The 72,089-nt window shown below is 38.5% G+C and overlaps 1 long non-coding RNA gene across 2 annotated transcripts; it reads left to right on the top strand.

Annotated features, from left to right (window-relative positions):
- The first annotated feature begins 24,018 nt into the window (after positions 1-24,018).
- LOC107787156 (uncharacterized) lies at positions 24,019-48,317 on the top strand. 2 transcript variants are annotated; one of them, XR_012703476.1, is made up of 4 exons: positions 24,019-24,830; positions 28,283-42,753; positions 43,078-43,249; positions 46,555-48,317. It is a non-coding gene; the product is annotated as an uncharacterized LOC107787156 (long non-coding RNA). The 2 variants fall into 2 exon arrangements; XR_001648328.2 differs by having other exon boundaries at positions 24,020-24,830; positions 41,190-42,753.
- Positions 48,318-72,089: the final 23,772 nt, after the last annotated feature.

Here is a 72,089-nt window from a genome sequence, read left to right as displayed (position 1 = left end):
TGACGTATAGGCATGGTGACGAGTATCTATACGTTGGTTTCAAGCATGCCCGTGAGTCTTATACTATGATTAATATGACTCCGTTTTGTATTGTTCATGCTTTATATGATGATTTCAATTGTGAAACAAGGCTTGTTGAAGTATTATTGATAATTGAACATTGTAGAGCATTGGCTCAAGTTGAGAATTGAGTTGTGAAGTAAATGTGGAAAAGAGAAGTGGTTTATGATATTGTCTCCCTTGTCGGGATGTTATTGCTTTTGATATTATCTCCCTTGCCGGAATGTTATTATTCATGATATTGTTTCCCATGTCGGGATATTTTGTTATGCTATTGTTCCCTTGCCAGGATCTTATTGAAATTTTGTTGATTTCCCTTGCCCAAATTGCTTTGTGATTGTTGCTTGGGTGAGGAAGAGTGTAAAGCACGGAGGGTGATGTCGTGTATGTTTTCTTTGAGAGTGTTAATGCACGAAGGGTGATGTCGTGCCGATATTGTGAGGTAAAAGTATGAAGGGTGATGTCGTGCCGCACGATGTACCATTTCGTGCCATGATATGAGTGATAATGCACGAAGGATCATTCTGTGCCATGATTATGTGAGGTAAAAGCACGAAGGGTTATGCCGTGCCGATTTTATTAATTTTATGATGAGGACGAGAGTAAAAGCACGAAGGGTGATGTCGTGCACTTGTCTTTTATTTCTGATTCTTGTTGATAATTGAACTTTGGTGTTCCTTATATTTATCTGTTGCACTTCTGTTATTACTTGATGTTCCCCGCAACATGTTTTCCTTTCTTATCCTTAACTGTACATTTTTGCCTTTATTTTCTACTGTATATGATTTAACTGCACAGGTTAATTTTGTAGTTTGGTCCTAGCCTTGTCACTACTTCGCCGAGGTTAGGCTAGGCACTTACCAGCACATGAAGTCAGTTGTGCTGATACTACACTCTGCACTATGTGCAGTTCCCGGTGCTGCAGGTTTTGGATCGCAGTGAGGGTGTCGTCTTCAGTCCATTCAGGCGACCCGAGGTAGTCCTGCAGGCCCTGACATCTCCTTCTATATTTCTATACTGTTTCTTCTATGTATTTCTGAAACAGCTTGTATCTATCTTTCGGACCCTTATTTGTAGTACTCTTAGACAATCTGTGAAATTGTGACACCAGATCTGGGTAGCTTTTTATTTTATGGAATTTTATCGGTATTAATATTAAACTGTTATATTTCGTTTCTTCCGCTTATTTAATTCCGTTGTTTATATGAGGTTTGTTCACCATTGTTAAAGGCTTAAAATATATGAAAAAGGTTAAGTAATTGGAACAATTGGCTTACCTAGCTTTCATTAGTAGGCACCATCACGACCCCCAAGGGTGGGAAATTCATGTTGTGACAAGTTTTTAGTTACTCCATTATTTAATTCCTGTAAAACTAGCTTACTTCTAGGAATATGGTTCGTTAAATAGTCTTCTTCTAAAAATTTAGCATTTGTCGTAACAATTACCTTCTTTTATTTGGGACAATAAAATAAACCACCTTTAGTTCCTTTTGGATATCTAATAAAAATGCACACTTCTGTCCTTGATTCCAATTTATCCGCTTTTCCTTTCAGCACATGTGTTAGACAACCCCAAACTCGAATGTGGCGTAAGCTTGGCTTGCGTCCAGTCTACAATTCTACTAGAGTTGAAGGTACTTACTTTGAAGGAACCAAATTTAAAATGTAATTTGCTATTTCTAAAGCATTTCCTCTAAAGAAAGAAGGCAAATCAGAATAACTTAACATTGATCTAACCATTTCCATAAGGGTCCTATTTCTTCTTTTTGCCACACCATTTTGTTGTGGTGCTCCTGGGGCAGATAATTGATATGTAATTACACTATCTAATAAGTATGAGTTCCGCATAAAGGTATTCACCACCACGATCAGATCGCAATGATTTGTTATGTTTATCATGTCATTTCTCCGTTTCCATCTTAATTCTTTGAATTTCTCAAAGCATTAAGACTTACGTTGCAACAGATAAATATATCCATATTTTTAGTAATCATCTATGAAAGTCACAAAATACTCAAAACAACCTCTTGTTTCTATATTCATAGGGCCACACAAATCAGAGTGAATTAATTCTATCTTATTGCTGGCGTTATTCCCTTTTGAGGGAAAATGTCTCTTGGTCATTTTACCTTCTAAACAGGATTCACAAATTGGTAGTGACTCCACTTTCAATGAACTAAAAGTTCCATCAGAGACCAATCTCGAAATCCTATTTAGATTTGTATGACTTAGACGTAAGTGCCACAAATAAGTTGACTCAATTCAGAAATACGTTTTTTTATGTGGAAGATTAATGTTATTTAATTCTTTTGGTTGTTGTAGCACATGAGGAGATTTATCAAAAATAAAAAGGACATGCACTCTAGCAGCAGTATAGATAAAACATTTATTAAATTTAATAACAGCAGAGTTATTAGCAAAATAAATATTATAACCAGCATCCACTATTTTTCGAAACTGAAATCAAATTCCTTCTAATAGAAGGTACATAAAGAACATCTTTTAAAAATAAAACTTTATCACTACTAAAAGAAAATCTAATAACTCCTAAAGCTAAAGTTGGTGCTGGCTCACCATTTGCTTGAAAAACACGAACTTCATTCTCACTTAGCCTCCGTATTTCCTAAAACCCCTGCAAAGTAGTACAGATGTGAGTAGTGGCTCCTGAATCTACATACCAAAACATGGTAGAAACAACCGCTAAACAAGTTTCAATGTCATTTAAATTTGAATTACCTTGCTTATTCGACTTTTCCAAATAGACAGGGCATTGCTTCTTGTGATGCCCAGGTTGCTTGCAATGATAGCACTTGCCTTTGGGCTTTTTCACACCAGGTGCCAAAACCTTTTGAGCCTTCTTCTTTTTCTTATTGCCTTTGGACTTAGAAATCGGAGCTTTCTCAATATTGAGTTCCACAAATGGAGCTTGTTGTTTGATAATAGATTCTGCCGCTTGCGGCTCATTCAATAATTTTTCTAGTGACAAATCCATTTTGTTCATATTATAGTTCAAGCGAACTGTTAAAAACTATCAGGCAGAGTCTGCAGGACCATCAATACGTGAGACTCCTTATCAATCACAGTTCCAAGGACCTCCAATTCATTCAGAAGACTCATTATCTTCAGAACATGATCCCTGACTGATGATCCTTCAGCCATCTTGGTATTCAAAAGGGCTTTCATGGCTGTCTGCTTAGCTGCACGATTTTTCACATGGAACATCTCTTTAAGACTTTCGAGCATATCATAAGCAGACCCCATAGACTGATGCTGGTTTTGCAAAACATTCGCCATAGAGGCAAGAATGTAACATCGCGTCATCTCATCGGCCTTAACTCATTTGTCATAGGCCTTAACCTGATCATCAGTAGCATTTTAAGGTTTTTCTGAGCACTCCTCAGTGATTACAAATTTGTAACCTTCGGCAGTTAGGACAATATCAAGGTTCCTTTTCCAGTTAACATAATTCGGTCCTCTAACTTGTCTTGATTAAAATTTGAGGTAAGTTGGTTGAATAAAGACATGGTTAATCTGAGAGATATTCACATTAAATAGATCATTAGTAATGTATTAGAATAATTAAATTTAAAATAGCACATTATATATATAACCATGCTCATTAAACAGTTAGATTCGTTAGGGAAACTTAACTATTCATGCAAAATATATGAGTGATGTAAGATATTGACCCCATAAATTTAAACAGGACCAACTCTGATGGAGAGTAAACTGTTAATTTAAGATAGGTAAATATCACTTTTATAAACTCTAGTTTCATTGAATCAACATGTAACTCAGTTGGAGAGTTAATACAAGTAATCAAATAACTAGAGGCAAAACTACAACAATAATTTATAATGAATCTATCCGATGTGGAAGAAGACCTATGTCAACATATAAATTCATTATATTACTGTAAAACATGATTTGAAACAATGGGAATTGAATCCTACCATCACAGATTTCTTTTAAAAAAAATTCTTTTATTAAAAAAACATTTCCATTATATAGAAAAATGGCCAAAAACCCATCTAAGCAACCCCGAATGCCAAAAATGGCGTACATCATGAGCAAAGCTGATGTGTATTGCTCACTAGGCCATTTTCGATGAACCTACCAAATTTGAGGTCAATCGGAGTTCGACAGAATTTTAGAATTCTAAAATCAAGACCTATTTCTAGAATTCTGTTTTTGGCGTTTTTAAGAGTTTTTATTATTTTGACTTGCTCAAATCACATTATATACTCATGTATGTTAAAACATTATTTCAGAACTCAAAATAATATTTTTTTTATTATTTAATAAAAACATGTTCAGACCGAATTGTAAAACACAGTATGTTTTTCATAGTTCAAAACGCTACTGTTTATAATTCTGTATATTAATCCAAATTACAGAACTAATATCATACAAAACAGTCAAGTTTTTATTAATATAACATTGTAATTATGGACAGAACGCAACTTAAAACAGATTAATGGTATTAATTCACTGTTTATGCATATGTATATTAGCCTATAATTACAGAATTAATAGTATTCAAAACCAGTCATGTTTTTATCAACAAAAAAAAAGCTATTCATCGAAACTGTAATTTAAACAGACTGTCATTAAATATAACACCACTATTTATACATGTGTATATTATTTCATAATTTCATAATTACAGAATTAAGATACTAATAAATACAATCACGTTTTTGACATAGAATAATCATCCCAAACATGTATCAATAAACAACACATTTTAATATTACTCTATGCATGCTGTTACATTATCTAGTTAGATGTAAGACGGCTCTGATACCAATCGTAGAACATGCGCCGCGAAAACAAGCACACAAATCTTCCAAACAGCAAGAATCTAGAGCTGCAGTCTTCTGGTATTTGCCTAGTAAAACTGTCACGACCCCAAATACCCGGTCATAATGGCGCCTATCACATTACTAGGCAAGTCAACCCAAACCATTAACTACAATGAATTCCTTTTATAAAACCATTTTCTAACACATGTTTAAATACCAATTTCCGTAATAAGTGTTTAAAAACAACAAAATATAAGCGGAAGTCAAATAAACATGAACTACACAGCCCCAAATAACGGGTGTCATGAGTTAGAGCCTCTACTATATAACTGGCTGTCTGATACACCATAAGTCTAGAAAAAAGCGAAAAGAACAAGATAAGAAGGAGAAAATAGGGTCGCGGACGCCATGCAGCTACCTTGAAATCTCCGGCAACTTCTGGATTAGCTGAGGACCCTCACTCTGCCACTCGGGCACCTGGATCTGCACACAAGGTGCAGGGAGTAATGTAAGTATGCCAACTCAGTAAGTAACTAAAGTAAATAAGGTCTGAAAGCAGTGACAAGTAGTTAAAAATCATATAACTGAATAAACAACAAGATAATAAGTCCATTTCACAGTTTAAAACCAGTTTCGTTGTAAAATTATCAACTTTAGTTTAAACACTTGAAATCATATACTTAGCAAATTTTTTTCCAACAGAGGCTTGTTTTTAAAAGAAGAGTGAAATCAGTGAAAATATCATAACTGGACCCCTCGGGCAAGGTATCACTTAGAATATGGCCTCTCGGGCAGCCTCTAGTCACTCGTGACTCACTCTCGTCACTCAGTACTCACTCTCAGCACTCATGCTCATTAATATCTCATAGTAATAGAAATCATAGTAACCACTGCGGCATGCAGCCCGATCCGTAATTTATAGTCGACTACGCTCACTGGGGGTGTACAGACTCCGGAGGGGCTCCTACAGCCCAAGCGTCATATCACTACGGCGTGCATCCCGATCCATATAAGTATAGCTGCGGCATGCAGCCCGATCCATAATATATACATATAATATTTATAACCCTCACCATTAGGACCTAAACCTCTCTCAGTCATTAACCTCACAGCCACTCGGCCATAACAGTAGAAATCAGGGAACTCAGTCCTCGGTCACAATAATAGAAATTAGGGAACTCAGCCCAAACAGTCCTCACAATTAGAAGTGGAGTGATAAAACCAGGTTTAAACATTTAAACAGGTAAAACATAACTGAGGATATGCTTTCAACAAATAAAGTGACGGAAAATAGTAAAAATGCCCCTAAGGGTATCAACAGGTCGGCACAAGGCCCCAAATATGGCATACAACCCATAATACAGTATAAATGATTAAAGTACGGAATATCATAAAGTTTCAAACAAAAACCGCGGCTCAATAGTCGCTATGGGACGGACCAAGTCACAATCCCTATAGGTAAACCCCCACATGCTTGTCACCTAGCATGTGTGTTACCGCATTTATCAAAACAACTCAAATACCGGGGTTTGTACCCTCAGTTCCAGATTTACAATGGTTACTTACCTCAAACCAATGAAAATACTACTCCGCGATGCCTTTGCCCCTCGAATTTGGCTCCACTCGTATCGAATCTATTCAAAATAAGAATCACGACGTCAAAATATGCTAAGGGAACGAAGCCCAAGTGAAAACAATTAAATAATACCAAAAATACCAAAATTGGCCAAACCCGACCCCCGGGCCCATGTCTCAAAACTCAATAAAAATCACATCAATGAAATCTTTATCCTCCTACGAGTCCATACATACCAAGAACACTGAAATCGAAGTCCAAATGACCCCTTAAATTCTCATTTTAAAGTCTCTTAATCTCAAGCCCTAATTCCTCAATTTTAGGCGTAGATTCTATGATTTATTGGGTAGATTTCATAATAGAATTGAGTTTTAAGTTCAAAATCCTTACCTCCAAGTAATTCCCCTCGAATTTCTCTTTAATCTCCCTTAAATAGCTCCAAAAATGACGAACAATGGAAGAAATAAAACCCGCATTCGCAGACAATACGACCTTCTAAACCTTCTGCTCAGGCCTGAAATCATTATGCGCGAACGCAGTCAAAGCCTCGCGTTTGCGAAGCACAAAAATAACCTTGACCAAATTCCTCATTTGCGATCGCGACCACCACACGGAGAACGCGATGCATTACTCAGACAGGCCTTCGCAATCACGTTCCACCTATCGCGAATGCGATGAATTAAATCCAGTGAAGCTCAGCAGCTCATTTTCTTCTATGCGAACGCGACACTACCCCTCGAATGCGATGCACAAACACTTAGCCCTTTGCGAACGCGTATCCATCCTCGCGAATGCGAAGGCGTAAATTCCACCTTCCTCAACTGACTCTTCACGAACGCAAGGGTCCACTCGCGAACGCAAAGAGTAAAATATCTGCAATAGCTGAACATAAATTTGCAACTTTTCTTTAACTCAAAATGGTCCGTTCAACCCTCCGAAACTCACCCGATGCCCCCGTGACCTCAACCAAAGGGACCAACATATCCCAAAACCTTATTCAAACTTGTACCAATCTTCAAAACACCTCAAACAACATCATATCGACCAAAACACATCGGATTCAACCCTAATTTTCCAAAAATTTCTAAATTCCGCTTTTGATAAAAAACCCGACCAAACCATGTCTGAATGACTTGAAATTTTGCACTCACTTCCCAAATGACACAATGGAACTATTGCAACTCTCAGAATTCCATTCTGACTCCTATATCAAAATCTCACCTATCAATCAGAAATCGCCAAAAATTTGAATTCGCAAATTCAAGCCTAAATCTACTCCGAATCTCCAAAACTCATTCCGCTCACGCTCCTAAGTCCCAAATCACCTCCCGAAGCTAACTGAACCATCGGAACTAACATCCGAGCCCTCTAACACACAGGTCAACATCCAGTTGACTTTTCCAACTTAAACTCACTCTAAAGAGACTAAGTGTCTCAAACTTTACCAAATTCTTTCCGAACTCAATCTGACCGACCCGATACCACATAACATGGATAAACAAAGCATAAAGAAGTAGAAATGGGGAAAATAGAGTGGTAATTCATGAGACGACTGGCCGGGTTGTCACATCCTCCCCAACTTAAACAAATGTTCATCCTCGAACGAGTCAAGAAACATACTTGAAGCCTCAAACAGGTGAGGATATCTGCTCCGCATCTCCCTCTTGGTCTCCCAGGTAGCCTCCTCCACGGGCCGACCTCTCCACTGCACTTTCACTAAATCTATATCCTTTGACCTCAACTTTCGGACCTAACGACCCAAAATAGCTACTAGCTCCATATCATAAGTCAAATCATCATCCAACTGAACCGTGCTGAAATCCAAAACATGAGACGGATCTCCAATATACTTCTGAAGCATAGAAACATGAAATACCGAATGCACACTCGACAAGCTGGATGGCAAAGCAAGCTCATAAGTCACCTCCCCAATCCTCCAAAGTACCTCAAAAAGCCTAATGAACCAAGGACTCAATTTCCCCTTCTTCCCAAATCTCATAACACCCTTCATGGGTGAAACCTTCAACAGAACCTTCTCGCCAACCATGTAGGACACATCCCGAACCTTCCTATCATCATAGCTCTTCTGCCTTGACTGCAGCGTATGAAGCCTCTCCTGAATTACCTTCACCTTTTCTAAAGCATCCTGCACCAAGTCTGTCACTAATAGCCTAGCCTCACCGGCCTCGAACCAACCAACTGGAGATATACATCGCCTCCCGTAGAAAGCCTCATATGGAGCCATATGAATACTCGACTGGTAGCTGTTGTTATAAGCAAACTCTGCAAGTGGTAGAAACTGATCCCATGACCCTCCGAAATCAATGACACAAGCATGCAACTGTCCCGTCCATCTAAGGGTGAATAACTGCGCTCAACTCAACCTGAGTACCCAACTCTCGCTACACAGACCTCCAAAACTGGGAAGTAAACTTAGTGCCCCTATCTGAAATGATGGAAACTAGGACACAATGCAAATAAACAATCTCCGAGATATAGATCTCTGCCAACCCCTCTGAAGAATAGGTAGTACACACAGGAATGAAGTGTGTGGGCTTGGTCAGCCGATCCACAATCACCCAAATAGAATCAAACTTACTCAAAGTCCATGGAAGTCCAACAACAAAGTCTATAGTAATCTTCTCCCACTTCCACTCGGGAATATCCATCTGCTGAAGCAAGTCACCCGGTCTCTTATGCTCATATTTCACCTGCTGACAATTGAGACACCGAGCTACAAATCCCACAATGTCTTTATTCATTCTCCTCCACCAATAGTGCTATCTCAGATCCTAATACATCTTCGCAGCACCCGGATGAATGGAATACCGCGAGCTATGGGCCTCCTCGAGGAACAACTCACGAAGATCATCAAGTATGACCACAAATCCATCCCAGCATCCTCAACACCCCATCATCACCTATAGTCACATCCTTGGCATCATCATGTTGAACTCTGTCCTTAAGGACAAGCAAATGCGGATCATCATACTGACGCTCTCTAATGCGATCATATAAGGAAGACCCAGAAACCACGCAAGCCAATACTCAACTGGGCTCCGAAACATCTAACCTCACGAACCGATTGGCCAAGGCCCGAACATCAACTGAAAGAGGTCTCTCCCCAACTAGAATATATGTCAAACTCCCCATATTCACTGCCTTTCGGGTCAATGCATCGGCCACCACATTGGCCTTCCCTGGATGGTACAATATAGTGATATCATAATCCTTAAGCAACTCCAACTACCTCCGCTCCCTCAAATTGAGATACTTCTGCTTGAACAAGTGCTGGAGACTACGATGATCAGTAAACACCTCACAAGATACGTCATACAAGTAACGCCTCCAAATTTTCAACGCGTGAACTATGGCAGCCAACTCTAAATCATGAATGGGGTAGTTCTTCTCATGGAGCTTCAATTGGCGAGAAGCATAAGCAATAACTCTACCCTTCTACATTAAAACACAACCAATGCCAACTCTCGAAGCATCACAATACACGGCATATGAACCTGAAGTTGATGGCAAAACTAACACTGGAGTTGTGGTAAAAGCTGTCTTGAACTTCTGAAAGCTCTCCTCACACTCGTCCGACCATACAAATAAAGCACCCTTCTAATTCAACTTGGTCAAAGGCAATGCGATAGACGATAATCCCTGAACAAAACGGCGATAATAACCCGCCAAACCAAGAACGCTACGAATCTTTGTGGCTAAGGACTGTTTGGGCCAACTCTGAACCGCCTCTATCTTCTTCAGATCAACCTGATTACCCTCGCTGGACACCACGTGCCCCAAGAAAGCCATTTAACTAAGCCAAAACTCACACTTGGAGAATTTTGCATAAAGTTTCTCCTCCCTCAATCTTTGCAACACAACTCTCAAATGCTCCGCGTGCTCCTCCTGACTACGTGAATATACCAGAATATCATCAATGAAGACTATGGCAAACGAATCGAGATATGGTCGGAACACGCTGTTCATCAAATGCATGAACGTTGTTGGGGCATTGGTCAGCCCAAAAGGTATCATCAAGAACTCATAATGACCATATCAGGTCCTGAAAGTTATCTTAAGAATATCTGAGTCCCTGATCTTCAACTAGTGATAACCTGAACGGAGATCAATCTTGGAGAACACTCTCGCTCCCTGAAGCTGGCCGAATAAATCATCAATGCAAGGCAAAGTATACTTGTTCTTAATTGTTACTTTGTTCAATTGCTTATAATCAATGCACATCCTCATAGTGTCATCCTTCTTCTTCACAAATAGAACCGGCGCACCCCAAGGTGACACACTAGGCCAAATGAACCCCTTATCGAAGAGTTCCTGAAGCTGCTCTTTTAACTCTTTCAACTCCGCTGGTTCCATATGATACAGCGGGCTAGAAATGGGCTGAGTGCCTAGCACCAGGTCAATACCAAAATGAACGTCCTTGTCCGGTGGCATGCCTGGCAGGTCTGCAAGAAACATATCAGGAAAATTCTTCACAACTGGGACAGAATCAATACTGGGACTCTTAGCTCCGACATCCCCTACAAAGGCTAGATACGAAAGACACCCCTTCCCAACCATATGTTGGGCCTTCAAGAATGAGATCACTCTACTGGGTACATAATCAGTCAAACCTCGCCACTAAATTTGTGGCAGTGACTGTCTTGGCATGACAATCCAGAATAGCACGACACGGAGATAACCAGTCCATGCCCAAAATGATATAGAAATCCACTATACATAATAATAAAAGATCCACTTGGGTCTCCATACCCCCAATAGTCACCACAAATGACCGGTACACCCAGTCTACAATAATAGTATCGTCCACTAGAGTAGATATATGAATAGGTGAAATAAGAGACTCAAGGGGTGTATCCAGATAACAAGCAAAGTATGATGACACATAAGAAAAGGTGGAATTGGGATCAAATTATACAGAGGCATCTCTGTGGCAGACTGAAACAATACCTGAAATCACGGCATCTGAAGCAACAACATCCGGTCTACCCGGAAGAGCATAGAAATGGGCCTGACCACCACCCGATCGACCTTCCCCTCTAGGGCGACCCTTGGCTGACTAACCTCCACCCCTAACTGGCTGGGCGGGTGGTAAAGTAACTAGAGCAGAAGTCGAGGGCTGACCCCTCTACTGAGACTGACCATCATAAAGACGAGGACACTACCTCCTCATATGCCCAAACTCTCCACACTCATAACAACTCCCCGGTGCTGGAGATGGGGACTGAAGGGAACCCCTAGCATCAAAATGACCAGTAGAAGGACCTGGCATGGAAGAACCTTGCATTGATGGAACACGGGACGAACTCTAGGCTGGGAGGGCACTAAATGATGAGTGGCCATGATGAGAACTGTGAGAACCATGACCCAATGATGCCCCACGATAACCTTGGTGAGCTGAATGAGCCTGTCTGAATGAGCGGCCTCTGCCCTACTAGAACTCGCCCCTCGAAGGAGCACCACTAAAGCTACCAAATCCCTGAGGCCTCTTAGCCTCCCTCTACTCTTGCTCCTGGCGGCAAACCGACTCTATCTCACGGGCGATGTCAACAACCTCCTCGAAAGTAGCACCTGTCACCCTCTCCCTAGTCATGAGAATCCGAAGCTGATATGTGAGACCATCAACAAACGTCATAATCTTCTCTCGATATCTGGGAACCAACCAAACCGCATGATGGGCTAAGTCGGAGAACTGCATCTTATATTGCGTCACAGTCATCTCTCCCTGACGTAACTGCTTAGACTGCCTGTGCAGCTTCTCTCGGCGAGACTGTGGTACATACTTCTCCAGAAAGATAACAAAGAACCGCTGCCAGGTAAGGGGCGCTGCACCAACAGACCTATGCCTCTTATACGCCTCCCACCAAGTGAAGGCAGCCCCAGAAAACTAAAAGGTGGCAATAGCTACACCACTGGTCTCTAGAATCCCCGCTGTACGAAGCATCCTCTAGCAGTTATCAAAGAACCCCTAGGCATCCTTGCCCTCTGCACCGCTAAAATTCGGAGGCTTGAGTTTGCCAAACCTCTCTAGTCGACGCTGCTCGTCGCCCGACATAACCGATACCACAAACTCTTGAGCTGATACAACCGGCTGGGCTGGAGGTGCCCCCGGTGTCTAGAGTCCCTACACAACCTTCTCAAGTGTGCGAGCAACGGGAGTCTGGGTGCCTCCCCTGGCCTGAGAAGTAGTTGCGACCCTAGTATCTAAAACCGGCTGAGCCAAACCGATACTGGAATCACAATGGGCACAACTGGTGCCTGAGCTGGTGTTGTTGTAGCGTCCATAACTGGGACCTGATCCTGAACTAGGGCAGCTGGTGGATCTGCAGGTGCTGCCCTAGCTGTTATGCCCCTACCACGGCCTCGACCGCATCCTCGACCTTTGGTGGCCCCAGCTGGTGGTACTGGCAGTCGTCCATACTGCATGCTAGCACATGTCCTCACCATCTGTGAGAGAATGGAATAATAGAAGTATATTATTCGGATCAACAGAATCGCACGACAAGAATTTCAAGAATATGAAGATTTTCCTAAAGGTTCTGCAGCCTCTCAAGGATAAATACAAACGCCTCTGTACCGATCCGCAAGACTCTACTAAACCGGCTCATGTCTCGCGAGACCTATGTAACCTAGGCTTTGATACCAACTTGTCACGATCCCAAATACCTGGTCGTGATGGCGTATATCATATTACTAGGCAAGCTAACCCAAAGCACTAACTACAATGAATTCCTTTTATAAAACCATTTTCTAACATAGGTTTAAATACCAATTTCCATAATAAGTGTTTAAAAATAACAAAATATAAGTGGAAGTCAAATAAACATGAACTACATAGCCCCAAATATCTGGTGTCACGAGTCTAGAGCCTCTACTATATAACTGACTGTCTGATACAACATAACTCTAAAAAATGCGAAAAGAACAAGATAAGAAGGAGAAAACAGGGCTACAGATGCCATGTAGCTACCTTGAAATCTCCGGCAACCTCTGGATCAGCTGAGGACCCTTACTCTGCCACTCGGCACCTGGATCTGCACACAAGGTGCAGGGAGTAACGTGATTAGGCCAACACATTAACTAACTAAAGTAAATAAGGTCTGAAAGCAGTGACGAGCAGTTAAAAATCATATAACTGAATAAACAACAAGATAGCAAGTCCATTTCACAGTTTAAAACCAATTTCGTCGTAAAATTATCAACTTCAGTTTAAACACTTGAAATCATATACTTAGCAAATTTTTTTCCAAAAAGGCTTGTTTTTTAAAAGAAGAGTGAAATCAGTGAAAACATTATAACTGGGCCCCTCGGGCAAGGTATCACTCAGAATATGGCCTCACGGGTAGCCTCTCAGTCACTCGCGACTCACTCTCATCACTCAGTACTCACTCTCAGCACTCAGGCTTATTAATATCTCATACTAATAGAAATCATAGTAACCGCTGCGGCGTGCAGCCCGATCCGTAATTTATAGTCGACTACGCTCACTGGGGGTGTACAGACTCCGAAGAGGCTCCTACAGCCCAAGCGTCATATCGCTGCGGCGCGTTGCCTGATCCAATATATATATATATCGCTGCAGCGTGCAACCCGATCCATATAAGTATAGCTGCAGCGTGCAGCCCGACCCATAATATATGCATATAATATCCTCACTCTTAGGTTCTCAACCTCTCTCAGTCATTAACCTCACAGCCTCTCAGACACAACAATAGAAATTAGGGAACTCAGCCCAAACAGTCCTCACAATTAGAGTGGAGTGATAAAACTAGTTTTTAACATTTAAACAGGTAAAACATGACTGAGGATATGCTTATAACAAATAAAGTGAGGAAAAACAGTAAAAATGCCCCTAAAGGGTATCAATAGGTCGACACAAGGCCTCAAACATGACATACAACCCATAATACAGTATAGATGACTAAAGTACAGAATATCATAAGGTTTCAAATCAAATACGCGGCTCAATAGTCGTTACGGGACGGAATAAGTCACAATCCCTATCAGTGCATGCCCACATGCTCGTCACCTAGCTTGTGCGTCACCGCATTTATCAAAACAACTCAAATACCGGGATTTGTACTCTCAGTTCTAGATTTACAATGGTTACTTACCTCAAACCAGTGAAAATACTACTCTGCAATGCCTTTGCCCCTCGAATTGGCCTCCACTCGCGTCAAATCTATCCAAAATCAGAATCACGGCATCAAAATATGCTAAGGGAACGAAGCCCAAGCGAAAACAATCAAATAATACCAAAAATCTCGAAATTGACCAAACTCGACCCCCGGGCCCACGTCTCGAAACTCGATAAAAATCACATCAATGGAATTCTTATCCTCCCACGAGTCCATACATACTAAGAAGACTGAAATCGAAGTCCAAAATACCCCTCAAATTCTCATTTTAAAGTCTCTTAATCTCAAGCCCTAATTCCTCAATTTTAGGCTTAGATTCTATGATTTATTGGGTAGATTTCACAATAGAATCAAGTTTTAAGTCCAAAATCCTTACCTCCAAGTGATTCCCCTCGAATCCCTTTTCAATCTCCTTCAAATAGCTCCAAAAATGACCAACAATGGAAGAAATAAACCCCATATTCGCGGACAAGATGACCTTTTAAACCTTCTGCCTAGGCCTGAAATCCTTCTTTGCAAACACGGTCAAAGCCTCGCGTTCGCGAAGCACAAAAATAACCTTGACCAAATTCCTCTTTTGCGATCGCAACCAGCACATGGCGAACGCGATGCTTTACTCAGACAATCCTTCGCGATCGCGTTCCACCTATCGCGAACGCGATGAATTTAATCCACTAAAGCTCAGCCGCTCATTTTCTTCTATACGAACGCCACACTACCCCGCGAACACGATGCACAAACAATTAGCCCTTCGCGAACGCGTAGCCATCCTCGTGAATGTGAAGGCTTAAATTCCACCTTCCTCAACTGACTCTTGCAAACACGAGGGTCCACTCGCGAATGCGAAGAGTAAAATACCTGCAACAGCTGAACAGAAATTTGAAACTTTTCTTTAACTCAAAATGATCTATTCAACCCTCTGAAACTCACCTAAGGCCCCCGGGACCTCAACCAAAGGCACCAACATATCCCAAAATATTATTCAAACTTGTATCAATTTTTAAAACACCTCAAATAACATCAAATCGACTAAACCACATCGGATTCAAGCCTAAGTTTCCAAAAACTTCTAAATTCCGCTTTTGATAAAAAACACAACCAAACCACGTCCGTATGATCTGAAATTTTGCACACACGTTCCAAATGACACAATGGAACTACTGCAACTCTCGAAATTCCATTCCGACTCCTATATCAAAATCTCACCTATCAATCGGAAATCGCCAAAAATCCGAATTCGCTAATTCAAGCCTAAATCTACTCTGAACCTCCAAAACTCATTCAGATCACGCTCCTATGTCCCAAATCACCTCCCGAAACTAACCAAACCATCGGAACTCACGTCCGAGCCCTCTAACACACAAGTCAACATCCGACTGACTTTTCCAACTTAAACTCACTCTAAAGAGACTAAGTGTCTCAAACCTTACCCAATCCTTTCTGAACTCGATCCGACCGACTCGATACCACATAACATGGTTAAACAAAGCATAAAAAGCAAAAATGGGGAAAACGGAGCTGTAATTCATGAGACGACTTGTTGGGTCGTCATAAAAACCTTGGACGATTTTGCTTTTGGGCGGGCAAGAACAATACAACTCTAAAATGTGAGTTATTGAGTGAAATTAGTCTTCATTTAATAGAGTTATTTTGGCCGAAAATCCTCCTCCAAAAACGTGTAGGATTCTCCTTCTACAAGTAGAATCCTAGTCCAACTCTATTAGATAACTTTTCTCCCAAGTCACTTTTTACCCAAGTCTTGTCCAGGTTTTTACTAGGTATAGCAGGGACCACAGAAATAATAAGAGGCTACCAATTAAAGCGTTAATTCGAAATTAACATGAATTAATTCTTACTATAATTAATTACAATTTATTCCACTAAAAACTGCAATTGAACTCCTCAATATGAATTTCGAAAATTTAATTACACTTATTTTAACTCCCCGTGTTAAGATCTCAAATACCAGTTAATTAAATTAAATCACTGAAAATTTAATTTAATCAACTAATTAAATCCTTTACAAGTCCGCTTAAACTATTTCATGTGACCGCTACAAAATCCACTGGCTAGGTTTTCACATGAAAACTTATAAGCTTACATAAAGGGTTATCATCAAACTCAAAATCGAGTCATGGATTCTATCAACTAATTATTATTCACAAATGTTATTCGTTATTGTCCAATCTATTAGGCATTCACTAACTCTAAACAGAGTCGCACCGTTTGATAAATCAAAACAATAAACAAATTATATTGATCATAATAATTATATCAAGATTAGGAGTATAAGCTCATTTAATGAATTAGACAAAATATTTTATATATTCAGTACAAAAACATCTTTTCTCTACTTGGTCCGTTCAATATACGCTGAGTATACTAGCACAAGAAGTTGGAGTAAAACTACTCCCATAATCAATACAAATTATACTATAATATTGTGCTACAATAATCAAGATATTTTGTCCAATAATATCTTTGATTGTGAACATAATTTATTAATTATGAGAACCAACAATTTAATCTTCTGTGCATGAGCTAAGACTCCATACACTAAATTGTCTACTACATAACTAAAAGGACACACATGTAATAAATGATCTATTTAAAATAGTACTTTATTGAATTGAATAAATTAAACAAACAATTATTTCACAAAGAATAAAATGTAATACTACATCTAAACCGCATGGTTAATAGTATTTCCCAACAACGACATGATCCCTTCGTATGTTAAAGTTAAAAATAAAAATACATAAAGTTGAGTTGATGGGTTTTGTCAAATCACTGGAGATTTCTTGATTATACTGTGTTGGCTCTTGGTCTTTCGTGGAGGGTTTTTCTCCAATTGGTGTTGGTAAGGAAAAAGTAGTGTTGTAGTGGTTATCATTGTGGCCTACCATGGGATCCATTTCCTTCGATGACTAGATGGAGATATACATTCTGATGGTAAGTTTAAAGGCTACTAATAAGATAGCTTTATTATTCCAAAGTTGTTTAACATAAAATTGGCATCTGTTAGTCCAAATTTATGATCTTCTTACCTTTGTTCTTTCCTTTTTTTTTAAAACCTCTTTTGAAATGAGTTCGTATTACTACATGCCTTACTTCGAAAGAAGATAAGTGATTGTAAAAGGCATTTGTGAAGTGTTTGCTGAGTTGCTAGCTTCTAATTTAGATTTCACTAAATTAGAGGTTGACCAAATGATTTTGAGTATGTTTGGTCTAACGCTGTAAAGGAAAAAGTCGAAGGATATGGGCATTTGCCCTTTTGAAGAATACAGAGTTCGCGATAAAGATTGTGAAAATTTCAATGGATCCTCGATATTGTACTCTTTTTTTTTTCTCCGCAAGGTTTAAAGCTTAGTGGTTCCAGCAAGACTGGACTGTGGGATGTAGCAACGAAGTTATGATTTTTATAGTAGTTTTAGTTTTATTTTTCATCATTTTCCCTATCCAGTATTATTTTTCATCAATTTCTAGCAGCTTATTTTCTTTTTATTTTGATTTATTTCTTTAATTATCAGTTTATTTATCTTATTGTTTGCTCTTTTTTCCTATTTTCCTATTTGCTTAAAATTTATTACCCTTATGTTGAGAATATTATTAGGTGTAATTAATTTGTAATGTTGGCTTGGTTCTATTCATAAACCTAACAATTTTATTGGTATTCTCTATTTAAACCGGATGATTGGTGTGTGTTAAGGTTTATGGCTCTTCATTATCTTGAAATATATTTATATGCAGTATATATAGAGTTGAAGCAAATATTGAGCCTTGCTTTTTGTTGTAGGCTTGGAGAAGCAGGACAAACAAGTGATTGAGGAATCTAACATAAGGCTTGTGTGCTGGTGCTTTCTCCTCCTCAGAATTTAATCACACATTCACACAGGTAAAAGACATTAAGAGGAGAAAGCTACAATATTTTGAAGAAGCTACTGTGTTCCATTTTTCGGAGAAGCAAATTCTCCTTTAGATTACATGGCTAGCTGGAGCTTATAAGTTGAAGCACCTGGCTCGCTATTGTACTTTTGAAGAGCTTCCAAGAGAAGTTAGAGCTAAAATCAAAATGGAGAAGTTAGAAATTCCCGCATTCAGAATTAAGAAGGTTAAAAGTAAAACCAAAAAATGGAACCAAACCCCAATCCCCCAATCTTCCTAATCTCCACCCCTCCACCACCGGACCATCTACCAGCCTCTTGAATGGAACTGGCACTCCATGGATAGGCCCTCAGCTACGATTTTCAACTGGGCAAGCAACAGATCTCCCTAATTATCCAGAACCCAGCCCATCTGGCAAGGGTAACAGCAGAAGCCCTAAACAGGGGCTTGGGGATGCTTGGAGCTCAAATGTGGCAGTCAATCAAGGAACAGAATAATCCAGCCAACTTGAACACCAACAGAGATCTTCCTATTCAAGACAGAATTCACAAGATCTTCAACAGTATCCCATTCTTTCTAGAACTCACAGCCGAGGATCCATATGCAACACCACAGTTCAAAGTATTCCAGCCGGAATCAACCCTAAAAACTTCACCTTCACAGCAGGAGAAGCACCCCCAATCACCCAAGAAACAACCACCTCAATCGCCTCTGGGAACATCTCCAAAGGAATCTCAACAGCCCTAAAACTACTGAGGAACAATGAGACACCGGTGGACCAAGGAGCAATACCAATCGACAATATGGTGAGAGTAGACTCACTGTGGCTGGAAGCAGTAAGGGTGGTCGAATTCAGCGTGGACCACAGCGAAACATTGATCCTATTGTGCCCAAAGAATCTAGCTCGTTGCGGACTAGACTTATCATCTTACTTGAGCCAAGGTACTCTCAAATCCCTTCTAACCCTAATCCCAGTGATAAGATCCCATTAGTCTCAACACAGGGGAAGAGATGCGATGCAACCCCAGGGCAGGAAAAAAGCATCAACGAGCACCAGCCCTCCAACACTGAACCCTCTAATGAATTTCATAATATGGAATGTTAGAGGGGCAAACAATACGGAGTTTAAGAGGCACTACTCTGAAATGGTCAATCTTCACAAGCCTATGATGTTGGTTCTCCTGGAAACCAAAATGGCAGACCACAAAAAGCTTACTGAGGAGCTTCAATTCAACATGCACATTCAGTTCCCTGCTATTAGTCATTCTGGAGGCATAGTGATCATGTGGAGGGAAAATTCCCTCCAAGTTGATGAAGTAGATGTCAACTCTCAGGGGATCCATGCCATGGTCAAGGTATTACCCTCAAACCCACAATGGTTTTTTTCTGCAATTTATGCTAGTAGCCACTTTGAAGATAGAAAAGGCCTCTAGGATAGTCTTGTTGACATCTCCAAAACTCACAAAGGGAGTTGGTTTGTGGGTGGGGACTTCAATGAAGTTCTTAAAGCAGAAGAAAAATTTGGAGGCAATCCTATAAACACCCACAGAAGCTCTGGAATTGCATTAACAACTGTCATCTGATATACCTAGGGTTTAAAGGTAGCAAGTATACTTAGTCCAACAAGAGATACAAAAACAAAACCTATCTAATATTAGAAAGAATTGACAGATATTTGGCTAATAACCACTGGTTAAAAGAATACCTTGAAGAAAACATCACTCATCTTCCAAGGACCCAGTCTGATCACTGTCCTATGCTTGTCAATCTAGGTAGTACCAATCCTAGTCCCACTAATAAACCCTTCAGGTTTGAAGCAATGTGGTATAGCCACCCCATGTTTCAAAACTTAGTTAGGGACTCCTTCAAGCCTGACTCTACTCTAATCCCCTCCACCTCTCTCTTTAAGGCTAATTCTCTCAATTGGAATAGGCATACCTTTGGAAACATCTTCCACAATAAAAAAAGCTACTAGAAAGGATAGCAGGAATCCAGAAATCTTTCCTCTATCCCACAAGCACCACTTTACAAACCCTTGAAAACAATATTATTGAGGAGCTTAATTCAATCTTAAAAAATGAAGAAGATTTTTGGAAGATGAAGTCTAGAATCCAGTGGCTCTCTGATGGAGATGCAAACATCAAATTCTTCCATACCTCCACCTTAAATATAAGAAGGAGGAACAAAATCCTTTCCTTCCAAAATGACATTGGTCAGTGGATGTTTGAGGAAGGGGAGATCAAACAGACAATTTCAAAGTTCTTCATAGAACTCTACACCTTCTTCCTCTCATGCTCTCAGAATGATTTATCCTCCACTGAAATCCAAGGGCCATGCCTCTCTCAGATTTAACAAACAACAATTAGAATGCCTCTAAGGGATAGTGAAATCAAGAATGACATCTTGTCTTTCAAGCCTTTCAAAGCCCCTGGGCCAGATGGCCTTCACCTTTTATTTTACCAAAAATACTGGGACATAGTGGGTAAGGATGTCATCCTTTACTGCAAAAAATATTTCTCCACATCCACTATGGACCCAGTCATGAATGACACTCTTCTAGGCCTCATCCCAAAATGACCTCAAGTCACAATGATCAAAAACATCAGACCAATAGGCTTATGCAACACTGTCTACAAGACAGTAACAAAAATCATTGTCAATAGAATCAAGCCTTTCCTCCCCCTCATCATTGGACCTAGCTAGGCCAGCTTCCTATCCAACAGGAAAGCTTTAGATAATGCCATCATATTCAAAGAGTACATCTCCCACTTTGGGAAAATGAAGGGAAAATACAGTAACATGATCCTAAAGATTGACCTGGAGAAGGCTTTTAACAGACTTGAGTGGTCTTTCATTAAGCAAACCCTCAATGGCTTCAAATTCCCAAACACAATCATCAATCTCATCATGTCATGTGTCAGCTCCTCCACCATCTCTGTAATTGTCAATGGAGAGAAAACCACCTCTTTCATGCCCACTAGGGGCATTAGGCAAGGTGACCCCCTCTCACCATATCTGTTCATCATGTGTATAGAAAGGTTTTCAAGAGCCATTGACAACAATGTCACCCAAGGGAATGACACCCAATCAACATTAGCAGAAATGGCCCTAAAATATCACATCTCTTCTTTGCTGATGATTTAACTCTCTTTGCAAAAGCTAACCTTCCAAGTTGCAACACAATCCTGAATACCCTTAATTTTTTCAAACTAGCATCAGGGCAAAAAATCAATCTCAATAAGTCCAAAGTATGTTTCAGTGCTAACTGCCAACCTTATCAAATGGAACTCATTTCAAACTCTCTCTTCATAAAAGCATCAACAAACTTTGGGAAGTACATGGGATTCCTAATTTTTCACAAAAGACCCACTCATAGTGATTTCCAGTTCATTATTGACAATCTTCACTCAAAAATGGCAGGTTGAAAAACAAGCATGCTTAATTTGACTGGAAGGACCACTCTGGCAAAAGCTTCCCTAAACTCAATTCCGAATCATGTCATGTAATACATCAAACTGCCAGCAAAAATAACCAAAGAAATTGATAAAGTTCAGAGGAACTTCATCTGGGGCACCACTACTACTAAAAAGAAAATGCACCTGATATCTTGGGACATAGTTACAAAGCCTAAGGAGAAAGGGGGACTGGGGATTCAGAAACCCGAATTAAAGAATAAAGCCCAGCACTCAGGCCTTGCTTGGAGACTATACCAAAACACAACATCCCTTTGGGTAAAAACTCTTATTGCAAAACACTGCAATTGGAGGAACCCTCCCAAAAAAGCCAAGCCCCACACATGGCAATGCATTCTTAAAGGATGGAAAACATGCATGCAAGCAAAAAGGTGGGTAGTTCACTCAGGGAACAGAGTTAACCTTTTTAATAGCCCCTGGATAAACAACCTCCCTCCCATAAGGTCACTAATTCAAGGTCCTCTGACAAGAGAAGATATGTCCAAAGCAGTCGTAAATGTCCATCAACATGGAGTGTGGGACCTCTCTACTCTCTCTATTACCATCCCCCAAAATGTCCAAAACTCTATCCAAGATACTTTTATCCCACCCAATCCAGTCAACGAGGATAGAATGATATGGGGAGCAACACCAAATGGTCTATACTCCACAAAATCAGCCTACTCAATTCTAGATCAAGGTCAGGAAACCATGACCCACAATTTCACTTGGGTTTGGAAGCTAAAAGTACCAAAAAAATACAATCTTTTTTCTGGTTACATTTCCATGAAAGGCTCCCCACTGGATCCTACCTCCATTATGTGGGGGTACAATCAAACCCCAGTTGCCACCAATGCAGCCAGACAAATGAAATCTCAGCACACATCTTCTTTGAATGCACCATTGCACACACCTTCTGGCAGGACGTCATCTCCAAAAGCAATAAGGAAATCAATACTTCTATCCATGATTTCACCACCATAGATTGGCCAAACACTTCGGCAACCCAAAAGAAAAAAGCATACAACAACATCATTACTTGGTAAGAGCTCCCCCCTTTCTGTTTCTGGCAAATATGGCTAATAGGGAATAATAACCTCTTCAATAACAAAAGAGATAGGGCAGACTCAAAATGTGCAATAGCAAAGGCTACTGAATATGCTGGATAAAGAACCCAAAAAAATGAAGAATATTTAGGTAAAATGGGAGCCACCAAACAACAACTCTTTCAAGCTAAATACTAATGGAGCTGCAACAGGGAATCCGGGCAAGGGAGGCCTGGGGAGAGTATTCAGAAACGCAAGTGGAAACTAGATATTAGGCTACATGGGCTCAATCCAATACACCACCAATACCCAAGCAGAACTACTAGCTCTTCTTAAAGGACTGCAAATTGCATAAGAAGGACAGTTCACACCTTTGGAAATAACACTGACTCAACAAAGGTAATGTGAGCACGTGATTTTTGCTATACAGGAAATACTCCTACAAAATCTAATAAAATAGATTTTTTTATTAATTATTTGCCATTTTTAGGAATTTTGTAGATTTTTATTAATTGTTTACATTTTTCTTGCTTGTTTAATTTTTAATAAAATCATAAAAATACCAAAAAATATCATGCATTGCATTTAGGATTTATTTTTACACTTTTTAGAGTTAATCCGTAACTACTTGTTTTATAAAATTTGAAAATAAACAAAAATAGCTCATTTTTATATTTTTTGTCTTTAATTTTAGTTTATTGATTTTTCACTTTTAATATAGATCTGAGTAATGTTTATAATTTTTATACTTAGCTTAATTTACATTTTAGATAATTCAGGATTTGTTTTTAATTTTTAGGATTTCTAATTAAAAATAGAAGAGAGATTAAAAGAAAAGGAAATTAAAGGAAGAATTGGAGAAGGGGCTCATTTATGAAATTTGGGCTAGTTTTTTACACACGAATTCGGTCCAACCACTCTCCCTATACAAATTAATTCTCTAAGCCCAAACACCCTCTTATTCGCCCTAGCCCAAACCGGGCTTGACCCACAAAAATGACCCGCCCGTTTTCCCTTAATTTAAAAGCCCCTTTATAATTTTTCCCCCAAACTCCCTAACCCTAGAGACAAACTCAGAGGCGGATACTATTCAACTTCCTCTCTACTGAGCTCGATCTCAACTCGCCTGAGTTCGAGCTCACTCACTCAGAACGGTTCTATCTCCACGTCACCTCTATTTCCAACGGATTTGTCAGAGAGGAGTACGATTATTCTCTCAAAACCGTGGATTCTTATACAAAAGGACGATTTACAAGACGAATGGGGGTCGTGGATAGATGTAAATCGATCAACGCCTTCCATTTGTCCCAAAAATTATTCAAATATGTGAGGATTTTCGGAGTTTTTGGCAGAATTTTTTTTTCAGATTTTTGGAAGGCTATATAAGGTGAGTCTCTTTGTAGAAAAAAAGGAGAGAAAATCAGAGGAGAAAAAAAATCTGAAAAAAGATCTTAAAAGCTTAGTCGAAATTTCCAGTTTTTTTAGTAGACATTTTTCTTCAACTCCTTCTTCTTCAGTTTTTTTTTAGAAAAAACATAAAAAAATGTGTTCTGAGTTCATCATTTTTGAAGAGAAAAAACAAAAAAAATGACCGAAAACAGAGATTCTTTTAGCTTTGGTTTCTTTCTCTTGATTCTTTGGTTCTAAAAAAGAAGTTTTTTTTGGATTAAATTTCAATTTAAAGTCTATAGCTAGGATTCTGAACTGTGGCGTTGTGGATTTCTATCCGAATTTTTGGTTGCGATTTGGATGTGGTTGGCTGATTTGCTGAGTTATCTTCGCTGTCGCTGAATTTCTTCTCCTGTTCCAGCATTTCGTCTTGTTATTTTTCAGTTGTCTTACTCTCATAGGTATGTTCATACGTCTCTGTTGCTTTTGACTTGAAACCATGAATGAAAGTATTATTTGTTTAAGTTAAAATTTTATCCGAGCTCTTAGACTCAGCATATAATCGTCATATTAATTCGAATTTCCCTCTCTACTAAGCTCTAAAAGTATCAGTGTGTTAAGCAAGAGGCTCGAGTTGTTAAACGTTAATGGATAATTGATTGGTTAATGTCGATAATCATTTAGTTTCCAAGATTACATGGTTCATGCTTGAAATGACATTAATGGGGGTCAAAATAATCTGACTGCTACTTGCCTAAAGAAATTTCATTGGTTATTACATTTTCTTTCACGAAAGTTGTGTGAAAGGAAGCGTATGTGTAGATCTGTATTAAGCTGAAATAGTCACAATCTTTTCTGTGTCTACATGTGCAATTCCTGTGAGGTAGATAGAAATACATTCATATGATCTGTTTGGTTAATTGATGCTGGTAAGTGATAGAATCTTGCTTAGTGAACTTGGAAGTGATCAAAAATGCTAAATTCTTAGTAAATCTCATTGCTAAACAGAGTGTAAAATGTTTACATGCTTTTCTCACTAAGAGTTTTTATTATGTCTTAACAAGTTATTCGGTCTCTGTGAAATCATGGAACAAGAATGCTGAACTGTTTGGTTATATGTTTAGGCAAGTTTATACTTGGAAGCAGTAGTAAAAATGGAATGTTTACTATTCAATTTACTCATACTTAACGTGAAATGAGTGGCATGTAAGCTAGAAGTATTCTTAGTTTATTTTCCTAACTTCTCTTGTGTGTGAGTCAATGTTTCTTGCTAGTATTGCTACTGTGTACATGTATTTTGGCTAGTATTATATAAAAAATAGAATATGCTAAAAGAATATATAGATCCCATATCAATTTATTTGAAAACCCATGGCATGTAAAATCTAAATAAATATCCTGAAATTCGACGTGTCTCCATTGAGAGGCAAACTATGAAGTAAATGAACAAGACATTTTTTATGGCTCCTTTTGATAATTTTGACTCATTTTTTGGGCCTGCCTTGGGTTTAATTGTTGATTGCCATCAAGGCTCAAATTTGAGCCCAATGAGTGACGACTTGCACAGAATCAGTGTGCTTCAGCTGATTGATTTTGAAAAATTCTGGTTTCCATTTCTAAGCATGTATGTTTGAGTTTGAGTTATTTTCTTTTATCAATAGTTTAGTTTGTAAAAGTTGGAATTGAAGACTACAAAGGTTCTTACTAATTTAAATGGACCAATATATGGATTTGATCATTTGGTTTGTCTCTGGGCTCAATTCTAAGCCCAACAAATGTGATGCCTTTCTCTTTCGTCTACAAAGAAAAGATGAATGGAAGTTTCATGTTAATTCCATGGGCTTGCGATTAGCCCAGTCACTTGCTACTTGGAGCCTACTTGTTTGGGCTCTATGCGCCACTCTGTTGCTTTGATCATTTTAGTTCGGATGCTCGATTAAGTATTTTTTTTTAAAAAGAATGCGTTGAGGCGTGCCATATTAAATAACAAATAGCTATGGCCCTCAAAATTAAATTTAGCAATCTCTTAATAGGTTAGTCGAGGTGAGCCGTGCCAAATGAAATTACAAATGCACGACCCTCATTTAATTAGTGTTTTAATCCTTAGAAATCAGGGTGTGCCATTTAGTCGAATTTTCCATGGCTCTCGCAAATTTCAAAGCGCGTAGTTGCTTTAGGCGCATTATTTTATTAATTAATTTCCTTAAACTCGAGTGTGCATTTCATGTGACCCAAATCCAAATCCTAACAACGTTAAATAAAATATGTCGTAGATCGCAGGTGCATTTCATGTGGCGTGATCCAAAGACGTGTTTTAAATGACGTTGAATTTTCCTAAAAAAAACTAGTTAAAAACGGCTAATAAGTTAAAAATGTACCATAGTCTAAAACATATAATAAATCAGATAATAGACTAATTATAATAGTTTAAGCGATTGTGCTAGAACCACGGAATCCGGGGGTGCCTAACACCTTCCCTCGGGTTAACAGAATTCCTTATTTAGAATTTCTAGTTCGCAGACTTCAAAAAGGAAGTTGAATTTTCCTCGATTTGGGATTTTAAAATAAACCGGTGATTTGGGACACCAGAAAACAAACCATCCCAAGTGGCGACTCTGAATAACATAAATAAATAATCCCATTTCGAATAATGTCACTTAAATTGGAAAAACTCCCTTGTACTACCTTCGGGTGTGTAAAAAGGAGGTCTGACAGCTCTGGCAACTCTGCTGGGAACCCAAACCCAGAACTTCGATTCAGGGTTTAAGAATTCGAGCTTAGAATAGCTGTTATGATTGTCTTTATCTATTACCTGATTTTCTATATGTTTGAGCCTAATGTGCTAATTGTCGCTTTTACCGCTTTGATATTTTGTGAACTGTATATAAACTGCTGCGAAACCCTTCTTCTCTCTGAGTCTTCTAAATCATCTGGGGAGTATGCACTTCGTGTGACTTCTCTTCTGTTTAGAGTCTTATCTAATTTTAGAACGAGGTTCAGACAAGTTGCAAAGCCGGTGAAACTTCTGTATTCCCGGTACACTGCCCCCCCTCTCCCCCGCGGCTCGAGCTGTCCGCTCGGGTAAGCCAGGTATAGAACAATACACTCAGGCTTTTAAACCTAGTATAACAAAACCTCATGCCGGATCCCTAGTAGGAACGTTTGTTTGCATCATGTGCATTTGACTTTGGAGACTCAACATAGGGGTTGTGTTTGTCTAGGACAGGTGTACCTGAAATGAAAAGATTATCCTAATGCATTCTACTTGCTACTTGTGCATTTATTTGCTTCGAATTTACATGTTGACCGGCTTTTGAATAATAAGAGAAAGTTGGGGAAAAGAAAAAAAAATTTAGGGCTTAGAGAGATAATTACCTGTTTTGAAAAACCAATATCCAAAAGGTATTGAAAATCTGCCAAAATTTTGAAAAAAAAAACAAAACAATAAAAAAAGAGAAAAAAAAAAAGAAAAAAAAAAGGTTTTGTCTTTTAAATTAGTCGGTTTTCATTTTGTCAAATCTTCCCGAACTATGTCAGTTTGATTCTCACCGGATGTGGGATACGTAGGCAACCTTCATCGGGTCCAACTTCCCTTTTTGCAAAAATAGCCCAAAAAGAACAAAAATATTTTTTTTATTGTGAATAAGTATGGTGATGTTATTCTTGTCTAAAATAGTCGAATGTCCCCAAAAGGGCGCCGGAAGGCCGTTTTGCAAGAACAGCCGCATGTGGTCTCTTTTTCAAATTTTTGACCGGTTGTCGAGTACAACCTTAAAATCTTCTTCCCTGAAGTGCTGAAAGGGCGTATTTGCAAAGACGGGTTTTTGTTTTTGGAATGAAAACTTTTGAAAAAAAAGTGTTAATCTTTTCTTGAGTCAAAATGAGTTATTAAATCACCCTAATAAATGTGCAGGATGAGCACAAACGAAAATGAACCCTTCGCAGCTCTTGAGGAAATCCCCTTACAAATTCATATGTGGTGGAATGATTTGGGAAAAGGCAGTAGAGGAACTGTGATTAAAGTATTGGGTGGTCTTGTCGGACTGTTAAACATCAAGCCAAGATTGGACATAATTGAAGCCTTGATACCTTTTTGGGATCCGACTCGAAATGTGTTCCGCTTTTCTGATTTTGAGCTCACACCCATACTAGAAGAAATTTCGGGTTACGCCGGCCTTAATGGAAATCTTAGAAGTCGGTATCCGGTGTTACCAAGGCCGGTATCTCCCCACAAGTTTCTGGATATGTTAAGTATTAGCCGGGATATTCAGGATAAGAATTTATCTGAAGGGTCATGTACTTTCCAGTTCTTGTACCAACGTTATGGTAACCCCCAAGGCTTTGAAGAACCAAATACTGGTTTGACTCATGCTGGAAATAAGTATAAATGGGAGGCAAGGCGAGGCTTGGTCTTTATAGTAGCATTCTTGGGAGTTATAGTCTGTCCGCGAAAAGACCGCAACATAGAACTGGGCCTAGTGGGAATGGTTGACGTTGCAATCAAGAAAGCTAATGGCACTCTGGTTCCCTTGATTTTGTCTGAAATTTACCGAGCTTTGACCATCTGTCGAGAAGGCGGAAAGTTCTTCCAAGGTTGCAACTTATTACTACAGTTGTGGATATAGGAACATCTCTGCCACCGTGCCGGGTATATGAATTATGGCATGACCGGTTTGAATTGCATCGAAGAATTTGAAAGCCGTGTGGTGGGTGTTGAATTTCCCGAGGGTACCGAGTCTTGGTTGGCATGTTTGAGCTCTTTGACTTCTGATAAAATTGAATGGGCGTTCGGATGGCTCCATGTCACCAAGGGTGTGTACATGTCAGTCGAAGTATGTTATTTTCTCCTGATGGGTATCCAAAGCATCCAGCCATATGCTTCTCACTGGGTTTTGTGCCAATTGGGCAGGTTTCAAATTATTCCTCATGACAAGGATTTGAGTCAACAAGTTATTGAATTGGGCCCCAAGGCTGTGTTCCCAGAAGGAAGAGTCTATCAAATGTGGAATGAGTGCAGATTTCTTGAACCTAAGACTATGGTGTGGGATCTAGCTAGAGGTGAGGCAGACCCCAAGTACATTATCTAGTTTGGTAAAAGGTTTCAGATTTCTGAGAGACCCGCTAAGAGAGCTCATGTTCAACAATTCACTAACGACTCGTAAGAGCAGTGGGGCTGGTTGGCAAAGGAAGAAGGATATAGGGCTAAAATAAGTAAATTAGAGGGACAAATCAGGGACCTCAAGTTTGACAACAGTATCCAGGCCGCCGTAGATGAAGGGGAAAAGAAAAATCTAACTCAGGAAAATGAAGCCCTCAAAGCCCAAATCCAGAAAATGAGGATAGCTGCTAAAAACCAGGAAAGAAGTCGAGCGGATGAAAGGGTTATAAACAGTCTGAGAAAGAAAGCACTTGAGTGTCAAGATGACCTAGACAAGTCTGAATCCAGTTTAGCAAAAGTCCGGGCCCAATTGGCAAAGAATGCAGAAGGGAGGGCATAGTTTGTGCGACAAATAAAAAGAAAATATGAGGGGACAATCACCAACCTGATGGGAAAGATAACTACCCTTGAAAATGAGGCGGCCAGACAGGCCAAGAACTTTAAAGCTGATAGGGAACATTGTTGTGCTTTGATGGCTCAGAATGAGGAAGAAATGCGACAGCTGCAAAATCAAAACCATCACGACACTCAGGTGCTAGAAGCCAGGAATTAGCAAGTCGGGCGTCTGCTTCAAGAAAAGTGTAGAATCCGGGAGAGGGTTAGAGCCATTACCGACTACATTTTCACAAAATGCCAAGCATGTGAGGACATGACTCAAACCACTTTCTTCATTGCAGTGATGACATTTGTCCGCCAGATAATGAGTGATTTGGAGAGGCTTCAAGGGGATCTCGCATATAGGCCCGTGGTGAGACCAAATGATGTCCCACGGGCCCCAAGAGTCGAAGCTTTAATGTATTCCTGATTTTTCCATTTATCGAGTCTGTATTTTGGTCCATTTTGAGTCTGTTCATAGTTTTATATTCCAAGAAAATGAGTAGTTTGAAGTCTTTTGTAATAGAAAGTTTAGGAGTTTTTATTAATGAAAATCAAAAATTCCCAAAATTGTCTTTTTATTTTTCGCATTTATTTATCTTGAACTACGTTACGATCTGATTCACGCGGGTGTCGTGATACGTAGGCAATCCTCATCGGATCCGGTCATGGTTTTGTAAATAGCTCAAATAAAAAGGGAAAAATCTAGAAAAAAACCAAAAAGAAAGAAAAGAGAGCCAAAGAAAAATCAAAAGAAAAATGGGAGTAGAGGCATGAAAAGCCGAAGTGGAAAGAAAAGAACTTTGGGGAAAATAAGCAAAGCCGGGAAGAAACATGCAAACGTTGTGAAAACTGTTTAGGTGCATCACACCCCAACGTGCGATTACCTGTGTGTTATTTGCTCCAAACTAACCAGTTTATTGTCTACTATTCATAGCATAGGTTTTACAGTAAGGTGGTTGGTTTTGTGGTAGTCTGGATTCGCATCCATACTTCACGAGTTCGAAAGTTAGCGTTGAAATGTCTTCAGAAATGACTCTTCCAACAGTTCCTATTGTGGATGATAGTTCGATCTCGGGCATCCCAACCTCAGAATCGGCAGCTGCCGAGGAAAATAGGTTTATGCGTCTCCGTATGATGGAAATGTTGGACTCCTGGGCAAATGGAAAAGAACCACCAAGTGAAATCCCTGGATTTCCCGAGCTTTTTCTCAGGGCAAGTGGGACCTCCAACATCCCCATAAATTATCCAAATACCCCATTGGGACACCCTACCATTTCCGCCAACCTTGTGGGAACACCTTCTGAGGCTCGCCCCCAGGTTTTAGTCTCAGGCGCGACTTCAAATATATTCACTGCCCCATCTTGCTCGGCTATAGCAAAACCTACACCACCCAGGCCCATCTTTGACCCATCGTCCTTCACCTTCCAAACACCATCTTTCCCACTGGAACCTCCACTGTTCCCTACCTATACCTATTCCCAGCCGCCCCGGTATGAGTTCACCGCAGGGCAAGAGAAAACCACAAGAACTCATGAACAAGAAGAGATTGCGAGAAAGATGAGAAGTATGGAGCAGAGTCTCAAAAACATACAAGGTCTGAGTAGACAGAAAAGTGTATTCTATGCCGACTTGGGTATGCTCCCTCGTACATATACCGTTTGGATTTAAAACCTCGAAGTTTGAGAAATATGACGGGCACGGAGATCCTATTGCCCACCTCAAAAGATATTGCAACCAATTGCAGGGAGCGGGCAGAAAAGAGGAGCTCCTCATGGCCTACTTTGGAGAAAGTTTGGTCGGCATCGCGTCTGAATGGTATATGGACCAAGATATATCCCGTTGGCACATATGGGATGACCTTGCTCGGGACTTTGTCAGGCAGTTTCAGTACAACATTGATATTGCCCCTGACAGGAACTCATTGACAAATCTAAAGAAGAAGTCCTCGGAAAGCTTCCGAGAATACGTTGTCAAATGGCGTGAGCAAGCCTCTAGGGTAAAACCTCCAATGGACGAAATTGAAATGGTCACGGTCTTCCTCCAAGCCTAAGAGGCTAATTATTTTCAAAACATGATGTCTGCAATGGGCAAGCCGTTCACCGAAGCCATCAAAATCGGCGAAATGGTTGAAAACAGGGCGAATCTTGAGTCAGTTTGCTATAAGGGCTACCTCCCAAGCCATCCAAGGTGGGTCTGGAGGAGTAGCAAACCGAAAGAAAAAGGAAGAAACTTCAATGGCAACTTCGAGTGCAAGAAAACCCCGTCCACCCAGACCTCTTTTCTCCGTAAGAATCCCACAACACTACTATCCCCACCAAGATGTAGCTTATGCTCCTATGCCATACACAGTGATGAATGCCCAACCCTATGTCAGGCCACAACAACAATTTAACTCCACTTCCCAGAAATCCACCTCCTTACCAAACTCACTACAATCCCCGACATCCACAAAACAACTTTCGTGCCTGGGAGCCACTAAGGAGAACAAACTTCACACCCATTGGTGAGTCCTATTCTAGCCTATTTCCCAAGTTGGTCCAAATGGGTTTGTTGCAACCTATTCCCCCGAATAGGCAAAACCCGGATTCACCCTCTTACCAACGTGGCACCCGATGTGCTTATTATTCAGGGGCTGAAGGACATGATTTAGAAAATTGTTGGACTTTGAAAAGGGTTGTGGAAGATTTGATAGAACAAAAGAGAATAGTGCTAAGGGACAAAGATATTCCCAATGTAACCAACAATCCACTACCGGCTCACAACAACGGGCCGGTTATTGGGATGATTTGTGAAGACAAGAAATTTGACCCAACTGTAAAAGTTATCATTGCTATAGCTGACATGGAAAAGAAGCCAAGAGCTGTCACGAAACAAGATAAGGGGGAGAAAAAGAGTAAAGCCACCCCTCAAAAGATGGAAACGAAAGTAGAAGTTGAAACTGGGTCGGTGCCCTCCAAGGATGCCGTTCTCTTGTCCCTCGAGGTCGCAAGAAAGAACAGATATCATTGAGTCCTCCTAGAAGGTTTGAGTTAAACAAGGGAGCTCAAATGTATGTGCCTAAGGGGACCTACGTGATGCGGGGGCCAATAATTCCACCAAGGCTGAGTGAGCCCGTGGTTATTGGCCGCGCGCCACAAAGGCCCATGACGGATCCCACCACTATGCCATGGAACTATAACAAATCGGTAGTGACTTACAAAGGCAAAGAGATATTGGTAGAAGTTCAGGAAAATAGCCCGGCCGAGAAGCACTTCAATTTGGAAGAGGTGAATAACGCCAGGAAAAAGCATTTCCCACCTAAGAAGCTGGTGAGTGCTGAGGAAGCAGAGGCGTTCTTTCAGAAAATGAAAATGGCAGATTACGAGATAATCGACCAACTTCGAAAGTCTCCCGCTCAAGTCTCTCTGTTATCTTTGTTGATGAACTCCACTGAACATCAAAAGGTATTAATCAAGACTCTCAACGAAGAATATGTACCTGTTGAAACCATTGTAGAACAGTTGGAATGGATGGCAGGGATTGCAATCAACCAAATATCCTTCAGCAAGAATGATCTGCCCCCGGAGGGAGCTGCACACAACAAAGCCATTCACTTGACTGTGAAATGCGAATGGTATTACGTGAAAAAGGGTCATGCTAGATGGCGGGTCTGGGGTAGACATTTGCCCACTCTCAACTCTGCAGTGTATGAAAATCGGTATTGAGAGGATCAGACCAAACAACATTTGTGTGCGTGCTTTTGATGGCATAAAGAGGGATATAATAGGAGAGATATATCTAATCCTGACTATCGGGCCAGTAGACTTCAAAGTAACCTTCCAGGTTTTGGACATGGATACTTCATACAATTTTCTCTTGGGAAGGTCGTGGATTCACGCAGCAGGGGTTGTGCCTTATACTCTACACCAATTGGTAAAGTTTGAGCATGAGGATCAGGAGATCGTAGTTCACAAAGAGGACGAACAGTCAATCTATCGGGACCCGTCAGTCCCATGTCTTGAAGCAAGAGAGGGTAGTGAGCACATAGTCTATCAGGCGTTTGAGATTGTGGTCGCAGACCAGTGTGAAGAAGGAAACCCTTGCCCTCAACCCTTCCTTTCGAATGCATCAATCATGGTGGCCAAAGAAATGATCCGACATGGACAAACCTGGGAAGGGGCTCGGGAAATCATTGCAAGGAATAGTTGAACCTATCACCCTGACTGCCAGTGAGAAATTCTTTGGGGTAGGCTTCTGTCCCACGCCAGCTGATGGGAAATGGGAAGATGATAGAAAGAATGATGGTTGGGTTTTGCCTTAGCCGGTGCCGCACTGTATAGAACATTTGTCAAGCCTAAATACAATTAGGGAGAGGAAGATAAGGCCTTTACGGCCGAAAAAATCGAAGAAATTTGTGGGGCCATGAGGAAGATACTGTATGAAACTCACATAGTCTAACCAGGGGAAGGCTCAAGCACCGCTGAGGTGCTGTATATGGGACCTAATGCCAAACTGCAGAATTGGAAGGCTACACCATTCCCAATCAGGCCGGAGTCCCGGTAGACCTGTCCTGCCACTTTTTCTGCATCACGAGTTATTCCAGGGTGTAACTTGGATATTTTTCTTTAGTTTCTTGTCTTTTAATTACCAATGTAAACCCTGTTATCTTCAAATTCAAAGAAATTAAATCAATATTTCATCTTTCATCTTTCTCTATTCTTTCTGATTTTGTTATTTTTCTCTTTTATTTCTTCTTTCAGTTCTAATAATGCGGCTTTAAATAACATGATATGCTTGCGGACTTCATGCCCAAATACAAACACGCTGTCTAACTGTGAAATAATGAACCAAGAACTGGAATACGATGAAGAAGAGGCTTTTAGGGAAATAAATCGAGAATTGGAACAATTTGAGAATAAACCTTACCCGAACTTAAATGATACTGAGCCGATTAATTTGGGTAGTTTTGAAGAAGTCAGGGAAACCAGGATAAGCATTCACGCAGATGAGAAAACTCGGGACGCATTAATCCAACTCTTGTTTGAATTCAAAGATGTGTGTGCTTAGTCATATGATGACATGCCAGGACTGAGTGTTGATTTGGTGGTTCATAAGTTGACAACATACCCCGATTGTCCCCCTGTCCAGCAAAAGCAAAGAAAGTTTAAAACTGATATTAGTGATAAGATCAAAGAAGAGGTCACAAAGCAGTTGAAAGCAGTGGTGATCCGGGTGGTTCGGTACACTACATGGTTGGGCAATGTAGTCCCAGTGCCAAAGAAAGACGGAAAAACCCGAGTGTGTGTGGATTACAGAGATTTAAACAAAGCAAGCCCCAAAGATTATTTCCCTATGCCGAACATCCACATCCTTGTTAATAACTGCACCAAACATGAGATATAGTCCTTCGTGGATTGTTATGCAGGATATCACCAGGTGTTGATGGATGAAGAAGATGCAGAAAAGAAAAGACAGTTTTTACCACACCCTGGGGCACATTCATGCCATTTGGTCTGAAGAACGTCGGGGCAACCTACATGAGGGCCATTTTTCATGATATGATGCACCAAGAGATAGAGGCGTATGTGGATGTTGTGATCATCAAGTCCAAAACTCAGGTTGACCATATTCGGGACTTGAGAAAATTCTTTGAGTGGCTATGCAAATATGATTTGAAGCTAAACCCTGCCAAGTGCGCATTTGGAGTCCCAGTTGGCAAACTCTTGGGTTTCGTAGTCAGCCGAAGGGGCATTGAGTTAGACCCAACAAAGATAAAGTCCATTCGTGATTTGCCTCCTCCGAAAACCAAGAAGGATGTATGAGTTTGTTGGGTGGATTGAACTACATCAGCCGGTTCATTGCCCAATTGACCTCCACGTGTGAACCCATATTCAAGTTGTTAAAGAAAGATGCGGCGATCAAATGAACAAATGAGTGCCAAGAAGCTTTCGATAAAATCAAGGAATATCTGTCGAATCGGCCAGTGTTGGTCCCACCTGAGCCAGGGAGGCCTCGGTTCCTATATCTGACAGTCTTGGAAAATTCTTTCGGTTGTGTCCTCGGGAAACATGATGTGACCGGAAAGAGAGAGCAGGACATTTACTAGTTGAGCAAGAAGTTTACTAGTTATGAAGCCAAGTACACTTTACTGGAAAGAATTTGTTGCGCTTTAACTTGGGTCGCTCAGAAGCTGAGGCATTATTTGCAAGCCTACACCACTTACCTCATAACCAGGTTGGATCCTTTAAAATACATATTCCAGAAGCCAATGCCCACTGGGAGGTTAGCGAAGTGGCAGATCCTGCTCACGGAATTTGACATAGTCTATATCACTCGCACTACAATGAAAGCCTAGGCGTTAGCAGATCATTTGGCTGAAAATCCGGTCGATGATGAATACCAACCTTTGAACACTTACTTCCTAGATGAAGAGGTAAATTCAGTCGAGGCAATATCCGAAGACACCAATGCTTGGAAAATGTTCTTCAATGAAGCAGTAAACACAAAGGGTGTTGGAATTGGGGCAATCTTGATCTCACCCACTGGTCAGCATTATCCAGCCACTGCTAGGCTTCGATTTTTCTGCACAAACAACACCGCCGAGTATAAAGCCTATATTATAGGTGTGAACATGGCAATCAACCAAGATGTCGAAGAGTTGTTAATCATGGGAGACTCGGATCTGATTATCCGACAAGCTTAAGGAGAATGGGAAACCCGAGATGTCAAGCTTATTCCTTATAGGCAACATGTGGAAGATCTTGGCAAGCGACTCAAGTTAATAGAGTACAGGTACATCCCTCGTTGCCATAATGAACTAGCCGATGTGCTTGCTACTTTGGCCTCGATGCTGCCATACCCAGGCAATGCCCACATTAATCCCTTGGAAATCCAAATCAGGGAAAGGCATGACTATTGTAATATGGTTGAGGCAGAACCAACTATTTAGCCATGGTATCATGACATCAAAAGATTTTTGAAAACAAAAGAATACCTCGAGCAAGCCAGTGGAGACCAAAAGAGAACCATTAGACGACATGTAAGTGGTTTCTTTTTGAGTGGTGATGTCTTGTACAAAAGGACCCCAGACCTCAACTTGTTAAGATGTATTGACGCCGAAGAGGCTGGAAGAATCATGTATGAAGTGCACGCAGGAGTGTGCGGACCCCACATAAACGGGTATATTTTGGCTAAGAAAATCCTTCGAGCGGTTTATTACTGGATGACCATGGAAAAAGACTGCTTCAGTTTTGTTCGAAAATGTCATCAGTGTCAGGTGCACAATGATTTGATTCATGCACCTCCCATAGAACTGCATCCCATGTCAGTGCCTTGGCCATTTGTTGCTTGGGGCATGGACGTCATTAGGCCAATCGAGCCAAAAGCCTCAAATCGGCACAGATTCATATTGGTCGCCATCGACTATTTCACGAAATGGGTTGAAGCAATCACTCTCAAATCTGTCACCAAGAAAGCTGTGGTAGATTTCGTGCACTCCAATCTTATATGTCATTTTGGTATCCCTGTAACTATCATCACAGATAATGCTAAAAACTTGAATAGTCATTTGATGGGGAGATATGCGAACAATTCAAGATAACGCATCAGAACTCTACTCCTTATCGGCCTAAAGCCAATGGTGCCGTCGAAGCAGCAAACAAGAACATCAAAAAGATTTTGAGAAAGATGATTCAAAGTTCCAGGCAGTGGCATGAAAAGTTGCCTTTTGCATTGTTGGGGTATCGCACTACTGTGTGCACGTCGGTCAGAGCAACCCTATACCTTTTGGTTTATGGAACTAAAGCCGTAATACCCGCGAAAGTTGAAATAGCTTCTCTTCGGATCATTGTTGAAGCTGAAATTGAAGATAGTGAATGGGTCAAAATCCGTCTGGAACAGTTAACCCTGATCGATGAAAAGCGAATGGCCGCAGTCTGCCATGAGCAGTTGTACCAACAAAGAGTGACCCGTGCCTACAATAAGAAAGTGCGGCCCAGAAATTTTGAAGTGGGGCAACTCATTTTAAGGCGTATTCTTCCCCATTACCAAGAAGCAAAAGGAAAATTCTCTCCTAACTGGAAGGGCCCATACATCATCAGAAAAATATTGCCAAGAGGGGCGTTATACCTGGGAGACATCGAAGGAAATGACCCCGAAGCAGCTGTAAATGCAGACGCAGTCAAAAGGTATTATGTCTAACCCTACTGCAGCAACAACATTATTCGATTGGGATGATGAAGGCTTTCATTCTCGTTACCCCAAACACTCCAATCCTTTGCTAACCATTTGAGTCGGTTACCTTTCTTTCATTACCCTCTTTGGAACTCGAAGACGTTTGTAAAAAATAAAATAAAAAACAGCAAAACAAAATGTTTCCCTGAACTACGTTCAACTTGATTCCGAAAGAATACTTAGGCAACCTCTCTCCGGGGTTCAGTCACACCAAAACAAAAATCCAATCCCCCCCAAAAGTAAAACTGGGGCAGATGTTATAATGGTTCGGCAATGAGCCCACCTGGACGATTCCAAAGTTGTAATTCCATCCAGATTCTTTTACTCAAACCTTATTCATGTCCTTCCAATCAATCGGTGAAAGGTTTTCAAAATTAGAGGATGTAGTTATTTGGATCCAATGCAGTCATGATGAGAAATAAAATGAGAGTCTTATTGGTGAAAACCTACGGGCACCGTAAGGCGATGATGAGTAGAGAAAATTGAAAAATGAGAGAGTCTTGTTAGTGAAAACTCGCAAAGAGCACTAAAAGGCGATGGTGAGAAGAGAAATGAGATAGGTCGATTGGCGAAAACCCGCAAAGGGCGCCGTTGATCCAAAATGAGAATCCCTCATCACCATTGGTATTGGAAGAGTCATGGCAAGGTTTCTTGGTTTCAGAACACGGGTTGCAATGGGTTTATTAGAAGTTGAATGGTTGTGCAGATCGGGCATCCAATCCAAGAAGTATGTCATGTCTATTTAAGCCCGCATGCATCTCAGATAAGTCCTTCTCCCCCCCCCCCCCCCCCCCGAAAGGGACACTTTTCTTTAAAATTCATTTCTTGTCCTTTCCTTTTCCTTGAATCCCTTTCGGTCTAACTCTCTTTCCGAAACTAATACAAGGAAAATGTGGTAAGATTGGTTTTACAGGGTTCTGCTTAATAAAGGCCAAATCCAAAGAAAGTACCCAGCCTCAGCAAGTGCATCAAGTTGACCTTGACTGGCCATGATGGCCGATGTTCTGAAATCGTAGTTATTGAAAATGAAATGAAATCCGAAGTCAAAAGCCCCAAGAGGTAGGATAAAATGAAAGGCCGAAGTCCCGCACGGTTGAACCGTCGTTTGAAAAGTTGAGTTCCTCGGTTTTAGGAGAGAGATCAATCTTCAGAAAAGCCAGCAAACAACAGAGGTTCTCACCAAAAGTTGGGTCGAGATAGAGTGATCAAAACCGCCAAAGCCACAAAACCAACCACCGTTTCAAACTAACAATTGTTCTTTCTTTGAAAATAGGAAACCGGTGCAATCCAAAGCAACCGTGCAAGAAGCAGGTGCAACCAAAAGGAAATGCGCAAGAGCTAGAAATAGCTTTGCCACAATAATCAATCCAAAAGGGAAGTCTCCTTCAAATTCTTTCCTGCATTTTTACTCAAGTTCTTAAAAAAAATTATAGAGTTCCACTCCCTAGTTGATTTCCGGCATAACCCGTGGACCTCCCCGGCATAACCTGAAGATCTTTTCCTTCTTTCCTGGCATAACCCAAGGACCTTTTTTCTTTTATCCCGGCATAACCCGTGGACCTCCCTGGCATAAACCAAGGACTTTTTTTTTCTTTCATCCCGGCATAACCCGCGGACTTCCCTGGCATAACCTAAGGAGCTCTTTTTTCTTTTCTCCCGGAATAACCCGTGGACCTCCCTGGCATAACCCAAGGACCTTTTTTCTTTTATCCTGGCCTAACCCGTGGACCTCCATGGCATAACCCAAGGACCCTTTTTCTTTTATCCCGGCATAACCCGCGGACCTCCCTAGCACAACCCAAGCACCTTTTTTCTTTTATCCCGGCATAACCCACAGACATCCCTGGCATAACCCAAGGACCTTTTTTTTTATCTCGGCATAACCCGTGGATCTCCCTGGCATAACCCAAGGATCTTTTTCTTTTATCCCGGTATAACCCAATGACCTTTTTCTTTTATCCCAGCATAACCCATGGACTTCGCTGGCATAATCCAAGGACCCTTTTCTTTTATCCCGGCATAACCCATGGACCTCCTTGGCATAACCCAAGGACCTTTTTCTTTTATCCCGGCATAACCTGTGGATCTTTCTGACATAACCCAAGGACCTTTTATTTTCTTTTATCGCGGCATAACCCGCGGACTTCCCTGGCATAACCCAAGGACCTTTTTGTTATTTTCTCCCGGCATAACCTGTGAACCTCCCTGGCATAACCCAAAGACCTTTTTTCTTTTATCCCGGCCTAACCCGTGGACCTTTTTTCTTTTATCCCGGCCTAACCCGTGGACCTCCCTGGCATAACCCAAGGACCCTTTTTCTTTTATCCCGTCATAACCCGTGGACCTCCCTGGCATAACCCAAGGACCCTTTTTCTTTTATCCCGGCATAACCCGCGGACCTCCCTGGAATAACCCAAGGACCTTTTTTCGTTTATCCCGGCATAACCCGCGGACCTCTCTGGCATAACCCAAGTACCTTTTTCTTTTATTCCGGCACAACCCGCGGATCTCCTTGACATAACCCAAGGACCTTTATCTTTTATCCCGGCATAACCCGTGGACTTCGCTGGCATAACCCAAGGATCCTTTTTTTATCTCGGCATAACCCGTGGATCTCCCTGGCATAACCCAAAGACCTTTTTCTTTTATCCCGGCATAACCCGTGGATCTCCCGGCCATAACCCAAGGACCTTTTTTCTTTTATCCTTGCATAGCCCGTGGACCTCCCTGGCATAACCCAAGGACCTTTTTTTTCTTTCATCCCAGCATAACCCGCGGACTTCCCTGGCATAACCCAAGGACATTTTTTCTTTTCTCGCGGAATAACCCGTGGAACTCCCCGGCATAACCCGAGGACCCTTTTTCTTTTCCGGCATAACCCGATCATTTTTCCAGCATAACCTGGCTATCTCCCAATTTAGAGCTTCATTCCCTATTCCCAAAGATACACAATCCTGATTTTTATTGCTTTCAATGAAGAAGTAGTTTAGATTGTTGTTGCAAATAACTCGCAAAATTTTCCTAGTAAAAACTGTGGCAGAAAATTTCGTTCATTTGTTTGGTGTCTAAGCAGGTCTGACCTCAAGGTACATGATTCGAGATGACCAAAAGAATGAGTCTCAATCCAGAACAAAGAAAAGAAGAAAAAGAACAAAAAAGAAGTGAACTCAAAGGTTGAAACAGAGAAAGATGCAGACTGCTCAAAATTTAGTTGAAGTCACAAGCTTCGCGTGTCCCACCTGGATCCCAAGCTGAAGAAGGAACCAATACCTACAGCTGATGAGCATCAAGATTCGGATCGGAGTCTGCCGCAAGAACCAGCCAAGACTCAAGATCAAGCTTCGAGAGATTTATAGATAGGAATCTTGTAACTCGTAGTTGATAGGCTTAGCTAGTTTAGCTTTTCATTTTCCATTTTGGTGTAATAAGGAGTTCAGCAAGCAGAAACAGCAGCAATAACAATGAAATCACAGTTTCTCGGTAGTCCCAGCTACCAAAACTTCTAGAACTACACTGACCTGATTCCTTTATAGCCAAGGATATGTAAGCAACCTATGAAGCAAGATTCGGTCAGACTCTTTTAAAAAATGCTTCTCATGGAGTTTCAAACGGGCAAAAATCCCTCGTAATTGCTCATTTTATCTTTGCCCAAAAACCTTCGTGTCTCCGAGCAAAGAGGGGCAGCTGTGAGCACGTTATTTTTGTCATACATGAAATACTCCTACAGAATCTAAGAAAATAGATTTTTTTATTAATTATTTGCCATTTTTAGGAATTTTGTAGATTTTTATTAATTGTTTACATTTTTCTTGCTTGTTTAATTTTTATTCAAATCATAAAAATACCAAAAAATATCTTACATTGCATTTAGGATTTATTTTTACACTTATTAGAGTTAATCCGTAACTACTTGTTTTATAAAATTTGAAAATCAACAAAAAATAGCTAATTTTTACATTTTTTGTCTTTAATTTTAGTTTATTTATTTTTCACTTTTAATATAGATTTGAGTAATGTTTATAATTTTTATAATTAGCTTAATTTACATTTTAGATAATTCAGGATTTGTTTTTAATTTTTAGGATTTTTAATAAAAATAAAAGAGAGATTAAAAGAAAAGGAAATTAACGGAAGAATTGGAGAAGGGGCTCATTTATGATATTTGGGCCAGTTTTTTACACACGAATTAGGCCCAACCACTCCCCCTATACAAATTAATTCTCTAAACCCAAACACCCTCTAATTCGCCCCAGCCCAAACCGGGCTTGACTCGCCCGTTTTCCCTTAATATAAAAGCCCCTTTATAATTTTTCCCCCAAACTCATCAGAGGCGGCTATTGTTCATCTTCCTCTCTACTGAGCTCAATCTCAACTCGCCTGAGTTCGAGCTTACTCACTCATAACGGTTCTCTCTCCACGTCACCTCTATTTCCAACGGATTTGTTAGAGATGAGTACGATTATTCTCTCAAAACCGCAGATTCTTGTACAAAAGGATGATTTGCTGGACGAATAGGGGCCGTGGATAGATGTAAATCGATCCACGCCTTCCATTTATCCCAAAAATTGTTCAAAAATCTGAGGATTTTCAGAGTTTCTGGTAGATGTTTTTTTGAGATTTTTGGAAGGCTATATAAGGTGAGTCTCTTTGTAAAAAAAAAAAAGGAGAGAAAATCAAAGGAGAAAAAAAAATCTGAAAAAGATCTTAAAAGTTTAGTCGAAATTTACAGTTTTTTTTAGTAGTCATTTTTCTTCAAGTCCTTCTTCTTCAGTTTTTTTTTTTTTTTTAGAAAAAGCATAAAGAAAATGTGTTCTGAGTTCATCCTTGGTTTGAGTCTATTGCATTTTTGAAGAGAAAAACCAAAAAAAGTGACCGAAAATAGATAATTTTTTAGCTTTGGTTTCTTTCTCTTGATTCTTTGGTTCTAAAAAGGAAGTTTTTTTTTTGGATTAAATTTCAAGTTAAAGTCTGTAGCTGGGATTCTGAACTGTGGCGCTGTGGATTTCTATCCGAATTTTTGGTTGCGATTTGGATTTGGCTGGCTGATTTGCTGAGTTATCTTCGCTGTCACTGAATTTCTTCCCCTGTTCCAGCATTTCGTCTTGTTATTTTTCAATTGTCTTACTCTCATAGGTATGTTCATGCGTCTTTGTTTCTTTTGGCTTGAAACCATGAATGAAAGTCTTATTTGTTTAAGTTTAGATTTTATCCGAGCTCTTAGACTCAGCATATAATTGTCATATTAATTCGAATTTCCCTCTCTACTAAGCTCTGAATGTATTAGTGTGTTAAGCAAGAGACTCGAGTTGTTAAATGTTAATGGATAATTGATTGGTTAATGTCGACAATCATTTAGTTGCCAAGATTACATGGTTCATGCTTGAAATGAAATTAATGTTGGTCAAAATGATCTAACTGCTACTTGCCTAAAGAAATTTCATTGGTTATTACATTTTCTTTTATGAAAGTTGTGTGAAAGGAAGCGTATGTGTAGATCTGTATTAAGCTGAAATAGTCACAATCTTTTCTGTGGCAACATGTGCAATTCGTGTGAGGTAGATAGAAATACATTCATATGATCTGTTTGGTTAATTGATGCTGGTAAGTGACAGAATCTTGCTTAGTGAACTTGGAAGTGATCAAAAATGCTAAATTCTTAGTAAATCTCATTGTTAAACAGAGTGTAAAATATTTACTTGCTTTTTTCACTAAGAGTTTTTATTATGTCTTAACAAGTTATTCGGTCCCTGTGAATGTTGATGCTCAATTTTTTCCTATGTATTTTTATATACAAAATACTTTCAAAATAGCATGTACATACATATATAAGCATGCCCAAGAGTTTTGGTATTTTTTCCTAATTTTTAAGATTTTAAAATAAATTTATTGTCTATTTTTAGCAGTACAAAATCCAATAATTATTCCCAAGATTATCATTTTGGTGAATAACTTATTTTATTCTCATATTTATACCAAAATATAATTAAGGGGATTTTTGTATATTTTTTACAAATCTATTTGGTATTTTTAAGCTAAATTCCATGTAATTGCAAATATAGCCTATTTCACGATTAGTGGCATTTTATAATTATAAAATTATTTTCCGTATTTTTAGCTTAATATTTATATAGTATTTGTTGGCTCAGTGTTTTTAATTTACTTTTAAAATTATTATTACTATTTTTCTAAAATAAAAAGGGAAAATAGGCTATTTAACACTTAGCCCATTTCTATTTCAATTACAGCCCTTTCACCTTTCAATTTTGGCCCTCAATTTGACCCAATTACGCCCCCAAATTAGACCATCCCAATCCTCAAATTATCCGACCCTCGACCCGATTAAAAAAAACCACCCGGCTCCCCTTTGATCCAGGTGGTTGATCATTTTGATCAACGACCGTATTTCACCCTTTCCTTTTTTTCCCAAACCTCCCTTGACCTAATTCATTTCACCTGAGACGCTTCCTTTGAACCCCTTCATCTCTCAAATCCTCTCGAGCCTCTCAGAAACCCTAATCGTCTCCCACTTTATCTCACCATGTTTCCACCGGAATCCATGGCGTCTCCGGCCATGGATGGTCTGTACTTACCCTTTCTCACTATTAGACCTAAACTATTCAAGGTTTGGAAGCCCGACTTCAATGGCTCTCTTCATATCCTTCTGAGATCTGTAGATGGGCTTCTATGGCCATTACCCCGGCATGTTCAAGCAATATGAGTCTTTTCGACTCAGGATCTGACTTTCCTCGAGACCTTTCTCATTTCTAGGGTTTTCTCTACAACTCTAAGCCGTTTGAGGTTCTGTACTCGCCTATTGTTTTAGATTTGTGATATGTCTGGGCTTTACTTGACATTTTAAAAGGTTTTTCCCCAAATTCCTTTTTCAAAATCGTTCAATTTCAATTTTAGGGTTTCTGAAAAAGTTTTTTCAAATATCTTTCCGATTCTTTCTGTTCTTTCTTCATGTGTTTTTACCTATGTTATACTCGTATGCTTTCTTTCCTACTATGCTTGAGTTTGCTCTCTTGTTTCCTTTCTATTATGCAAGATTCTTCTACTTTTGTTGTTATTCCTGTACTCACATGTTAATCCGTGTTGTTAATCCTTATTCTTTGCTATACGTGTTTATGGTTGAGTTCTTTTATTTTGTTCACTTTATTTATCTCTATTTGTGTTCTTGCTAAGCATATTTCACCTGCTTTTATTTAAGATCGTAGCATCTCTTTCTTCTGAACTTGTTTAAACTCCGAGTTTTCTCAAACATGTTTCCATGACCTTGAATCAGTTCTTTCTATCATGTATGTTTGTTTCTCATAAAGTCTTGGAAAGAGACTTCTAATCCTCTTTCAATGACCTGCTCTCTCACCTCTATGTCTGACTCAATTCGAAACCCTAGGATTTGGGGGTTACTTTGGCAAGTGATATTCGGGTTCCACTTTGGGACCCTAGGCTTTCAGACACACTATGAGTCTGTAACTGAACTCGATTCCCTTTTGTTTGTGACTCTAAGGCTTTCAATGTTAGTCTCTTTTTCTGAGTAACCTGACGATTCCTTTCGTTTGATTGGTATGCTTTATATATGTGAAATTTTCTCTTTCAAAAGGTTTTTACCAACTGATTGATTGATTCTGAAATCCATTTAATAAGGCTGATGAATCGTCACTGATTTTTCTTCGATTGAACCCTCTTTACCTATTCCTGACTTGGTTCATTCGAACTAAGCCTGTAATGTTGATTTTACTGGCTGTCTGATTGATTCCCTTTCCTTTTTCTTTACAAACCAAGTACCAATGGACTTTTGCCTTAAATAAACTCTATGTATTTACCCTTTTATGCTACTGTGAAAAGATTTTAATCAAATTTCTTTCCTCAATTGTATTCTACTCGTTTGAAATCAAATCCCTTAACTGAAGATCATATGAGACTGATTTCAAAGTTATTTCTTTACCTTGCTTACTCGCTTTCTGCACTATAAAAGGGACTACCCTTATGCACCTTTGACACCATTTCGAGTTCAATACCTCGAACTTTTAGATCAATACTTTCAACTTACTTACACACTTTATTGCTTTGAGTTCAATACTCTTACAACATTTTGCTCTTTTCTGGGATCTTTTGGAACTTTTGCTTGCAACTTGGCCTTTTCAATACTACTTTTACTTGTTTGTTTTCCCTGAAAATGGTATGTTCTAATTTAGCTTTCCTACCTCACCCCTATGTGTTTATTTATAGTTTTCTGCAATCCAGTTTACTTTGTTGTTCATGATTAATGTTAACTATGTGTATTCCTTCCTTGCATCTGTTTTCTGTTATGAATCCCTACCCCTATTCCCTTTTATGTGTTTGGGTTAAGGTTCATGGCCTGGCAGTATCCAAATTACTTCGGCAGGTCCAAACCTGATCCTCAATGGATCCTAACTCCCAATTTTGGCTGACAGGATGGTCAGGGGTGTGCCAGCACTCCTAATTGCAGGGCATGACCGCCAGCCTGCCATGGATTTCCCTGATCCCCCCCCCATGCACTTACACTTACTCTTAGGCTCTTATGTTCTGCCCCCCTCTTATGAGCCTTGCTTTGGGACCTTGAGTTCCCTCTGAACTTGGACATCTGAGGGACGGCCCTTCCACACTGCACTATGATCTTAATTCTGCAATGTGTTAGGGGTGTAAGCACTGCCCGGAGCCCCTTTGAGACTCTTAGGAACTTTGACACATCCCAAGTATGAGAAAGGCTTTTGGAAATCTGATCCTGGAAGTTGGTTTATCTCATATTGTTGGACTTTGAGTCTGAATTAGGCTGTTTGGTTGTAGCTGGAACGTCTGATGTAATTTTTTACCTTTTTTTCTGAGTCATTCGGGTCTGTAATAATTTATAATAACTATTGGGGATGGCGAGTGGAAAGGGATGGGATGAACGTATGCAAAGGGGTAGATAACTTGCCTATAGGATTTTCTGATTCCTGCATTCACATAAACAACATGCCTATATGTTACTTATAAATTTCTGCATCTTAGAAATTATGCCTATAAGTTCTGCATTTCTGCATATAGAAATCCTGTATCTAGGTTTCTGCATTTCTGCATATAGAAATCCTGTATCTAGGTTTCTACATTTCTACATATAGAAAACCTGTATCTAGGTTTCTGCATTTCTGCATATAGAAATCCTCTCTTTAAGTTTCTACATTTCTGCATTTAGAAATCATGATCATAGGTTTTCTGCACTTCTGCATATACATGTCATTAGGCAAACAATCATAGGTTTAATAATAATCAACTTCATTCTAGATATCATGCCTATAGGACTCTTGCATTTTTGCAATTGTTTAAAAACCAATAACGCTTAGAAATCATGCCTATAGGAGTAATCAGTTGAATCAGTTTCGCTATTCCATTTCTGAGTTTAAAATCAGTAGTAATATCGTATACAATCTGCAGAACTCTTGTTTATAAAACCAGTAATCCTCTTTAAAATCAACATTGTTAGATGTTATGCCTATAGGTCTCACCTAGGCAAACCATTAGGTGATTAATTAACTGTGTCAGTTTTGATAAACTACAATCGGACAAGGCTAATTCGGATTCATCATCTGAGAAACATGTGATAAATCAGCATGTCCTAATGCTTTAATTTAGACCATAACCAGTATTTGAAGTCATGCTATATATTTGCTCCTCTGAGTGAGGAGGCTTATTTGAGCCTTAACTGCTATTTGTTTTTCCCCTAATTGCTTATGTGTTTTGTTTGTTGCCTAGACTTTTTATCCTTTTAAAACTCTAAAAAGCCCCAACTCCCTCCCCTTTAGGATTAGTAGTCTCAAATGCTTCCGGGACTGATAGGATTGGGACGGGTAATAGCATGCAATAAGAAATGATACTATTCTGCGCTTTAATACCTTAACGGGGTGGGAAGGGTAGATATGGATATGATGATCGGTGCGCTAGTACCACGTGTAGCCCCTCTATTGAGGAGTGATTATCGGGTATTGCATTGATGTGATCCATATTATTTGTAACCTTAGGACCCCCTTTCCTTTATTTGTTTATTTTATTCTCAAACTATTTCTTTAAAATTTTTGCTTTCTTTACTTTCATCAAACTCTCAACTTGCTTGCAATATTATGTGAAAACCCCCTCTACTTGAGACTTCTATTTGCTTACTTGTTATTCAAAGTCACAATTTTAACATGGCCGGAAACCACACTAGTGGATCTTGGGGGGTGCCTAACACCTTCCCCTCCAGATAATTTGTAGCGCTTACCTGAACTCTGGTTTTCCAACTCGAACTCTTCTTTAGTGTCCTAATGCACTTTAATCATTAGGTGGCGATTCTTCAACCCAAAAAGCCTAATTCCCAAGAGGGAACGAGTTGTCCTCCCAAATGTCATGAACCCGATTTTGCCTTAGAAAAAGGGGCGCGACAGCATGGCGACTCTGCTGAGGACTTCTTTAGGCTTTTACCATCTCATGTTACTTGTGACTTCACTGCTTATTTATTACATTTATTTAATGTCTTTACCTCTTTTCTGCTATGAAACTGACTTGGCTCTTTGTTTCTTTTCTTTAATACTTTCTTTTACCGCTTTCCTTCAATGAAGTTGTAATTATAAGCAATTATTGTAATCATTACTTTATGAACGTGTAAATACGTGACAACTTGTTTCATTCTTGTAATTGCATATTCAACATCATATTCCACTCGTGCCAAACAAAATACCATAGCAACGCTTATAATGAGTGGTTGCACCCTTCCAATATTATCACCCCTTAAATTTGGTAAAGGTGTATTTACAGTAAAACCAGTCGATCAGCGGTGCAGTCGACGGTTCCGTGCCTTTTCCTCTTGAGTTGTTCGCTTAAGGGTACCAGTCTAATATCCCATAGAAACCTTACTCTGTTCAATTGTGCATGCATCACTGTCAAACCTAACCGAGTCAGTTATGTTGCCTGCATAATGACTCTTTTAGATAGCCTTGTCCAAAGTCCACTGGGTTCCCTTGGAACCCAAACGGACATTACCACGTCTGTGCATTTATTTGGAGAACTAAATGTTGCTTATGCCAATTAATATTTAAATAGTAGGGTCTGGCGGGGGTAAAGGTCTAACAATTTATTTTGTAGAAAATGAGGCATGAAGTCCCCAGATTCGGCATGGTAACCAACATTCACCCAAGGTTGCTAAGTTGGTGGGAAGACCTTCACTCTAGTGATCAGACCCTCGTCCGCAAATATTTGGGAAATTTGCCTTCTCTTTTGGAGATCCAACCCGACAACAAAATCATAGAGGCTACAACTCTATTCTGGGATGACGATAGATCGGAGTTCCGCTTCGGGGACCTTGAAATGACACCTCTGCTCGAGGAAATAGGAGGATTAGCTGGTATTCCATGGGAGACTCCGGGTTTACTTATGCCGGAAAATCGCAAGGGCATGGGCTTTCTCAAAATGATGGGACTAAAGAAGAACACGGACTTGACCTACTTGAAGGATTCATACATTCCTTTCGACTATCTGTATGAGAGGTACGCCATAGCAAGTCCTACCGCACTTACCCAGATGAATTCGCCCTCACATCATTAGGGCATATCCACAGAAGAGTCTTCGTCTTTATGTTCTGCTTTTTGGGGATGATAGTATTTCCTATGAAGAAGGCTAGAATCCATACCAGACTGGTCATGGTCACCAAGCTTTGATGGAGGGAATTGGCGGGCAACCTTTTAGCATAGTACCTATGATCATTACGAAGATATACCGAGCCCTGGAAAACTGTCAATGAGGGGCCAAACACTTTGAGGGTTGTAACTTACTGCTCCTGTAAGCACGTGATTTTTGCCCTATATGAGAATTACTCCCAAAAATTCAAAAATAAAATGATTTTCCTTGGTGTGCAATTTTGTGATATTTTTGAATAATTATTTGTGTTTGTCTGTGCTTGTTTATTTGTTAAATTATTAAAAATACAAAAATATGTCGCATTTTGCATATAGGATTTAATTATACAATTGTTATTAATTAAGTTTGTTTACAAAAAATAAAAATTACAAAAATAGGCATCGTTTGCATTTTTAGCATTTAATGTCCAAATATACAATTTTATGCTTAATTATTACTTAATTGTGCGTTAATTGTTATTGGGAGTTAATTTGTGCTTTTATAACTTAATTTAGTTCTTAATAATAGTTTAAGTATTTTTATAATTTAGTTTTAGAGAAATAAAAGAAGAAAAGAGAGCGAAAATATAAAGAAAGTCGGAATTGGGCCTCTTCTTCGATTTCAAGCCACAGGCCCAAAAAATGGCCCAATCTTCCCAAACGACCCAGTCCATTTCGAACTGGGTCGACCCAGTCCATAACCCAACATCCTATCATTTTTCATTTTTACAAAACAAAAACAAAAAAAAAAACCTAAAACTATACTAAGTCATCCGCCCCCCTCCCTATCTTCTTCTTCTCCAAAGCTCCCCTCCCTAGCATTAATGGCTGCCCCACCCCGTCACCACCTGATGCTTCATCTTTTCCATCCAAACGCCACCACCAAATGACCAGCTTTTCACCACATCCAAACCACCACGTCACCAGCCCGTGCAACCAAACAACAACTAACGACCAAGCTGCTCATGTTTCTGTGCTGCCTCCCATCGCTGTGTCGCCGCTGCCGCTGCCGCTGCGTCGCGATGATGCTTCCTCCGAGCTGCTGCTGCCGGCGTTACTGCTTCAACTTTCTTCTTCACGTCCAAACTGTCGCTACATCCAAACAGACCCCAGTTGCTACGTTTCTTCACGTCCAAGTGCTGTTGTTGCTCACCATCGCACACACACGGAGGATACGCAAGGCAGTCCGGTTAAAGTCCGGCAAAGTTCGTCAAGGTTGAAAGAGGAGGAGGGTTTTTCGTCGAGTCGAAATCCTGTACGTCGAGTTTTCTGTCTGAGTTTTTCATTTCCGTTCGTCGTGGGTCATTTCCGGTTAGTTGGGTTTTGAGTTTTATTTTGTCCATATTTCGTTTTTATATTTCTCGAAGTAAAAATCGATAAATGTTCGATCCTTGTTTTGTTCATGTCTATCGTTTGAATTAATTTTTAGTTTGTTCATGTGTTTTGTTAATTAATTTTCAGATTCAAATGAGAAATTAATTAGTTGTTTTTCATGTTTATTTAATGTTAATTTTATTCATTTTTGTAAAAAAAGGAATTGTTAGTTTAATGTTTGTTAGATTCAAATTGAAGTTTAAATTAATTATTTCTTCAATTTGTTTCATGTGTTTTATGTATTTTCAGAAATTGTTAACATTGTTTAAATCATGTGAATCCGTCATGTTTTGTAGTTTAAAAATAGATTTAATTCATGTTCATATTATGTTTGGTTGATCTTGAATCCGAAATTTGTATAGTTTGATTTCTTGTTTATCATTTATGATTATTTCTTGAATTTGTTTCATAATCTTGTTTAAGTTCATTATAGGAATTGTTTGTTGTAATGTTGTTAGAGTTGATTTTAATTTCAATATTATTGAATTTAGAAATCTGAATATACTTGTTTGTTGTTGTTGTTGTTGTTGTTGTTGTTGAATCTGAAAATAGGTTTGTTTGTTGCTAAAATATTGTTCAATCAAATTTTAGTTGTTCTTTGTTGTTCAATTTGTGTTCATGTGATTTGTTGTTGAAATGTTGAAGAAATCATGTTCATGTGATTTGTTGTTGAAATATTGAAGAAATCATGTTCATGTGATTTGTTGTTTGAACATTGTTAGAAATTGGTCATATTGACTATATTTTGGTTAAGTTTGATTAATTGATTTGTTATAGCTGATGGGGTAATTTGGTAAATCGCAGTACGTTTGGGGGTAAAATAGTAATTGCAATAAGGTCGGAGGGGTAGTTTAGGAATTGTACATTTTGTAATTTTTTATATGAAGCATGGGGGACAAAATGTAATGGGTGGGTTGTGATATAGTTGTTTAATATAAAGGGGGGACAAGACAAAATTTAGTGGGGAGGAATCTTGTATTTGTTTAGTGAAGCATGGGGGACAAAATATAATGGGGTGGGGATGATATATTTATTTAATGTAATGGAGATGAGTGGGAAGATAATGAGTTTGGTAGGAGAAAGTGATTGATTTTAATTGATTTTGGGAATGTATTATATATAAGTAGAGGTCTTGGGAGACAGAAGAGGATAGAAGAAAAAAGAACTAATCTGAATATAGAGAAGAACAGAGAATAATAAGAGAGAGAATTAAAACACAAACAGAAAAAAGAGCTGAATATTTAGGAGAGAGAAAAATTCCGAAAAATATTCAAACTTTCAAAAAAAAAATCTGCTTTCTTTCATTGTTTGAAATTAGCATTAATTGTTGTTGTGTCATCAAAACTTGAAGCTTTTGTTTTGGGATTAATACTCCACCGGTTTGCAAACTCTGTTCCTGGGTTGTTACTGCTGCTGGACTGTTGTTGCTGTGTTGTACTGTTATTACTGCTGCTGATTCTCATCTTCATTTTCTTTTGCTTCCAATATCAGGTACACATCTGACACGCTGATGATTGTAATCAGAATATGAAGCATGAATACGAAAAAATGAAGAGTTGAAATTCTGAATTAGCTTTAATTATATTCTGAATTTTATTTGTATGTATAATTTATTTAGTTTGCAAAAAATCAGAATCGTGTAGTTATTTAATACATATAGTGGAACATCCGACGATAGCTTAACGATTGAACTATCTATATATTGCAAAAAAAATAATAAATGGTTTAGTAACTCCGTCAAGTAAAAATCAAACGAATAGGCCATCTAGTAGGAACTTGGTAGAAATATTGTTTAGTTAAATAATATTTGTTAATTTCAGCGTGTAAATGGTCTAGGATTAAAATTAGACTGCTAAGTTTTTTTTTAATTTGACAAACTGATAGCATGCCTAGTATAATGTAACTAGGTAATAACATGTGAATAAGACGGCCCAGGTTTAGTTTTATATCATACACGTTGGGCCTGGGCCTGCAGTGACAACGGACTATCATGTTTGCATCATTTTCAGATTTTATGAATCATATTCAAAATTCATCTATAACAACTCAAGCATGTAAATAAATTAAGATATTTTTTCTTTTATTTTGTAGAGGCAAATTTCAATAGAAAAATGTAGGTATTTTAGGACTGTCCTTTTAAAAATAAAATGAGACGAGCCTCGCTTAATAAAATGTATAGATTGCGGGGCCCTCATAAAATGTTTAATTAAAATTAATTAGACTTTGGGATGAGCCGTTTAGCAAAATTCCACGGTCTTACCCATAAATAATAATACGCTAATCGCTTTAGGCACGATTTTAATAATAATACATTCTTAAACACGGGTGCGCATTTTTGCGACCCAAATCCAAATCCCAAAACATTGAATAAAATGTGTTCCGGATTGCGGGTGCGTTTCATGTGACGTAATCCAAAGACATGTTTTAAACAATGTTCACATTCTTGTAAAAATAATAATAACGATTATGAAAGCGGTAAAAAGATAAAACTTGCACATGAGTTCATATTTGTATAAAAATCAGATAATCAAGCCAAATATAACAGTTGAGCGACCGTTCTAGAACCACGGAACTCGGGAATGCCTAACACCTTCTCCCGGGTTAACAGAATTCCTTACTCGGATTTCTGGTTCGCAGAATAACAAACAGAGTCATGTTCTCCTCGATTCGGGATTAAAATCGGAGACTTGGGACGCCTTTAAATTCCCAGGTGGCGACTCTGAAACAAATAAACAAATCCCGTTCCGACTGTCCTTTAATTGGAGAAAACTCATTGCTCCCTCGCGGGGGCGTAAAAAGGAGGTGTGACAGCTCTGACGACTCTGCTGGGGATATGGAGACCCAGAACCACTGGTTCAGGGTTCAAGAATTCGAGCTTAAAATAATTGTTATAGTTGGCTTTATTTATTATCTGATTTTTACATGATATATGCTTAATGTGCTAAATGATGCTTTTACCGCTTTAATATTATTTCAATTGTGTTTATACAACTGCTACGAAACCCTTCTTCTTTCTGAGTCTTCTGAATTTATGGTGTACACGTGCGCGTGGCCCACCTTTATGTTAGAAGTCATACCAAATAAGACGAAGTTGGGACAAGTAACTAGGCCGGGTAGACTTTCGTGCTCCCGGTACGTTGCCCCCACTTCGGCTCAAGCTGTCCACTTGGGTAAGCCAGGGCTAGAACAATATGCCTCAGGGTTTTTTTTCACTTAGAATAACTCAGCTTCATGCCAGATCCCTAGTAGGAACGTTTGTTTGCATCACGTGCATTTGACTTTGGAGGCTCAACACAGGGGTTGAGTCTGTCTAGGACAGGTGTACCAAAAAATGAAAATGACCATCCTGATGCATCTTACTTGCTGCTACTTGCACATTTATTTGATCCGGATTTGTGTGTTGACTGACTTTTGAATATCAGGAATAATATTTTGAAATTGAAAAAAAAAGAAATAGCGGTTAGGGAATTGATTGTTTATTTTTGAAAAAAAAACCCAATGCCCAAATACTGTCAAAACTCTGCCGAAATTTTGAGAAAATGAAAAAAAAATTGTTTTATTAGTTTGTTTTACTAAAAGCAAAGGAAAAATAGGAAAAAAAAGTATTTGTTCTGTCTTTTTTTTTAAAAAAAAATAATAAAAAAATATAAAAAAAATATAAAAAGGAAAATAGTTTGTCTTCCCCTGAAAATGACAATGAAAAAGAGTCTTACTTTTAAAATAGTTTTTTTTATTTTATTTTGTTTCTGAAGATGCCAAAATGAAAATGAAAAGAGTCGTTCTTTGAAAGTAGTTTTGTTATTTGTTGCTGAAAAAGAAAAAAAAATCCTGTTTTAAAATAGTTCAGTTAATTGCCTGAACTACGCGGGTTTGATTCTCACCGGATGTGAGATACGTAGGCAACCCTCATCGGGTCCAACCCCCATTTTTGCTAAAATAGCCAAAAACCAATAAATAAATAAAAAAACGTGTCAAAATTTTAATTTTGTCATAAATAAGTCGGACGGTGTCTAGCCTCCCCTTTTGCTAAAAAATAGCCAAAAAAAAGGGCAAATTTTAATTTTGTCATAAAAAAGTCGGGTGACGCTGTTTTGTCAAGACATAGCCGAATGTTCCCGAAAAGGACGCCGGAAGGCTGACTTTGCATAAATAGCCACCTTTTGGGTCATGTTTAGGATTTTGGTCCAGTTGACCCACACAGCCTTAAAAAATCTTTGCCCCCGAGGCGCTGAAGGGCCGTGTTTGCAACACCCGGTTTTTATTGCAATTTGAAAAAAAAGAGTCAACGGTCAGGTGAATACGGTTTGGTTTTTTTTTAGTCAAAATAAGTCGAGCCAGCTTCGGTCGCGTCTTAAACCGTTCTTGCCAAAATAGCCTTAGAGTATCTTTCAGTTGTCGAAAGGCTATTTTCGTAAAAGAACGGACAAGTGTGTAAAGTGTCATAAAATAATCCTCTCCGGCCTCAAAATTTGGAAGGGGCCACGTTTGCAAAAATAACCGTTCGGTTGCATTTGTCAAACGGAGAAAGGAAGCTGGCCGTTTGTTTTTGGATTTTTGTAAATCTTTTGATTAAAATATGTGGGTTGTTTGATTTTCGAGTTTGTAGGTCATCTTCAAACCATTGAAACCCAGTTTGTTTTAATATGAAAATTGATAAAAAAATGTTTATTGTTTATCTTTTGTTGGTCCGAACTACGCAAGGTCTAATTCATGCGGGGTCATGATACGTAGGCAATCTGCATAAGATTCGACAACACAAAAAAAATGAAAAAAAATGATGAAAAAAAAATGAAAAAAATCGAAAAAAAGAGAAAGGAAAAGAAAGAAAAAAAATGAAAAAAAAGAGAAAAAGATGTTGTTAATAATGGGGACCGACTGAGTCCATTCTAACCTGTTTTGTTTTGAATCGCAAAGAAAGAAGGTGGTTGGTTTGTGGTAAGCCGGAAATACAAGACCCAGAAGCACACTTTGCGGGGATCAAGCATGATAACAGAAGCACTCGAATCCTATTGGGACTTGTTGACTAAAGTTGATGATATTGAAGCTGGCAATGGTCTGGGCAAGACTGATGCGAAGCTCAGTGGCTGAGATGCCAGTTTTGATAAAATGGGAAGACGCTCCGTTCCTTGGTTAGCAGGAGAGAAGTTTTTGGTGGCTTATTTTGTTGTCATTTCTGTTGTCCAGATTATTCTTAGGGTTGTAATCCGAATATTGTCTTGTGTCAAACTTTCTTATCTTTCCAGTTTGTCATATCAGTTTGTTTAAGTTTTGTCAAGGCTATGTTAGGATTTTATTCTGGTTGTTTTGTTTGTTTTATTATTCAAACCATTTCGCCGGTAGTCTAATACAAAAGCCGGTCTTTTTATTGTTTCCAGTCATCTTTTTGTTTAGTCCTTTTATCATTTTTGTTCAGCGCCGATTCTCGTGACATGACATGCGCACACAGTTTGGGCCTAATCTTAAAAGTTAATTATAAAACCCTCGGAAAGTGATCAAAGCATTTAAAGGAAATAAGAACGGTTTGAGATTATTTGAAGCCCGAGTCATGTGGAACTGGGGCAAGTAAAACATAAAGAAAACCGTTTAAAAGCAAGATTCGCCAAATTGGCATGAGGGTTGTTCATGATAATAAGAGTGAGAGTGTCGCCCAACGGTGCTTTAGAAATGACAAATGTTAACATAATTGTCAAGTCCAGCACCATCGGAAGAGACTATAAATCTATGTTCAAATGTGTTGTTTGCACTTGGCATGTTTTGAAGACTGGAATGACGAAGGCATTTTGTTCTGCTACCTAAACACTTTATCCTTCGTTACCCCTTTTGAGCCTTATTTATTTTATTTCATACCCCTCGTTCGGAATCAATAGCAACGACTAGGAAATACGAGCCTGGAAGGTAAAGAAAAAAAATCAACAAAAAAAAAACGAAAAAAAGGAAAAGAAAAGAAAAATGATAACAAAAAAAACAAAGGAAAGTCAAATGAAAACAGAGGAATTGGGAACTACGTTTGACCTGATTCCTCAAAGAGGATATGTAGGCGCTTCACGGCTCGGTCATAGGGTGCATAATGGCCGCAATGGTCACAATGTGCATGGTGTAATAAATTTTTTTTTTTTTAAAAAAAAAATTTAATTCGAAATAAATAATCCCCAAGCAAGAAACTGGGGCAAGGGTTGCGCTTGATGTAAGCAAAAAATTGGTTCCGAATGTTGTAATTTTTAACCCCAAATTTATTTTGTTTTTGAGCTTTTAATACCCTTTCTTTCTAGTCTGTCCAAAAACCCACATTACGGTCCAAAGAAAGACATTCTGACCAGTCTGCAAAAGATGCCAAGTCAGACAAATGAGAGTCTTACCGGCGAACATAACATTCTGTTCCACAGCAGAAAGGACTCTAATCTCCAGCAGAGAGAATCATACCGGCAACACTCCAAAATCCTCAGTTGGAAAGTGATACAAATGAGAGAGTCTTATCAGTGAAAATCTTCACGGACACCATAAGGCGATGAAAGCTGAGAGAAAAACCAAAATAAGAGAGGCTTGATAGTGAAAACCCTTCGGGCACTACAGGTCAAATAAGATTAAGAATCAAATGGGGAATTGCCAATTGAAGGTCTTGAAAGATGATTGACGACGGAGAATAGGCCACATATGCATGTCATGACCATTAGAGTCGGTGTCTGCGTTTGATAGGTTTTTATTTATAGTTTCTTGTGTTAAAGAGTCATCTTTTTCCTTTGTCATTTATTCTGTTCCTTTTTATCTTTCTCCTTTCATAGAAAATTCCCCAGTAGAGTCTGTTTGGTCAGAACCAGTGGGAAATGACTTCAAAATAGGCCATCAGCTTTCCAATTATGCAGGATGAGATCTGACTAGTACATCCAAGTGGTATAGTCAGGAAGGAACAAGCGCGAGGCCAGTGTCAAGAAAGATATCCCCAACAAAAGGATTGACGAGTGTCAAGAGGGATATCCTTGCCGAAATCAAAGGTTATTAAACCTCAAGACCAGAGCCCGTGGACAAAACAAGGAGAGCAATAAGCATGATTTGGGAAATTCATGCGAGACTAAAAGGTTAGAAGAGGGATATCCCCAGTAGAAAAGGATTATCCCCAGCAAATAATATCATCCCCAACAAGTTTTGGAATGCAGAGCAGGGAAGGAGAAAGGGAAAAGCCATCCCAGTAGGCGTATCACAACCAACCACCGCATTTTAAACTAACAAATTTTGTTTTATTTGAAACAGGTAAAAGAAATGGCATTTATAACGGAAATGCATGCCACACGAAAGATTGTCAAACTGGGGCAGAAAATTTTCTTTTCAGTTAGAACATTTTCTGGAAATCAGGTACCCATTTGGGGAAGAATAAAGATAACACCAGTCTCAAGGGAAGTGGTCTTTGAACCAGTGTTGCCCCCAACATAATAAGTTTCAATGGAGGAAGTGTTTCCCCAGCAGACAGAACAAAGGGATGACATTTGTGCTTAGAAAAGCAAAAGCCATTATCATCCCCAGCAGCTTCCAGAAGAATGAAGCATCGATTTGAAGGGATAAAATTCCCCAACAACGTTATCCTCAACAACGTTATCCCAAGAAGATAACACTTTTATCTCAGCAGTGTTGAAAAAAAAACAAAAAAAAAAAATTTGAAGGAGGGGAAGAAAGAAGACTCCCACAGTGGTATTATCCCCAGCAGGCAAGAACAAAGCAGCGCAAAGGAAAAAGAAAAGAAAAGAATAAATTACGAAGGTAAATTTCTCAAATCATTGATCTTTACATTTTTCTCCTAGGATAAAAGTCCTAATCTGATGAATTTCCTTCCCGATACAATCTTGGTCCGATGAAATTTTTCTCCCAAGATAAGATATCAAATCTTAGTTCGATGAATTTTTCTCCTAAGATATCAAATCTTAGTCCGATGAATCTTTCTCCTAAGATAGAAATCTTAGTCTGATGAATTCTTCTCCTAAGATATCAAATCTTAGTCCGATGAATCTTTCTCCTAAGATCACAACAAAATGGGCCTAGTTTGATGATTTATCTCCTAGAGTCACAATCTTGGTCCGATGGAATTTATCTCCCAAGATAAGATATCAAATCTTAGTCCGATGAAATTTTCTCCTAAGATACCAAATCTTAGTCCGATGAATTTTTCTCCTAAGAAAGAAATCTTAGTCCGATGAAATTTTCTCCTAAGATATCAAATCTTAGTCCGATGAATCTTTCTCCTAAGATCACAACAAAATGGACCTAGTTTGACGATTTATCTCCTAGAGTCAAAATCTTGGTCCGATGGAATTTTTCTCCCAAGATAATATAATAAAATCTTAGTCGGATGAATCTTCTCCTAGGATCAAAATCTAGTCTGATGAATTTTCTCCTAGGATAATTTGAAAAAAAGAAGAAGTTTGAATTTGAAAAAAAAGGGTTGTTGAAATCTCGCCATCTAAATAAAGGAATGGCATTTTTTGAAAAGTTGTTGAAATCAGGAGCCCCCCTGAAGAACAGAATGGCGATTTATTGGTTGAAATTAGGAGCCCCCCTGAAGAATAGAATGGCGATTTATTGATGGAAGTCAGGAGCCCGCCTGAAGAAAGGAAAGGCGTTTTATTTTTAAAAGTTGTTGAAATCTCGCCAACCTAAAGAAAGGAATGACATTTTTAAAGTTGTTGTTAAAGTCAGGAGCCCCCCTGAAGAACAGAATGGCGATGTATTGGTTGAAGTCAGGAGCCCCCTGAAGAACAGAATGGCGATGTATTGGTTGAAGTCAGGAGCCCCCCTGAAGAACAGAATGACGATTTATTGGTTGAAGTCAGGAACCCCCCTGAAGAATAGAATGGTGATTTACTGGTTGAAGTCAGTAGCCCGCCTGAAGAGAGGAATGGCGATTATTTTCAAAGTTGTTGAAATCAGGAGCCCGCCTGAAGAGAGGAAAGACATTTTATGTTAGAAGTTGTTATTGAAATCAGGAGCCCGCCTGAAGAGAGGAATGACGTTTATTTTAAAAGTTGTTGTTGAAGTTGGGAGCCCGCTCATAGAACAGAGGCATACATTCAGTCTTTTCATTTCAAGTGTTGAAGTTGGGAGCCCGCCCATAGAACAGAGGCATACATTCAGTCTTTACATTTCAGTTGTTGAAGTTGGGAGCCCGCCCATAGAACAGAGGCATACATTCAGTCTTTTCATTTCAAGCGCTGAAGTTGGGAGCCCGCCCATATAACAGAGGAATACATTCAGCATTAATTTTTCAAGTGTTGAAGTTGGGAGCCCGCCCATAGAACAGAGGCAATACATTTCAAGATCAAGTCAGAGGACAATAAAACAGAGGGTTACAATAGGAATCCCCAGCAGGAAACAATAAAAATCCCCAGCACCGGGAAGCATGAAGGTTGCAACAAGAGGTCCCAGCACAAACTCAAGTGCATGTGTCAAAAAAAAGCATCAAAAGAAAAGCACCGGAAGAAATGCAAGCAGACAAGAAAGCAAGGCAACAAGAACAAATTGCAGTCTAGCCTAGCTTCTTGTTTTCTTTTAAGCACGGTGTAACAAGGAGATCGGTAAGCAGTGGTAATAACATGCAACAACAGTAACATTGCAGTCCCACGGTAGTCCCAGATACCAAAACTTCCCGAACTACATTGACCTGATTCCTGTTTAGCCCAGGATATGTAGGAAACCTTTGAAGCAAAGGTTCGGTTAAATCTTTTTCAAAAAAATGCTTCACACGAAGTACTCGGATGGGCAAAAATCGCTCGCTTTATCTTTGCACGAAAACCCTTCGTGTCTTCGGGCAAAGAGGGGCAGCTATAAGCACGTGATTTTTGCCCTATATGAGAATTACTCCCAAAAATTCAAAAATAAAATGATTTTCCTTGGTGTGCAATTTTGTGATATTTTGTGATATTTTTGAATAATTATTTGTGTTTGTCTGTGCTTGTTTATTTGTTAAATTATTAAAAATACAAAAATATGTCGCATTTTGCATGTAGGATTTAATTCTACAATTGTTATTAATTAAATTTGTTTTACAAAAATTAAAAATTACAAAAATAGGCATCGTTTGCATTTTTAGCATTTAATGTCCAAATATACAATTTTATGCTTAATTATTACTTAATTGTGCGTTAATTGTTATTGGGAGTTAATTTGCGCTTTTATAACTTAATTTAGTTCTTAATAATAGGTTAAGTATTTTTATAATTTAGTTTTAGAGAAATAAAAGAAGAAAAGAGCGAAAATATAAAGAAAGTCGGAATTGGGCCTCTTCTTCGATTTCAAGCCACAGGCCCAAAAAATGGCCCAATCTTCCCAAACGACCCAGTCCATTTCGAACTGGGTCGACCCAGTCCATAACCCAACATCCTATCATTTTTCATTTTTACAAAACAAAAACAAAACAAAAAAAAAGAAGAAGAAAACCCTAAAACTATACTAAGTCATCCGCCCCCCCTCCCTATCTTCTTCTTCTCCAAAGCTCCCGTCCCTAGCATCAATGGCTGCCTTACCCCGTCACCACCTGATGCTTCATCTTTTCCGTCCAAACGCCACCACCAAACGACCAGCTTTTCACCACCTCCAAACCACCCCGTCACCAGCCCGTGCAACCAAACAACAACTAACGACCAAGCTGCTCCTGTTTCTGTGCTGCCTCCCATCGTTGTGTCGCCGCTGCTGCTGCCGCTGCGTCGCGATGATGCTTCCTCCGAGCTGCTGCTGCCGGCGTTACTGCTTCAACTTTCTTCTTCACGTCCAAACTGTCGCTACATCCAAACAGACCCCAGTTGCTACGTTTCTTCACGTCCAAGTGTTGTTGTTGCTCACCATCGCACACACACGGAGGAAACGCAAGGCAGTCCGGTTAAAGTCCGGCAGAGTTCGTCAAGGTTGAAAGAGGAGGAGGGTTTTTCGTCGAATCGAAATCCTGTACGTCGAGTTTTCTGTCCGAGTTTTCATTTCCGTTCGTCGTGGGTCATTTCCGGTTAGTTGGGTTTTGAGTTTTATTTTGTCCATATTTCGTTTTTATATTTCTCAAAGTAAAAATCGATAAATGTTCGATCCTTGTTTAGTTCATGTCTATCGTTTGAATTTATTTTTAGTTTGTTCATGTGTTTTGTTAATTTAATTTTCAGATTCAAATGGGAAATTAATTAGTTGTTTTTCATGTTTATTTCATGTTAATTTTATTCATTTTTGTAAAAAAAGGAATTGTTAGTTTAATGTTTGTTAGATTCAAATTGAAGTTTAAATTAATTATTTCTTCAATTTGTTTCATGTGTTTTATGTATTTTCAGAAATTGTTAACATTGTTTAAATCATGTGAATCCGTCATGTTTTGTTTTTTAAAAATAGATTTAATTCATGTTCATATTATGTTTGGTTGATCTTTTTGATTTCTTGTTTATCATTTATGATTATTTCTTGAATTTGTCTCATAATCTTGTTTAAGTTCAATATAGTAATTGTTTGTTGTAATGTTGTTAGAGTTGATTTTAATTTCAATATTATTGAATTTAGAAATCTGAATATACTTGTTTGTTGTTGTTGTTGTTGTTGAATCTGAAAATAGGTTTGTTTGTTGCTAAAATATTGTTCAATCAAATTTTAGTTGTTCTTTGTTGTTCAATTTGTGTTCATGTGATTTGTTGTTGAAATGTTGAAGAAATCATGTTCATGTGATTTGTTGTTTGAACATTGTTAGAAATTGGTCATATTGACTATATTTTGGTTAAGTTTGATTAATTGATTTGTTATAGCTGATGGGGTAATTTGGTAAATCGCAGTACGTTTGGGGGTAAAATAGTAATTGCAATAAGGTCGGAGGGGTAGTTTAGGAATTGTACATTTTGTAATTTTTTATATGAAGCATGGGGGACAAAATGTAATAGGGTGGGTTGTGATATAGTTGTTTAATATAAAGGGGGGACAAGAAAAAATTTAGTGGGGAGGAATCTTGTATTTGTTTAGTGAAGCATGGGGGACAAAATATAATGGGGTGGGGATGATATATTTATTTAATGTAATGGGGATGAGTGGGAAGATAATGGGTTTGGTAGGAGAAAGTGATTGATTTTAATTGATTTTGGGAATGTGTTATATATAAGTAGAGGTCTTGGGAGACAGAAGAGGATAGAAGAAAAAAGAACTAATCTGAATATAGAGAAGAACAGAGAATAATAAGAGAGAGAATTAAAACACAAACAGAAAAAAGAGCTGAATATTTAGGAGAGAGAAAAATTTCGAAAAATATTCAAACTTTCAAAAAAAAAAAATCTTCTGCTTTCTTTCATTGTTTGAAATTAGCATTAATTGTTGTTGTGTCATCAAAGCTTGAAGCTTTTGTTTTGGGATTAATACTCCACCGGTTTGCAAACTCTGTTCCTGGGTTGTTACTGCTGCTGGACTGTTGTTGCTGCGTTGTACTGTTATTACTACTGCTGATTCTCATCTTCATTTTCTTTTGCTTCCAATATCAGGTACACATCTGACACGCTGATGATTGTAATCCGAATATGAAGCATGAATACGAAAAAATGAAGAGTTGAAATTCTGAATTAGCTTTAATTATATTCTGAATTTTATTTGTATGTATAATTTATTTAGATTGCAAAAAATCAGAATCGTGTAGCTATTTAATACATATAGTGGAACATCCGACGATAGCTTAACGATTGAACTATCTATATATTGCAAAAAAAAAATAATAAATTGCGTAGTAACTCCGTCAAGTAAAAATCAAACGAATAGGCCATCTAGTAGGAACTTGGTAGAAATATTGTTTAGTTAAATAATATTTGTTAATTTCAGCGTGTAAATGGTCTAGGATTAAAATTAGACTGCTAAGTTTTTTTTTTAATTTGACAAACTGATAGCATGCCTAGTATAATGTAACTAGGTAATAACATGTGAATAAGACGACTCAAGTTTAGTTTTATATCATACACGTTGGGCCTGGGCCTGCAGTGACAACGGACTATCATGTTTGCATTATTTTCAGATTTTATGAATCATATTCAAAATTCATCTATAACAACTCAAGCATGTAAATAAATTAAGATATTTTTTCTTTTATTTTGTAGAGGCAAATTTCAATAGAAAAATGTAGGTATTTTAGGACTGTCCTTTTAAAAATAAAATGAGACGAGCCTCGCTTAATAAAATGTATAGATTGCGGGGCCCTCATAAAATGTTTAATTAAAATTAATTAGACTTTGGGATGAGCCGTTTAGCAAAATTCTACGGTCTTACCCATAAATAATAATACGCTAATTGCTTTAGGCACGATTTTAATAATAATACATTCTTAAACACGGGTGCGCATTTTTGCGACCCAAATCCAAATCCCAAAACATTGAATAAAATGTGTTCCGGATTGCGGGTGCGTTTCATGTGACGTAATCCAAAGACATGTTTTAAACAATGTTCACATTCTTGTAAAAATAATAATAACGATTATGAAAGCGGTAAAAAGATAAAACTTGCACATGAGTTCATATTTGTATAAAAATCAGATAATCAAGCCAAATATAACAGTTGAGCGACCGTGCTAGAACCACGGAACTCGGGAATGCCTAACACCTTCTCCCGGGTTAACAGAATTCCTTATCCGGATTTTTGGTTCGCGGACTGTAATACAGAGTCATTCTTTTCCTCGATTCGAGATTATAATAGGTGACTTGGGACACCCTAAATCTCCCAAGTGGCTAATCTGAAATAAATAAATAAATCCCATTTCGATTGTCCTTTAATTGGAAAAAACTCCTTCACCCCTCGCGTGGGCGGAAAAAGAAGGTGTGACAGCTCCAACTCTGGCTCATGGAGCACCTCCAAAAGGGTGAATATCGGCAAGAGATTCTGCGTAGAGACTGGGATGATCATATTGCCTTCCATTATCCAAGGCAAATGAACTATACGCCTAACATGTTTGCCCAACCAGAAGATGCTAAAGGATGGGTAGAGTTGTTCGGAAATCTGAAAGAGGACCAAGTGCAATGGATGTTCGAATGGTTCCCTACTGAAGAGTTCATTATCCGATATCGGGATGCACCGTTTCTTGTACTCATTGGTCTGAGAGGAACTTATACTTATGTCCCTCGCCGAGTCGTGAGGCAGGCAGGAATGAAGAAGGTTATACCAAGGGTCAACAAAATGAGTCACTTCAGGGCCGACTTTCAAGATGACGATAGTCCATACAAGTATCAAGCTCAGCATATGTGGCACTGCAAAATCATCATGGGAAAGGATTCCATAGAACCAAACAGGTACCATGCTGGTTATACTCCATACTATCCAAGTTGGTTGGAAGATGATCATAGTGGGTTAGGACAACCCGGGCTTGTTCGAGGTCACATAATCATAGACGAAAAGGCTGAAGTATAGTTTAAGTACAACCAATTGCGCAAGAGGATTCGGGAATGCGAAAGTGAGCACCGGGGAATTCAGGAAGCCCATCATAAGCTGATTGAAGAATGGAAAGACATGGCTATCATCGCCAAAAAATGGCTGGGATATTTGGAGCGGGGTTTAGTGGAGCTAGAAAGGAAGTTCATCTAGAGGATCGAAAATTGCCAGAATGCTGAGGGAAACGAAGGAGGACACCTGGCTAGAGCCTACTTGCTGCTAGGACTGCGTGAGCTGGTAAAGTTGTTCAATGGAGCTAAAGATGCCGAGTCTGGGGAAGGTCCTTCTGGGACCAAGTAGTTAGGATCTTTTCATTTTGCTTTAAATGTAATAAGGCCAATGACCATTAGTGACATTTTATTTTCTGCTATTTTAGTGTCGTTTTGGGATTCGTCTTATTTTAATCAATAAAATGAGGCATTTAGCATTGTAAGTACTCCAAATCAACTTGTCGCTAGGCCTACCTCGGGCACAACGAGGCTCCCAAATTAGGACACGAATTATATTCTCGCACTATGTGTTTAAATATCACAACTTCTTTTTCTTACAACCCGCACTAACTTGCTACCTTTGTTTTTATTTTTTTTGTTTTATTCCCCTCCCCAAAGGTTAGTTCGTTCACTCTGGCATCGTCATCATACTCCACAAGATCTAAGGGCCCTCCGCCTCCTCCTCCTCTGAGTCCTATTAGAAACAAGAAAAAGGGAAAAATGGAAGATTTGAGCAACATTAGAAAGGAGAACTCAGTTGAAAGGGTAGAGGTTCCTCAGGGTATTCAGGTTTCCAAGGAAAGTGCCTCCCAGCTTGAGCAAAAGTTGTTGAAATTTCACGAAGAACTGGACCAAGTTCGGAACTTGGCAAGCTTGTCGTTTTCCCTCATCACCCCAGATGTCAACTTTCCCAACACTCAAAACCCCACACCTCCACAAAACATCCCGAAACCACAAAACCAACCCACTCCCCATCAACACTGCAACACATGCCACACTTCAAACAACACCCCACTGCTCATCCATGAACCACTAAACTCCACAAATGATCATCTCCACAACACCTCCATCTATGTGGAAACCATACCAAACTATACTCAACCTATTTCAAGCACACCTGAGTCTGATGACAAAGACTCTCTTATCAGGAATCTGGCCGCAGAACTCAAGAAGCTGAGTAGCCGAGTTCAGGGTGTTGAAGGAAGCAAGGGGATCGAGGGATTGAATTACGAAGACCTTTGCATTCAGTCAGATGTCGAACTGCCCGAGGGGTAAAAACCTCCCAAGTTCGAGATGTTTGATGGCACAGGGGATCCCAGAGTCCATTTGAGGACCTACTGCGACAAGCTGGTCGGAGTAGGGAATGATGAAAAGATTTGCATGAAGCTCTATATGAGAAGCCTGAAAAGGGATGCTCTATCTTGGTACATTAGCCAAGACCCGAAGAAGTGGTCGAATTGGGTAAGTATGGCGTCCAATTTCATGGACAGATTCAGATTCAGCACGGAGAATGCTCCAGATATGTTCTACATCCAGAACTTAAAGAAGAAACCTACAGAGACATTCCGCGAGTATGCTACTCGTTGGAGATCCGAAGCTGCTAAGGTCAGGCTGGCTTTAGAAGAAGAACAAATGAATAGTTTTTTTGTTCGGGCTCAAGACTCACAATATTATGAGAGGTTGATGTTGATTGAAGGCCAGAAATTTTCCGACATTATTAAGTTAGGGGAAAGGATCGAGGAAGGTATTAAAAGTTGTATGGTGACAAACTTTGAAGCATTACAGACCACCAACAAGGCTCTACAGTCTGGTGGCATGTCCAAGAAAAGGAATGTGAATGTCGTGATGGTTGCACAGAGAACAAAGTCCCCAATCAAATACCAAACCTACCCATTACCTCCACTCACATATCAGCCTACCCCAAATTACCAAGCACCCTTGCCCTCTTACCAAGCTCCACCGCCTACTTACCAATCATCTCCACCTCCCACATATCAGCCCACTTCGCCCAGATACTCTCAACCCGCACTTGTCTACCAAGCCTACAACACCCAACAAGCCTACTATCAATCACCTCCCCCTCGCCAAAATTTCCCTAGACCCCGACCAAACATCGACTGCAGACCCCCCAAACAGTATACCGCCATTGCTGAACCTATCGACCAGCTGTATGAAAGGCTCAAAGCTGTTGGTTACGTCACCCCTATCCCTGCCATAAATCCCAAAAACCCCTCCCAATGGGTCAACCAAACAAAACCTGTGCAAATCATTCCGGCATGAAGGGGCATACCATTTATGAGTGCCACTCTCTAAAGGATAAGATCCAAATATGAATCATTTTAGAGCCGAGAGACTAAATTTTGAAAGAAGATTCGCATTATGGGAGAAAATTTTAAGAATAACTTCATGCATTTCTTGCATTACGACAATTATTGCCTTTTCTAAAATGCATCTCTATAGACTTTTTTTAAGAAAATTGACCCTTGAAACATTGATGAAATCACTAAAAGTAACTAAAATCCAAAGTAAAGACAAATATGCTATAGTTTCCATCTAAAAGTTCTCGTGTTGTTAGGAAAATAAAATATACGACGTTTCTTCTGAATAAACATTTTAATTTTTATTATTTTATAAAGTAAAATCTTAATAGATTTTAAAGCCTTAAATTTTAGACTTTCTATCTAGTTTAAATAAGGAAAAATTTAATAATCATATTTTTAATTATTTTTAATGTGCTAAATATTAGGAAAAATTATTAAATAACTACTTTGTCCGGTGTGAATTCTACTTTTAAGACTAAAAGATGAGAACAACATTTCACTAAGGACCTTTGTGCTTTTAATATAACTGGTATTAAGGTACGGGTTCTGCGCATATCCATATTAATGAGTATATAATTTTATAAAATTATACAAATATTATTAAACAATGTGTTAATTGAGTTATACAATAACAATAAAAAAAGTGTCAATTCATTATTATGCTTTTGCAACTATTTATCAATTCTGGTTACGTTATGGTATTCATGCTTGACAAAGATTAAAAGAATAATATAAAAAATTACCTCTAGAATAATTATATTTGGATAGGTTGAATTTGTGTGATTAAAACATAAATACATTAATTGTAGCATAAAGAAACTTAAGTGTCTTTTATTTTCACAAATTGTTAACTTTTTTCTCGTAAAATCTTCCAAAGAAAAAGTTAGTCTTTGTAAAAATTGATAAACATGTCTTAAGTTGTTTTTCGAATATTGAAAAATTATTGTTCATGGTTGATATTCTTAAAAAAATATATAAAAAATACCAGTTTATGTAGATCTTAAAGAAAAAAGTCACAGATACTTATTGTCTCCTACTGTTAGAACAAATGCCACCTTATTTTGATAGATAAAGCAACTTTAATTAACAACCACATCGTTACTTTTCTATTGATTCTCTTTAATTTTTCAGTTTTGATATCACTTGTCTTTTACAAATGGATATTATACAAAACCAATATAAAAAGAATTTATATAAGATATTTATTACTAAAGCTTTCTAAATCATTCAAATAAGGAAGAATTTAATACATAGTATTTAATTGATTTAAAAAATCCTAAGGTTTAGGCGGAAACTCAATTGACGATAAAAGTTTGGATCTTTCCACAAATATGTGTGGTTGCAATTTAACTTTATTTTTATCTAATTTAGTTTACATATGATTAAAATAATTCTTACAAAAAAAAGGGACTAAAACTTAGACACAAATGCCTTCTACGATTCCTAATTAATTATAAAGATCATTAAACCTAGGAAACTTAAAGTAGAAGAGTAAGATTCTTATCAGTTTTTTACATAATTAGGAATAGGCGTGGCAAATTCACAAAGATCTTCGACTTCTAGGAAACTTAAAGTACAAAAGTAGGATTTAAATAAGGAAAGTTTTAAGAATAAAAATTTTGTTGATTTTAGCATCCTAAATAGTAGAAAAAATAATTAAATTACTATTTTGTCCAATATGATCTCTATTTTTTAAGGGTAAAAAAGGCGAACGAGATTTCGCTAAGGGGCTTCGTACTTTTAATATAATATAGATACGCGCGTTGCGCGTGTACCTTATCTTAACAAATATATATTTGTGAAAAATTACATAAATAATATGTACTATATTAACAAATAACGTTTGAGTTATAAAATAAAAGTTAAAAAAGTGAGTTCCTAAAATTGACGAGCATTAATCATATTTAACTAAGTCAACAAATAAAGAAACAATGACAATAGAAGTCCTCAATCATCTTACTCAATATTTGTTCCAGCTTTATAATTTCATTAGTTCAATTTTACAAGTTATCGTGCTTAAGAGGTTTTTCTTTTTTGAAATCCTTTTGAAAAGTATATACTCTCAAGTTTATTCTAGAAAACACAAACGGAGTCAGTTAACTGACAAAATGTATTTTTTCAGAAAAAAAAATGTAAATGATCTATTTCTTTAATAAAAAAAGTACTATAGAAATTATAATTTAACCCAAGAAAAAGAAATAAATTACGAGGATTTGACCAAACAAGTTGTATGTTTGCGAGATAAGGGTGTCGAACATTATCAAGGAGATTAAAGTCTTATATTCAATAAGAAAATCTCTTATACAACATTAAGGTGCAGATCTACACGACATATTTTAGATCTGTAGCAATTATTACTAACATCCATATTCCAAAATTGTAAATTCTTAGTTACATCCATATTCCTAGTATCTCCAATAATGAGGCCAATTTCTTTCTCTCTTTTTTTCTTCATAGTTTTGAACCATGCACTCTATCAATTGTACCTTGTTATATTTTTATAAACGATTACTTTTTAGTAAATAGTTAAGTCTTATGTTTCTAATTTTATGTTAAAAAAATTAGTTACATCTTTTTGCAAAAGTTCACAGAAATTAAATGTGCTAAGCACTGATATTTCTCATGTAATATACATAAAAAAGTTTATAATATAAATAAAGTACTTATAAAAAATTATAAAAATATCATTTAACTTGATTTGTAATTACAGACTTAAATTGATAGCTATGTAGAAACCACGGGAACATTTGTCACTGCAAAATTCATGAAGTCATTTATTATAAAAAACTACCCGAACAATCTAAGATTTAGAGAGTTTATCTCAAATATTGTTTTCCTTTTTTAACTACAATAAATGTGACTTGTTTATTAGGATATTAATGGGTCTCCTAGTTATTGTCTTATTATTTTTCTTTTTAACCAACGAAAAAATTTGACGGTGGCCTCTATGTAGTATTAAGGATAGTAATTAAAGAAGGAGAAACTTACTTTTGTTAATTATTTTTTATGCTACGGCATTATTTTTTTCAAAAAGGTAATGTATTTGTAGTTACTATTTTATCCATTATAAAGTATACTAACGAAGGGTAAAAAAAAACGAACGACATTTCGCTAAGGGCCTTCATGTTTTTAATATAGTATAAATGAAGATGTGAGTAATTTAATTCAAGATTCTAATTTATTTTTACCATAAGAAATAGACAATTTTTCAATTTTCTTTTCTTATAAGGATTTTCACTTTTTACTTTTTCTACGAACTAAAATATTGTCTAACCGAAAATAAAATCTACTATTGATAAAAAAATTTGGGCCCCTAATATATCCATAAGAAATTATATATTATATACTGAGATGTATAAAGAAAAAAATATTTTGATATACATTTTAATATACACCAAGAATGATAATAAAATTTTCTATAGGTGAATTAGGACACCAATTTTAGCTAAATAATGCCTAAAGTTAACTCTGTTTTATGGTCTGCTTAGCCTTATATTATGGGTAAGTGTAACGACCCGATCGGTCATTTTAAGCATTTGCACTTCGCTCGGTAGTTTGGGAGCACGAGTAGCTCCGTATGATGTACTAGGACTTGTGTGAATTTGAGTTTATTCCGAGTTGATATGGTATATTTTGGCGTGAGTTTTTGGAAGTCGATAGTTCGAAAGTTCATTAAGTTTGATTTGGGGTGCATTTCATCGTTTCGATGTTGTTATGCGTAATTTGAGGCCTCGAGTAGGTCCGTGTTATTTTATGAGACTTGTTGGTATGTTTGTACGGGGTTTCGAGGGGCTTGGGTGAGTTTCAAATATGTTTAGTTGTGTTGCGCTCATTTTTCTTATGTTTCGACGTCATTTCTTCAAGTATAAATGGTACCACATTAAACAAATGAACTCAGATTTCTGTTTTGATTAAAGTATTAGATCCGTATTGTAATTGAGGATCCATAGCAAAAAGAATCGTCGAATTTAAACATCATATGAGGACTTTATGATAATTTTACTAAGAATTGAGTTGCCAGATTTTTTTCAGATTAATTACGAAATTGCCACTGACTTCGTATTTAAAAATCTGCATTATTTTTAAATATTGAAACCAACATATCTCCTTCAATATAAGGTCAAATGGAGTGATTCAAGAGCCTAAATTGACTATAATTTTACAAGGAATCCATTGAAGGTATCAAAGGCGAGTTTCGAGATCATTTGGCACAAGAAATGAGGTAGAACAATGTTAAAAT

This window comes from Nicotiana tabacum, chromosome 20 (assembly GCF_000715075.1).
Source record: "Nicotiana tabacum cultivar K326 chromosome 20, ASM71507v2, whole genome shotgun sequence".
Lineage (NCBI taxonomy): Eukaryota > Viridiplantae > Streptophyta > Magnoliopsida > Solanales > Solanaceae > Nicotiana > Nicotiana tabacum.
The sequence above is the reverse complement of the archived record's forward strand: the minus strand, read 5'-3'. Positions and strand labels throughout refer to the sequence as shown.